Source organism: Camellia sinensis, chromosome 4, assembly GCF_055761805.1.
Source record: "Camellia sinensis isolate YWXY chromosome 4, ASM5576180v1, whole genome shotgun sequence".
NCBI classification, from domain to species: domain Eukaryota; kingdom Viridiplantae; phylum Streptophyta; class Magnoliopsida; order Ericales; family Theaceae; genus Camellia; species Camellia sinensis.
Window position 1 is genome coordinate 104,359,532 of NC_138964.1, and position 72,089 is coordinate 104,431,620.

A 72,089-nucleotide genomic window follows, 5' to 3' on the forward strand; every position below is an offset into this window, starting at 1 on the left:
TTTAAGAATTAATGAATTAAAAACTAATCTCTTGCATTGCTCCAATTTAATTTTAGTTGAAAACTGAAAATATCAATTTGACTGGATTGATGGCTAACCATTGGATTTTTTATGGAGAAAATTATACCAATGAGGTGACAAATTTATAATATAGGAAAATTCATTTTTAAATTAGATAGTCTTATCAAAGTAACTTATTATTTTAAAATGTCATTGTCATATTATTTTAATTAAATTATTTATGTAAAATTTATTTTTGTAAATCGATTTCTTAAATTTATTTTAATAAGAGTGCGAGAGAGAATTATTATTTATTTATTTTTGATAACTTCTCACTGTTTACAAACAAATGGTCCAATTAAAGTATAGACTCACCCAAAAAATTGTTTGGGGCAAGGAGATTTTGAACTTAAGAACATAGAGAGAGCACATCCCATTTCCCCTGCCTTGACTACCATGCCAACTCCTTAGATAGTGTTTCATTCATTGGAATGATTAAAGTGGAATGAAATTATCATTCCATCAAAATATTCATTCATTTGTTTAATTTAATTAAAAAAATAATAACAAACGCATTATAAGTAGAATTACCTTTCACAATTTTAAATAAATAGTCATTCCATATGAAAGACTATGGAATTATAAATAGAATTACCTTTCACAATTTTAAATAAATAGTCATTCCATATGAAAGACTATGGAATTACAATTCATTTTAATCAACCAAAAATAGAGCATAATGGTTAGCAATATTATTCTATTAGGAAGAGATTAAAAAAGACATGTCAAACTGCTAAACCAAAGTTAACCAAATAACAATGAAAATGAACAGACAAATTAAACAGGAAATATTGAGTAAATTTACAAATGCACATACAAAAATCAAGGCATAATTTGTTTCAAGTAATGATTGTCATATAAAAAAAAAAATGCAAGTGATTATTTGTAAGTAATTGAAGGAAAATACAATAATTTTTTATTTTTTATTTTTTTGAGTTTAGTAAAAATAGATTTAAATATACTAATTTTACAACTATTAAGCATGAGTCAACACTGTTTTCTGTTAAAAAAGTATACTTGTGGGGAGAGATGTTGTGAAATGCAGCTTTGCTTGACTAACATTTATTTAAATTTTCACTCTCTTATTTGGAATTCAGACTAAAACATCTTTACATTTGAAGGAAGTTATAGAAATTTCTAATTAAAATTAACAAATTATTAACTAAGAAAAAATATAATGCCATAAATCATAAACAAATACCTGAAAGACAATAGAATTCTGTCACAAGAATGATTTTGAGACCTCAATGGGAATGAAAATGGGAATGGGAATGTGTGTGGTTCAAATATATATACTAGTAAAAGAAGCCGATGTCTAGCAATGCCCATTATTATTATGGTTAATGCTAATAAATGTCTCTGGGGTATTTGATTAGCAATGCCCATTATTATTATGGTTAATGCTAATAAATGTCTCTGGGGTATTTGATAAGATGTGGTTAAGAAAAATATTATAGGTCTCAAATTTTTTACCAAATAAATGACTAAATGTCTCCTATTGACCCCACAATCATGTGAAAATCCACACTCATGTGAGATATTTCGTCATTTGTTTGGTAAAAAATTTGGTATTCCTAACATTACCCATGTGTTAAATAGGGAATTGGGGTGCCTATTGTGCATCAAGCATGCGAGTGCTATTGTGCATGCTTTGAGGCTCACTCTGAGTTTTATATTGATAATTCGAACTGTTTATTTTTTAGTGTATACCATGAAAAACACATCTATAAATAATCAAGCTAATCTGACAACAGTAACTCTTTTATCAAAACACATTTGTACTGATAAAAATGAATGGTCAATGTTATTTTGAATATAATATTGAATATAAATATGTTTCGATTTAAGGGTTATCGTTAACCAATTATCTTATTTTTTATAAGTATATTGTACACGATATAGTCTAAAAAATAAATACTTTCAGTCATTAAAATAAGAATTGGAATGAGTCTCACCGTCAGCACAACAGTGCCAGTAGTGCTTGACATATACAATAGGCACCCTAATTTTTTTTTTCTTTATTTTTTATCAGGACAATAGGCACAATAGGCACCCTAATTTTTCTTGATTTTTCTTGATTTTAGTAAATACTTTCTTGATTTTGGTAAATACTTTCTTGATTTTTATCAGGACAATAGGCACAATAGGCACCCTATTATTAGGCACAATAGGCACCCTAATAAATACTTTCTTGATTTTTCTTGATTTTACTATCATATTTTATTAAATAGGATAGTATTGATTTTTCTTGATTTTAGTAACGGTCTAATTTTAAATTATTAATGCATATTTAATATTGTATTAAATTTTCTTGAAATTAGTAATTTTCTATTTTTAATCTATTAATTAAGGGTAAATTACACTCCGTAGTCATGTACTTATTAAATTATTATTTTTATTAAAGATTTATACAGTAGAGTAATAAGAGGAAGATATTGACAATTGACTAAAAGTGCAAGAGTTGACTGTCACAATTTCATGTGTAGAGATCAAAGTGAGATTTAGTATAAAATACAGAGGTGTAAAGTGTAATTTATTCATTAATTAAATTAGATGCATGTAATAGTTTTGTGTGTTTAATCTATTATTTAAAATTGAACAAATACCAAGAATCATGAAATAAAGTATTATTGGTTGCTACTTATCACGTGCCCGAGAAGCACTTGGTAATTGTGAAATAATCACAATTTTTTAATAAATTTTTTTACTAAATAATTCATCTATAATGTTTTGGAAAGGGAGTTGGGCTTTATATTATTGGATTTGTAACAAATCAAAATTGACACATATAATACTATATCATTGTGAGTATAAAATTTTTTTTGTCACTCTTAAACATTTTCTTTTACCAAAATAATCTATTCCCAACGGATCAATAATTCACCATATCTGATGTTCAAATGCACCATCGAATGCAAGTTAAATGCATCCTTTAATCTTTGTACGTTATGCCTATTGGAAAACGGATCTTGGGATTTGAATATTTGTTTTATAATATTGTTATTGCTTGCAGGCTGCCCAGTGTAACGTTGAAGGAAGTGAAAACGCATTTATATTGTTAACAAGAAAATGCAAACCTAATTTGTTGAACTTATCAACTTGTTTTGTTGTTTCATGGAGTGGATTAGGGTGGTTTTAATATGGAATTTCTGAATTCTCTTTGAAAGGTTATAGTTGATCAATTATGGATTAATTTTTGTTAACTGTTAGTCAATTTGTTTGATTGAAGTTCTTCATTAGAACATGATTCAATGTAATGCCCATTTTTATTTTTATTTTTGGGTGAGATATATTGAAACTAGACAAATAAATCATTAGGAATGTATTATAGTAGCTATGGTAGCATCAAAAGGTTTCATGAAACCATTTTTTGAAAAAAAAAAAAAAAGTCCAAATTTATCACAATTTATTTTTGTAAACTGAAATTAATAATACCAGAAAAAAATTGTTTTGTAGAAACAATCACAGTTTTTTGAAGGTAAGATTACGGTTAAAAAAACTGTGATAAATTGTAACCATAAACAATCCTACCTTCAAAGATCATACTTAGTGAGGGAGAAAATGTTGAGATTGTTTATGAAAGATCATGATTAACCGTTATCTTTCAGTGTTTTTATAATAGTGATAGGAGAGAAAGATTGAAGATTTCGTTAATTGTACAACAGACAGATTAGCATGTAGATCAATATCCAAGCCCATTGTGTGAAAAAGTGAGGCTAGAATTGAAAATTTAGGCTGTGTTTGGTGCAGTGTTCTAACTATAATTCTACCCCTTAACGTGAACCCTTTATTTGGATACAACTTTTAAAAATTAATTCCACACCTACTGTAGATGCATCCTTGGGCCTCTCTACAGTTCGGACTCAGTTGGTGTCACGGTCCTGTATCTAATCTCGCGGAGTGCAATGCAAGACCGATGAATCATCAAAGAGTCCAAATCCGGCAAATCGTTTTTGAAAACAGATTTTTTTGAAAGAAATGCCAAACATGGACTGCTTTGCTAGATACAGAGTCGCCACCTAAATATTTTATTTTAGGAAAATTTAGGAAACCCTGACTCGTTGCCTAAGGCCACGTGTCCGTCATCACCAAAGTTGCCTCGGCTCGGGAACTTGGGTACGATTGGGGAAGGTCACTTCGTGAGCACCCCCGCTCGCCCGATCAAAGATCGGCCTCTACTAACCATGATATCTAGTTTTAAAAACATCATGCGTTCTTATTCCGGTTATTAGCCTAGATTTACTATGTGATGCGCACAACATACAAGTATAAACTGGATCGCCTGAATTGGAACAAAACATTTCATGTTTATTTATTTGAAAATGGTTTCATGGTGCTACCCGCAAGTAGGCTAAGACATGGATTTGCCACCCTCGAGTGGGCTTAGAAAACATGATTTTGCCACTATCTAGTGGGCTTAAAACTCACAATTAATGAATTGTTCCAGTTCAAATAACCCAACCTTCACCCACAGGCATTCAGCCAGGTATATCACGTAAGCACATAGCCTCATGGTAAGCATGCTATCATGGCAGTCACTCACACGCATGCAAGGATGCTAAAGCATAAGTACTTACCGAGTACTCCAAGCCAAAACAGAAGCTCTGTTAGAAATCCATGCATGATCCTAACTATACAGAAATGCCTAATGCAACACATGCAAAATGCAACTAAGATGGGCTTGGCTATTCTAAACATGGCATATGATGATGCTACAGCTAATACGTATTCAATTTGGAATTGAAATACAAATGCAGTTAGTATGATGCGCCGAGCCCGATGCATGCAAGACAGATGAATGAATGCAGACATGCTATCATACTGTATGCTAATTGAAACATGCCCTAATCTAACCATCATAAGCTGGTAAATAAAAGGAAGAAAGACGTGGGGTTGGAAGACATACATCACACGCACGCACACTTATTACAGTTGTGCCCTCGCTCGGAGGGTCCGAAAGAATAATACAGTCCGAATAAATAATTACAGTCCGGAATGAATAATTAAATATTACAAAACCCTAATTAATTAACAAATTAACTAGGAAAGCGATAAACTAGCATGTAAGCCTGAATTGCCTGGCGCGGAAATCCATTGCGATGCCCCGATTCGCCTCTGTTTGCAATTTTTCTCGGAATATTGTGCAAAGCTCCAGAAGGCCGCTGATTTATGATTTACTGCAACAGAGAGCAAGAAAGGGGCATTGCAAAGTATTTTCACATATGTATGCATGACTACTCTTCAGGGAGTGTAGTCCTCGATTCTCGTGCCACCAATCACGCATCTCGATGCATGATGGCCGAGGAGTCAAATTACACGACTCGATGTGAAATGAATGCACATGAAAACACAACAAGACCTAAACTCCATCATGGGTAATCCGGAGTGTCGGCGACCGGGAAATTGAGACACGTTCCGTCACTCGGAGTACGAAACGTCCCTCGTTTCCCGTGCTTGGGCTAACTCCTATCCCAAACACAATGCAAATGAGATGGCATACATAATGCGACTAACATATAACCTAGCATACGCGATGCTATGAAATGGCATACACAATGCACGACGCAACATGATATACACAATGCTCTAACATACAACCTAGCATACGCAATACTATGAAATGGCATACACAATGCACGACGCAACATGATATACACAATGCTCTAACATACAACCTAGCATACGCAATGCTATGAAATGGCATACACAATGCATAATGGACTTACACCAACATGAGTGGACCTCAGCCACACTCACATCAGTGGTCATAAGATGAAAATGAGACCACCGAAATGCGTGCACACATGCACGCAAACCGAGGACCGAACCTAAGGCACAACGTGCAACTCTAACAAGGCGTGGCAAGGCATGCAACATGGCATTCAAACATGTAAATTTTGGTACTGAAATATGATGCAAAACGATCCCGAATCATGGATATATGGCACCCGATGCATGAGATGAGCCCCGAAACTTCAAAAGTAGGCACATGTATTGACTTGTAGCTATACAAAGCATGCATTATTTGACCATGAAGCACAAAGACAGAGCCAAGGCAGTCCTAAAACATGAACATTTCTAGTTCAAAGCATGACAAAAGATGCTAGCGCGATGGACTAAAATAGCATGCAACTTTGACTGGCAAACATGGTTTACATGGCATGCATATGAAGCATATGAAATCTCACCAAACCAGCAAAAATCAGTGAATAAAACATGTCAAAATATATCCAAATAATCACTGAAATGCAGCCAACATGTGCAAAAATGAGGGGCTTCTTTGGAAGGGCATACAAGGGGTAATTAAGCACATGCATCAAGGACACTTAGCATGGCACAACCAACTCTAGAAATCAAATATGACAGCCCTAAAACTCACCAAATTGACCGTGAAATTGGCTTAGGGAACATGCAAAGAAAGGCCTCTTTGAAGGGCCTTGAATGGGATTGGTCTACACATGCAACATAGACCTAAAATATGGCAAAATGGGCCTCGGACAGAGCCAAGGCAGGCCTCAAAACCCTCAAAATGAGGCCTGGAAAGTGACTTCGATGCATGCAAAATAGGGTCCTTTTGGAAGGCCTAAAAGATCCCCAAACAAGACAAGGAGAGAGGGGGTCACCCCCCTCTAATTTTGGCCCTCAAAAATGCGTCAAAGCCACTAAAAATCCACTGGATTTTAGTGGCTAAGAGGCCAAACCATGGCCAATGCAAGTGCTCTAATGCATAGCTTTAATCATGAAGGAATGAAGCATGCATAGGGGAAGATGACCCCAAACAGAGAATAGACCTTAATCAAACATAAATATGATATCAAAAAAAGATTTTTTTTAGTTTAGGTCGAGGTCTAAAATGGCTCACAAATAAGGCTAATGTATCATGCAAAAACAGCCCTAAAAGAGAGATTGAGCAAACAGGGAAGAAAAAGGCCTCAAATAGCAAAGAGCCCTTCAATAAAGTTGAAGAGGGGCTCAAAAAAAGATACTTTACAGTTTATGGAAAATCTCAAACATGCTCACAAGTAAGGCTAAAATATGATGCAAAAATAGCCCTAAAAGAGAGATAAAGGGAAAGGGGTAGTAGATGGCCTCAAACAGTAAAGGTCCTTTCAACAAAGTTTAAGAGAGGCTCAAAAAAAGATACTTTACAGTTTGGGTCAAAGCCCAGAAATGCTCAAAAACAGGGCTAATATATCATGCAAAATAAGCCCCAAAAGAGGGATAAAGCACAAAGGGGGAATATAAGACTTCAAACAGAGAAAAGTCCTTAATCAAACATTAATATGAGCTCAAAATAAGACTTTTCTTAGTTCAAGACGAAGCCCAAAAGTGTAAGAAAAAGGGGCTAAGATATAGAACAAAATAGTGCAAAAATTGGGAGAATAGGAGCTTACCCTTGTAGCCTAACTTTCCAGCAGCCTTTGGTCCAGGGAAATGAGCTTTCAACCTCTGCAAATGACTTCCAAGGGGCTAGAATGGATGATGGTGGTGTGGTGCTATGGGTTGTAGTGTAAATGGACCAAGGAAGTTAGGGTTTTAGAGCTTGGAATAGTAGCAATGGAGGTGGGAGGTGATGAGCCTTAAGCAAAAGTGTCTAACCTCTACAAATGAAGAGGAGGGCCTCTCTTATAGAGAAGAGAGGCCAAAGCTTCTCTTGGAAGCTTCAAAGATCCTCCATACACGTGTATGGAGGATGCACCAAATGGTCCCCAGTTGGCACAGTTGGATTACACTCAGAAAGGGCAAAAGCAATAAGCAGGCCGGCCAGTTCAAGTGGCCGGCCAGCCACTCCCCCTGGTCGGCCGACCAGGGGTCAAAAGGTTCAAGAACAATTGCTGGTCGGCCTACCCAGAAAGGTGGCCTCCCAGATGAGTAGAACACAGCCCTGTGGAGAAAAACCAGAAAATGTGACCCAGAAGAGAGAAAAACCAGCTTTTTAGAGGGGTTCAAAAGGGTCAAGGTGAATTACTGGTCGGCCTACCCATATTGGTGGCCTCCCAGATGAGTAGATCACAATGGTGGTATGAAAAGCCAGAAAATGTGGCTCAAAAGTGGGAAAAGCCAGCTTTCTGTCAGAAAATCGGCTTTTGGAGAGAGAAAATGAGAAAATTGGTTTTTCAGGGAAATAGGTGGTCGGCCACCATCCTACCACCTCCCTAACAATGAAAATAGGGTCTCTACCAAAAACGGATCAAAACGGATGCAAAACGAAGGTTCAGGGGCCAAAACGCGCGGTTCGGGGCCCGAAAACAGGCTGTTAGGCACTGGAAGTGGCATATGACCACGAAGGTGGTCTCCTGGGCCACAGTGTCCCTCTAAAGGGAGAAAATAAGATGTGTGCTAAAAACCGGAGCAAACGGAGGTAGTTAAGCGGTCCCGAACCGAGGTACACGGCCGACGGCTCCGAAAATCGGAAACCGGGCTCCAAATGGGAAAAATGGCCTACGACCACGAAACGTAGCCTACGACCACTGAGAGATGGTCTACGAGACCTCTCCCTCCCTTCAGGAAGAGAAAACAGAGAAAACAGGACTTGGTTCGTAAACCGAGGTAAAGCACAAAAGAGCCCCGAAGTCTAGAGGCAAGGCTCGCAGCCGAGACTCTGAAACCTCAGAACGAGCACAATATGCAACATCACCGAGCGCTCAAATGGTGACGTCTGAGTCTTAAGGTCGGTCAAAAATGGGGTGTCTACACCTGCGTTTGAAAACTCGTCTACCCAGTCATACCCCTGGACGTCTCCCCGGAGGTTCGGCCGGTTGACCGGAATAATTTTTTTTTTTTTTTGCACCTGTTATTTTTATATTTTAAATAAAAAATATTTTTAGAATTTTTTTAAAATTTTTTGTGTTTTGAATAAAATTTTGGATTGTGTGTTTGGTTATGAATTGTAAGTTTTTGAATCAAATATCATGTCACATCGAAAATTTCAAACTCAATTCAAAATTATTTTTAAAACTCATAACCAAACAAATTTTCTACACTCAAATCATAATTCCAAAACTCACAAACTCAAAATACAACTTTATTCTCAAATTATAATTTTAAAACTCTACCAAACGCTACCTAAAAGTTTCTTAAACTCATACGATTTGGCTTAGATTGGACCTCTTTCAAATTTTTATGACTTTTGTGGTTAGCTCTAGTTTAGGCTTTTATTAAGTTGAGAAAGCGCCTAAAAAAAGCTTCTTATATGGGGGGTGTTTGTTTCAGCTATTCAAAGCTAACTTATAACTTTTAGCTTTGAAAAAGTTATTTTGGACTGTTTGATTAAACCTATTTCAAACAGCTTCTGATTCTTACAATTTATTTTAACTAAAAAAAGCTGATTCTGAGAAGCTGCTCACCACTTGCTTCTGATTATCAGCTTCTGCTGTAAACATGTTAATTTATGATTATACTCCTAGATTTTTTTATTTTTTATTTTTTTAAAAATAGAAAAAGATCCAAATGGACTATAGATTATTATTATTATTATTTATGAGAAATGTAGAAAAGTAGTAAATAATAAAAAATAAAAATTAATTGAAAAAGCTATTTCACAGCTTATTTAACAAACATTACTCAGCAACTTAAATCTATAATTCAATAGTTACACCAAGCAGATTAACAACTTCTGATTAAAATCATAATCTATAATCTGTTAAGGTATAATCTATAAGTTGTTTTAACAGTTACACCAAACGGGGCCATGATCTTGCAAACCCTCTTCTGCTTATATTTCTATCATGCCATCATTCTTATTTGAACATTAAATTTGGGGGTAACTACAACCAAAAAATAAAAAATAAAAAAGTTCCAACATTTAATTCTTATAACAAAATAAATCTTGAACTTTTAATTTTGTCAATTTAAATTTCAATCTTTTAATTTATTTTTCAATCTAGACCATTAGTTTACTTATATTAAGTAAAATCGATGGGAAAAATATATTTTAGTTTTTAAACTCAATATAGGTATACTTAAAATGTCTAAAATACCTTCTGTAGTTGAATATAATGATTAAAATACTATTTTCTAATTAGTTTTACTGAACAAAAATAGATAAATAATTTAGATTGAAAACAAATTAAAAGTATAGGATTTAAATTACCGAAATAAAAAAATTCAAGATTTATTTTATTATAAGAGTGAAGCCTTGGGATTTTTATTTTTATTTTTATTTTTTTATAATTATTACCGCATAATTTTTTTTTCCTTGTTTTTTCAAGAACAAAGATTGTTTCCTGGAAATTGATTTTTCAAAGCTATCACTTTTTTTTTTAATATTTAAATGCTATGAAATTCATATTTCATTATTTTTAATATGACCAACTAATACATTATTTTTATTAACAAAATAAACAAAATTATAACTGATTAATTCATTTTTTCGTTCTTTGCATGGGCTAAGTAATCATTTTCTAGTGCTTCTTTTAAAATCTCAAGTTCAAAACTTCTTAAGTGTAAATAATTTTTTCGGGTCAATCTATACGGGCTTTATCTTGACTTTAATTGGGACCCTGCTAGTGGTCTCCTAAATTAGTTGGTCTAATGAACCGAATATAGAGTTTTTTTAAATAAAAAAAAAATCATTTCGCAACAATTTTGACCTAGGTTCTAAAATGAAATAACATTAAATTTGAGGTGGGTAAAGAAAGAAAGCCTCGGGAGATTTTTCAGCAATATTGGTAGTTTTTTCAAAAGTAGATAATTTCAACTATAAAAGTAAAGTAAATGAAGATGAAACTCTTGTATCTCTATAAAAAATAAAAAATAAAAATAAAAGTAGAGTGATGCTATTTCTCCTTATTTTGGTCATTGTGTTTAAGTTTGTCCATTTGGGCAAAGTAGAAAAACGCTTGGACTTTTGATCCAACAAAATTGACACTTTGATTTATGAAGTGAGTGTCCAATTAAATATAAATTAAGAAATAAGAGTGAGGATAAGTTCAAAAAAATTTGAAGTCAGTGGCAGTGAGGGGTGGAGCAGTGCATGTACAGAGTTGTTAAAAATAAAGGGACAATTACCTGCTTTATTTTCTGGCGAATGTGGCAACGCAATTTTACTGAGATTTTAGATGGTTTTCTGGGTTTTGATTATGATGATTTGAAACTACCATTTCTTAAGCGAAATTGGGAGGCAATTTTGTGGGTTTTCGTGATTTCTCTAAGATTTTCGATGGTTTTCCTGGTTTTGATTTTGTTGTTGATTGGTTCCGATTGGGAGACATGCGATGATCGTGATGAAGAGGAAGAGATGTTAAGGAAGGTTTGAAGAGAGTGGGCTGAGATCGAGGAGGAGTTTGAAGGAGGTGAGCTAGGTGATGATGAACGCGGTAACGGAGCTGGTGAAGATAGAGGAGAGTGAAGAGAGAGCATACTGGGAGGGAAGAGAAATAGAGAGAGCGGCTGTGACTGAGGGGTTGTTTGGGAAGGGCTAGATTAGTATGCTTTTTGACTTTTTATGAAAAAATGTGAAATATGGATTGGGTTTGAAGTAGTATGGTAGAGAGGTGATGTAACTTAAATAAGATAATTGTGACCTAAATAGGATAATGTGCTAAAATAGCATGTGTTATTTTAGCACCGATCAAACAACTGCTGAGTAATTTTGAGGGGATTGTAGTTAGGGCTGTGCGTGGTGTGGTTTGGGTTATTTGAGAGTAAATTACAAATTGAATGGCAGATTGACGGATTGACAAATCACGATTTAAGCGATTTTGGGTGGATTTTTAACCAATTATCAAACATTTACATAATATATAACACTAATTTGCATAATATTTTTTTATATTTTGTAATTTTACATAATATGTTTCATATATATAAGTACTAATTTGTAACAAATTTCACATCTTAAGTCTCTCTCATACTCATTTTTACGTTGATATTTCATTGAAAATAAAAAAATATATATGTATTAACTATAGTGGAGCGGAGCAATTTAGAAGGTGGATCATAAATTTTAAAATTTAATTCACGATTAGCGAATAGAGCGGTGTGAATTGCTACGGATTGGTGCGGTTTTAGCATATTGAGCGGTATTTTGCACAAGCGTGGTTGTAGTAGATATTATACATAGGCATGCATGGGTTGTAGAGTGCATAGGGATGATGTATGTATGCATACATATTGGGTTGTTTTGGAAAGTAAGTTAAAAATTGACTTTTTAACTTTTTTTTAAAAACTTTTTTTAAAAAAAAAAACGTGTAAAAATGTAGAGACATGATGTGACTCAAAAAAAATTAAAAAAAAAGGTCAAAAAATTAACTTTTACCCCAATTGTGTGTTTTTTTTCTTTTTTTGAATGAATGTTGATTTTGTGGTTCAACTTGGATTTTAATAATAATAATATTATTAATATTACTTATTTTTATTTATTGATTCTATTTTTTTAATTTTATTTTACATATATATATATATATATTTGTGATACTATCCCAGTTGTTGTTGATAATATATAATTTCTTGAGATATTTTATCAACTATTTTTGTTGTAAATTCTATATCTTTAGCAACACCAATATTTAGTAGAATTTGTAAAAAATTACGATGTTGTTGACAGTTTATGATCAATACTAGTACTTGATTACGATTTAGTGACTGATCTAGGATATAGAAATGATGATAAACACTCATAAAAAAGGAATAAAAACTTATAACTTCTTATAATTTTAAGTTGTTTTGATTTTAGGGCCACTATGCTTCCAAAAGAAGAATAACATCTAAAGATTTTAATAGTTATTATAGGGCTTTGGCATTAGCAAGCTTTCAGTTTACAAAGGTGGCTAACCTCAACCTTTCCTTCCTTAGATCAGGCTCAACACAAGTTTGAGAGTAAAATTACAAATTGAATGGCGGATTGACAGATTAGTGGATTGGCAAATCGCGATTTAGGCGGTTTTAGGCGGATTAGTGGATTAAAGAATATTCTAACCAATTATCAAACATTTGCATAACATATAACACTAATTTGTGTAATATTTTTTTATATATATAACTCAAACTAATTTTACATAATATGTTTCATATATATAAGTACTAATTTGTAACAAATTTTACATCTTAAATCTCTCTCATATTCATTTTTACTTTGATATTTCATTAGAAGTTAAAAATATATATGTATTAATTATAGCGAAGCGGAGCGGTTTAGAAGACGTACCGTAAATTTTAAAATTTAATCTGTGATTAATGGATAGAGTGGTGTGGATTGATACAGATCAGTGCGGTTTTAGTGGATTGAGCAGTATTTTGCACAACTGTAGTTGTTGTAGATATTATACATAGGCATGCATAGGCTGTAGAATCCATGGGGATGATGTATGCATGTGTACATATTGGGTTGTTTTGGGAAGTAAGTTAAAAATTAGCTTTCTAACCTTTTTTTTTTTTTTTAAACGTGTAAAAATGTAGAGACGTAGTGTGACAAAAAAAATCAAAAAATTGGCTTTTATCCCAATTACACGTTTTTTTCTTTTTTGGAATGAATGTTGATACCTGCACTATAACGATTTTGGTTTAGACCCGACCCGTTTATTGTTTTGGATCTGGGATTCCTATTCTTGAATGGTTGTTCATATCTTTATTCATTCTATTCCTTGTTGAGTTTGGTTGTTGGAGTGTTGTAGTTGCGTTTGGAACAGGTAGGGAGTTAGTTTTTTAAAAAAAAGTTGTTGCCCAGAATTTGGCTAGTTCGCTCAAGCGAACTTTCTTGTGCTTGAGCGGTTGGCTTCTGTCTGCAAAACTTCTAGGAGGGTGTCATTGTGTGCTGAAGTGGTAACTTTGTTCACTCGAGCGGTCTCACTGATTTTGTTTGTTCGCTCTAGTGGTGTTTTGGTCATTCGAGCGGTCTGCGCGTATATCAGTCCACAAAAGTCACTTTTTGGATCACTTTTTCATTTCTCTCTCTCTCTCTAAACATTTCAAAAACCTAGATTTACTCTCTTCTCTCTCTCTAAAACTCACCTTCAAACCTCAAATACACCCCCACCCTTGATCTTTACACCTTTGTCCTTTGAAGTAAAGATAGGTTACATTGAGAGCTTCGTTTTAATATGAGAAGTTCTTGTTTTCGTCGACGTTGAGTTTTGGAGCTTTGAGGCTTTCTCCTCTTCCGAAGTTGAGGTAGGGATTTTCTTAACGATGTGCATGTTGTTTAGCTTCGTTATCTATTATTTTTGCTAGTCAAGGGTTTTCAAAAAAGTAGTTTTGGATATATATATTTATTGATGTACAAATTTGGGAAAAAAAAAGACTTGTTTTCGGGTATGGTTTGGGATTAGTAACCAAGTAGTTGTTGTGTTATGAGTTTTTAAAGAAAATTGGGTTTTAAGTGCCTTTTGGTAACACTTACGTTTTCAGTTTTTTGTTTATATTTACAAAAATTTTAAAAACTCAAATAAAAACTTGTTTGGTAAAAATTTTTATTTATAAATCAGTGGTCTCAGTTTATAAATTTGGCCAAAAAATGAAAACACAAAAAATGTGTTTCCATTTTGAGTTTTCAGTTTTTTTTTTTTTTTACCACCCAACACTAGCCACCACCCGTCACCATTTTCCACCACCGTCTTCCGCCACCACCACCCACCACCCAGCCCTCACCACCACCTGCCACCACCACTCACCACCCACCTGCCACCACCACCCACCACCCGCCACCACCACCCACCTACTCGCCACCACCACCCACCCCTCGCTACCACCACCACCACCCACCACTCACCTACCATCCACCCGCCACCACCCGCCACTACCATCCACCGCCCGCCACCTACTTGCCACCACCACTCACCATCTACCTGCCACCACCAGCCACCCACCATCACCAGCCACCAACCACCTACTCGCCACCACCACCTGTCACCCACCACCCGCCACCACCACCACCACTTCCCACCTACCACCACCACCACCACCACCATCACCCACCCGCCACCCACCTGCCGCCACCACCCACCCACCTACCACCACCACCACCACCACCTGCCACCACCCACCACCATCCGCCATCCGCCACCCATATGCCACCACCGCCCACCACCCTCCACCACCACCACCACCACCACCCACTCGCTACCACCCGCCACCGTCACCCACCCACCCACCCACCCACCATCGCGACCTACCCGCCACCCACCTGCCGCCACCACCCGCCACCACCACCACCACCACCACCCACTACCCGCCACTGTCACCCACCCACCCACCACCACCATCTGCCACCTACCCGCCACTACCACCCACCCGCCACCACCCACCACCAACCGTCACCCGCCACCCACCTGTCACCACCACCTACCCGCCACCACCCACCACCACCCGCCATCACCACCCACCTGCCACCACCATCCACCACCCGCCGCCACCACCACCCACTCACTACCACCCGCCACCATCACCCACCCACCCACCACCACCACCCACCCGCCACCACCTACCCACCACCCACCGCCACCACTTTCCACCACCGTCTTCCGCCGCCACTTGCCGCCACTTGCCATTTCTCACTCTTTTTTATATTTTTAAAAAGTTTTAAACATTTTGTCAATTACCAAACGTGTTTGTAGTTTATGTTTTTCTAAAAATAAATAAAAAATAAACAAAAATCAGTTTATAAAATTTTTGTAAATATAAACTGAAAACGTAAACGTTACCAAACACACAAGGGTTTCTCAAAAGTTAATCAAAAACTAGGGTTTTGGGTGTTCTTTTTATGGAAAAGAAGAAATTGGAATGGTTGTAAGATTTTAATTGAAATGAGGTTTGATTGAGAAATGTTTGAATTATTGGAAAAATACTAAGTATTATTTATCCTTTTGAAATAGTGGTTTCGTTGGAAATGATATGAACGGTTTTGGAAAAATTGTATATTTTCGGTTGAGATTCACGAGACTCGTGAGAAGTGTGAATGTTGTTTGGAAATCATGAGATTTTGTATAAATCATTGGGATTCCGATTTGGTTATGACTTTGGAATATTATTATTGTTGTTGTCTTTAATTAGAGATAATTATTTTTAGCAACTGGTGGAGGGTTGTATTGATTGTTGTAGAAACTGCATGTGGATTAGGGAATGGAAATGTTCACAAATCATACATCGTATTGTGCATATCATGGATTAGTAATTGGGGATTTCAATGTTTCGGAAAACGTATTGTTGTTTTGAGATGAAAGTATTGTATTATTGAAAGGATAAATAAAATGGTAAAACTGTAAGGGGGTGTTAAAGAAGAATTAAGTTAGACTATCTATCTAAGGCGTAAGACCTAAAATCCGCATGGTAGGTGCCGAGTCTTCCAGTTAGTACCGGTAAAAATGGCTTAGTGACTTGTATAGTTACTATTATGAACACTAGCCCTAGAGATTTATTCATTATATTTACCACTTGATTATTTTGAAAGAATATTGTTGATTTGGAAAGATGTTTTGAAAATCTCGCATTGCATTGTTTCAAAGAGAGAAAATACGTGTTTTATTATATCATTTCACATGCATCCATCTTATGACATTGTTAAGCTTCATACATATCATTGAGTTTATTTCTACTAAGCTTTATGCTCACCTTACAAGGGAAACCACTTTCAGGTGAACCGGTGTGCCTCCGCCAAGGTGATGACTTAGGAGGATCTTGGAGCTTGAGGCTCGTATGTATTGTTTTCTTTGGTTATTTGTTTGTAATTTAAGGCGCGGGTTTCTTTGTAACTGGGCAAGGCCTTGAAAATTTGTAGCCTTTAAGGCATTAACCTATGATAGTTTAATTTTATTCATTCTAATAAGAATTCATGTTGTAGGACTAAAAGAATGTTCTGAAGCACGTGTTGGAAATGATGTTGTATAATCAGATTGTTGTTGTGCTCCACATGTTAGTAATATTATACAGGAGTAGAATGTTTATTTATTTTGGGGCATTATAACTTGGTATTAGAGCGTACCAGGTTAGAATACTTTAGGTACGTGGGAAGTAGTTCTTACCTGAAATGGGTTTGTCTCGCTTGATAGAGATGTTGTATGCTCAGTATGCTAAATGATAACATGCTTATGTGGCTAAGTGGGCATGAAATTGGATCCTTAGGATGTGATTTGTGTATGTTAAACACTTGGAGGTTTTATTAGAACACTACAAGAAAAGGGAGTATAAAACACAGGAGTTTTTGCGACGGCGTGCTTCCCATCGCAAAAAATGGTTTTTTGCGACGATATTTTTAACCGTCGCAAATAAGCGCTTTAGCGACGGCGTTTTACCGTCGGTAATAAAACTACACAGATAAACGGAATTATTAGCGACGGCGTTTGTTTCCATCGCAAATAAAATTTTTGTTGAGACAGCATGAGTTGGCTGTCGCAAATAGCGGTCCATTTGCGACGGCAAAATGTCGGTCGCCAAAAAGCTTATTAAAACGGCGTCGGTTTAGCTATAATAATTTATCATTTGCGACGGTATAAAATGTACCGTCGCAAAAAGTAAAAAAAAATTGCCGCTCTTATCCCTTTCATCTTGGCGCTCGCATTTGGGTCGAAAGCCCTAAATGTTTGAAATCCCTAAATGTTCGAAATCCCCAAACGATGAACGGCGAACTTTTTCCCCCTCTGGACGAGCGACGAACAGTGAGCAGGCTAGCGGTGGTGCGGTGGTGCGGCGACGACAACAGCGAGGGCCAGACCGGCGATGACTTTCTCACTCAGCGTATACTCTCTCTCTCTCTCTCTCTCTCTCTCTAATCATGTGAAGCAGCTTCTCACATTTTATGACAAGGAACTTCTATGAACAAAACTTTTGAAAACCTGGAGCATTGAGGTTCGTTGTAAGTGAACGCCACTTGGTCCACTCAGCAGAACACTTTCTGTATCCCAAACTGTCTGCCACAGACCCCTCAAGTAGAAGACGACTGTCCCAACTCGCTCTCTCTGTCTCTCTCTACGGAGTCCACGAGGGTCGTTCTTTGTTTGATCGGTAACACTGACTAACCCTTTCTCGATTCTTTTGATTTTTTACTTCACTATTACTATTGTCATAAACCCTAATCTTCTTTGTGATTTTGATTGGATTGTTTAATAGGGTCGATTTGATGGTTGAAAAAGCTTCAGAGGTCATGGATTCAAAGTCATCATCATCACAATCGGAGATTGGTTCAGCAGAGGATGTGGTACAGGCATTGCTGGACTACTTGGTTGCTCCTATGTTGCCTTTGAAGTCCGCTGGCCATGAAGTTCCTTCTCTTGAGCAACAACAATCGGTCGCCAAACAGGTCTCTCATTCATTTGCTTTTATTCAAATCAAACCCCATTTTTTTCCCCCTTAATTTCCCTTATTTTTTGGATCTTAAATTAAATTAATTTAGTGTTGGTCTGTAAAACAGTTGATCCCAAGAAAAAAAAAAAAACCAAAAAAAAACTCAGGGTTCGATTAAAGCCTATTGTTAAATTTTAGGGAAAACTGCAAAAAATAATTAAATTTTTATAGGGTTGGTAGCGAATTAAACCCAAGTTTTTTTAATTTCATCAATCTAAACATTGTTACACTTTCCCCTTTATGTTTGGTCATTTTTTCAATCTTAAAGTTTATTTTTTCTTTACTCCAAAGGTAATTTTTGTTCAAAATTAGACATAAAATATCACAATAACTGTCAAAATTAGACAGAAAATATCACAATAACTGTCAAATAATATATTGACAAGGAACCTCACATTTTATAACATCTATTCTCTTCGCACTTTCTTGCCAATTTTGGATGCCATCTAAATCAGAGTATGTTAAACATTTTATAGTCCCCACTTGTTCATGAGAAAAAAAAATGGTAGAATCGATTGAGGATAAAACTAACAGTTTGGTCTGGGACATGGGAAACAAGGGGAGGGAAGAAGAATCACTCCTTTGTTATTCACGTATATGATTTAGATTGTTAATTGCATGAATGTATTTTTTATGCAGGAACATTTTTGACTTATTCCATCATTAGGTTATATATGTCCCATAAGTGGAAGTCTGGTTTATTTATTTTTTATGTCACTACAAATTGGAAAGATTAAAAAATATAAAAAATAAAAAGAAAAAAGGTGTTTATGTAGAGTTACAAATGCCCTATTTATCATTTTCTTTTACTATTTAGCATTTTGGAATTGTACCTATGAATCTGCATATAGGTTAATTGTATCTTTTTAAAATCTATGTTCATAGGGTTTCCTAAATCTAAATTCTTGTTGGCTTGTTAGGTGTCTACATATCTTTAAGAATTTTGTCTGTGCATTTTGTATTTCTCATATAGTCTGTGCAAAGAAAATGAGTAACATGTAATAAATTTTTTTATCTATTTATTTAGGTTGGTGCAATTGTTCTATACACCTATGTTTATCAGATGCTTGAACCCCCTCCTGAAGGTACCTTCGACATTGAGGACAGAAATCTTCCCATCAAGTACACTGCTAAGGATAGCACTCTAGTGGAAACTCCTTTGCTTACGGAAGAGGTGGTACCAACAGATTCAGATGCTCCAAAGAAAGGAAAGGTGAGAATCAACTATATTTGCTTCAAGATGTTATGGCACTGTATTTTTTCTTCAGCTCCGCCGAAATCATGGTTGTTTATACACCCAAAAAAAAAAGAAAAAGAAAAAAAAAATGAAGAGCAAAATGCTTTACCCTTACTGTAATGGAAGTGATATTGGCAAGGAAAGAATTAGCTTGTAAGTATCAATATGTAGATAAGTATCATCCTGACCAATTTAGTAGCAAGACACAATGAATGATCACAATTTCATCCCCTCACTATTACAACTTATTAGGATTAAAATGATAGAATGCATTGAAATCAGGGGGTAGACATAGAAATGCAGCCCTCTGTCCATTTCCTGGATTTAGGAATTACATATTTGGGGGTGATCCTTCACGTGTATCCCATTGCCTGGTTGGGATTTTGGTTTACCAGTGTCAAACCATTGCTTTAGGATATGACAAAGTTTATGCTTCATTATCTGCTGGCAAGTTTTGATAGTTGACCTGAATGTGTACCTTTGCTGGTATGTAAGGGTACTCCTCTGAAATGTTTTTCTCTTCCTCGGGATCAAGAATGATCTAGTTGAATCAAAACTAGCTTAAAAAATGTTTAAAGAATTCGTTCGTACTGGAACTTCCTTATAGAATTATGTTTGTAATACTAGTTTGCTTTGTTCCAATAACGTTCTATTCTTTAATCTCTTGTGCATTGGAACGTTCTATTCTTTAATCTCTTGTGCATTGGAACGTTCTATTCTTTATGTAACGTTCTATTCTTTAAGAACTCTTTAGCACTCATATATGCAACATCAAACAGTTGGTCTCCATGGCAGCTTTGCATCTGCAATACTTGTATCATCCAAGAAGAAAGATTGCTAAAAATGAAGATTGGGTATGTGGGGACCAATAAATAACATAAATTATGGTCTAAGATAAGGAACATATTTACCAAAAATGATTAAAATATTATCGCCTTCATTCTTTTGAATTCATAGCTGGCATATTTACCCATTACATATATAGCTGTTAAAGGAAAAAAGCATTTGGGTTAGAACTGCTAAATGACAAGTGCAAATCTAATTAATATGCAATTGGAAGTGTGAACAAGAATATTGATATTGATACTTATAAATACTATATATATATATATTATATATAAATTGAAGTTGACTACTTTCTAATATCATGTTCAACATAAGGGAGTCCTTCAATTACCATATGACATGAAATCGCCCATATTTTGCTCAGTTATGATGGATTACATTTCATGTTTTAATATCTTTTTACAGCGTTATTGGTCGAGATCAAAGAAATCAATGAACAGAAGTACAAGGAGGATGATGTGCTACTTGCTATTGCTGCTGCAAATAAACAACCGATTATTCCACATATGGAATTTGAATATCCTGATTCAGACATCCATGAAGACCTTTACCAGCTCATCAAATATTCCTGTGGTGAAATTTGTACAAGTGAACAGCTGGATAAAGTTATGAAGATTTGGACAACCTTCTTGGAACCGATTATTGGGGTTCCTTGTCGGCCTGGGCAGAGGACACAGAAGATGTTGTAAAGGCTAAAAATCAAATTTCACAAAGTGGTGCAGCTAGTGTTGGAGAAAGTAATGGCAGTCCAGTTGGTGGTGCAACTGTCATTACTACCAAGGATTCAAATCCTTCCAAAAATGGAGATGAAAGTAATCCACCTGAGCAATTAAGTTCCTGTCAAGCTGGGTTGGTAACTGGTGGTAATGGGATGAAGGAAGATGGTCTTCAGGACTACTTCCAGGCAGTCTTTTGGTTTCATTTTTCTCACATTGATGGTTGGGATGCTGAGATGCACTTTTTATTGCTAGGGCGTGGTGCTACTCCTACGAGACATGGCAATGCTACTGTTGAGGGTGTGTCTGAAATGGGTCCAATTGATGAAATTTTACCTTCATTGGAGGTATGGATGAGTATAGTTTCTAGCAATAATTTCATGAAATTGGCATTCTTTGGTTATTGAGTAGGGTAACCCTAATCGGTCGAGCGCTGTTGGTTTTGGCTACTTGTATTTTACTTTGATGTCTTTCTTTCCTACCTATTTCAATGAAGTACTTAATTACATCAAATTGGGCAAACAAATGCAGTTGGTAGATATCAAAGAGTTACAGATAAAATAACTAAGGCTTAAATTTTCAGGAACTGGCATCGGATTATATTTAAGGATTTCCGAGGGTTGGTGTAGGTTAAGTTTCGCTATTTGTCATTTGGTATATATATATATTTCTTAATGTAATTTTAACACTGAAAAAAGAGAGAGATTGTGAAATCAAGTTTACAGTCTCTAGGCTGAATTTTTCTTATTAAAAAAAAAATATTAGTGAATGACTCTCTGGCCTAAAGCCTAGAAAATATTTGAATCCCTAAACTTCCCTTCCCCATCACTTCATGTTTACACACCAATTGAGTAGTTTCTAACTTTGCAACTAATTCTACACACACACACACACACACATATCTTTTGTGATCACTCATTAATCACATGATATTGCCTTGATCTTTCTAGTTTCAACTGAATAGGTATTAAGCCAGAAAGTTAGATATTTCTTTCACCGAAACACTGACTTTATAACTTAAGATTGTTGAAATGCTATTAATCCGCAAGTTTCCATCAAGTCCTGACAGTAGGACATTCTCTTGGCCTATTGATACAAGCTGGATTGCTTATGAATGACAATATTGTGATTGGGATATTGATGGTCTTGATCTTTAATATTGATTTATTGTTTATTAATGTAAGATCTTTGATCATCTTTGATGCTACAGGGTGGTTGTACAAGGCCAGTTTCATCTTCAAATGAGGTGATTGGGCACTTCAAAATTGAAAGAGAGGAGGGTGAATTATCTCCAAATGGAGATTTTGAGGATAATTTTGCAGCATATGGAGATGGTGAGGTGGAGGCTGCATGTAAATCCAAGGATAATTCCCCATTCTGAGATTTTTATTAAAACTGAGTTAAGTAACAGAAGTGATCATTGGTTACCTTTGTGAACTCTTGCTTTGTTTGAATCGTGAATTTATAAATGAAGAAAAAAGTAATTTATATTCATTTATAGTGTTTATTTTTTTCATTTCTTTTATATTTTTAAATTTTATCGGAGGATAATTATGGAACATTATGTAGTGGGATAATTTTGTTGATGTGTAATTATGAATGGAAGAATATTTTATTATGAAGAAATTGTTATTTTTATACAGGAATTTTTATATTATTATGGAGAAATTTTAATATTTTTAATAATTTTACCGGAGGATTTTTTTTTCTTTTTTGTGACGGCACTACACTGTCGCAAAAAACAGAAAATTTTATTATTTTTATTGATTTTGTTACAGGTTTTACTTTTTGCGATGACACTAAACTGTCGCAAAAAATAGAAATTTTATTATTTAAAATAGAAATTTTATTATTTTTTAATACTTTTTGCGACGACATTACATTGTCGCAAAAAAATAAAAATTTTCATATTTTTAATACTTTTTGCGACAGCACCACACCGTCGCAAAAATAGTGTTTTTGCCGTTGCAAAAAAAAGACTATTAGCGACAGTATTTTTTGCCGTCTCAAATAACATTTTTAGCTACGGTAAAATAGTGCCGTCGCAAAAAGTCAAGAAATTTTAAACATTATTAGCGACTGCACAGTGCCATCGCAAAAGGCAAAAATGCCGTCACAAAAACATTCTAATTTCTTTTTTCGAATCTATTTTTTTATGGCTTGGCTAAGTGGGATAGTCGTGCCATTCCCCTTTCTTTATGATAACGGTCTGGGAAAAACTAATAAAGAAACAACTCTATTCAACGAGCAAAAAGAGAGAGAGGGATTCGAACCCTCGATAGTTCTTTGTTCAGAACTATACCGGTTTTCAAGACCGGGGCTATCAACCACTGAGCCATCTCTCCGAAAGACAATTCATTTTTATTTTATTCTTCCGAATAGAACATAGCCATATAAGTGGATACCACCACTATCAGTAGAAAGATATCCGATGTAAATCTACAGGTCGATCTATCTATCCATATAAATAGATGCATGATCCAGCATACCCATTTGTGAAGTAAAAAAAAAAAAGAATTATATTCCCCTCGACTACATGTACGAATAAAGTGGTGTTGTCGCAAAAACTCTTTTGCAACCCCCTCATTTGCGACCCCCTCTTGCCGTCACAAAAAGTCATTTTGCCATCGCAAAAAGTTTTTGCAACTGCATTAGGAGTATTAGCGACGGTATTTTACCGTCGCAAAAAGTCAATTTTTTTGTAGTGGAATGACACTTGATCAATGTTCATTCTAATAGGAATTCTTGGGGTTTCGTGTCACGCCCCAAACCCGCCCCTAAAAGTTTGGGCATGACCTATTCAGAAACGGACATGTAACCTGGTAACATAACATACGGGGCCTTATCGGAAGCACGAAAAAATGGAAATAATGAAACAAATAAACTCCATTGAGCTACTTCTACATGCCAGGATCTCATTCATCACATGCATTATAGTGGATAGATAAAGTTCCAACTATAACCCGGAGCATATACATACACATTTACAATGCCAGCCCATGATTGGGCGTATACAAAAAAAAAAAAATGAACATGAAAGTATATACAACAACCTTAGAGGGACACCCATAAGCAAGTCAACATCTTAACAACTTGACAAAATAAATGGCTTATACAGTGCCTGGACATACGAAGGTTGACAAAAGAAAGCGGACGTCTTGGCTAGGACTGACCACCTGGTTGCTGACCTACAGAAACAGACATAATAGAGAGTGAGCCGGGCTCAGTGAATAGTAATATATAAATAAAATGATGCTTAACTTGAAACATAATACATGTCAATGTAATAGTCTGATTCTGTGCTAAGTACATAGCGGCCTTAGGCCCAATCTTGCAACATAAACTTGATGGCTATAAGCCCTTGAAACGTGGTGGCACGAGGCCCTTGAAACATTGGCATAAAGCCCTTGAAACTTGTTTGACCTTGTAGTATATTCAAACTTGTAACATATACTTGAAACATACCTGAGCATACTTGAACATCATTCATTAATTCAAACGGAACATATTATAACCAGAGTGTTTCTTGTTGTATTATGTCATTTTCGTACGCTTAACAATAAGAGACTAATTCACATTCTCATGAGAGTCACATAATAATGCTAAACTTTGCACTTATATCGTAGATTCTGAATAACTTCCAATTCATAAACAATATAGCAAAATAACTTCAAATTCATATGGATACACATGGCTACTCTTATATTTACTCAGAATCTATTCTTCAAGAATGAACATAAATTCTTTTGGGTAAATGACTTAATTCACGTGTTCTATTAATCAATAGTATACACCGTTGTTTAATCGTTCTTATATGTTAACATAGTTGCCTTGCCTTGTAATTAATAGAGTCCTAATGGTAACCGTTACATCATTCCCACGAGTTGACATAATTAACGTAAAGTTAATAGGACAAAGTAAGCACATTTTCATTAGATTACAGATGACTTTATCGGTTTCACAATTCCACCGTTCGGCCCTTGGCCTGAGGGGTTCACACATTCACGATAGCCTTTAGGTTTCATAGATTCACAACTCATCACATCGGCCTTCGGCCCTTTGGATTCACAAGTTCACAAGTTTGGCCCTTGGCCTCATAGCTTCATAATTTCACAAATGGCCCCTGGCCACATAGGTTCATAGTTCACAAATGGCCCCTGGCCACATAAATTCACAAGTCGGCCCTTGGCCTCATAAATTCACAAGTTCACAAGTTTGGCCCTTGGCCTCATAGCTTCATAATTTCACAAATGGCCCCTGGCCACATAGGTTCATAGTTCACAAATGGCCCCTGGCCACATAAATTCACAAGTCGGCCCTCGGCCTCATAAATTCACAAGTCGGCCCCCGGCCTCATAAATTCACATATACATAAATTAGCTTTTGGGTTTCATAGGTTCACAATTCGGCTCTTGGCTTCATAGTTTCACAATTCACAACTCGGAAATTCATACTTCACAAATGGCCCTCGGCCACATCGTTTCATATTTCACAAGTTGGTGATCCATACTTCACAAATTCGAGATGCATATTTCACAAATCCTTTTTGATGTTTCCATAATTTCACAATGTTCCTCATATAGCATACACCTTTGGTGTTTCCATAATTTCACAATATTTACGTAGCATACATAACATACATGTCAACATAATTCTTATGACGAAGATCATAACGTCGATAACAATAATCATTAATGGTTAAAGATACATCGAAGTACTACTACTCACAGTGCTACAACGGAGTGCTTGGCCCTCCTGAAGTATGCCCTGTACACATATATAACTTAGTCATTAGTTCTCTTTCCTTCCTTTATTATTCTTCACAAGCCTACCATTATCCATCCATTATACCACAATTTCCTCCATCTCAATATATCTATATATAGAAATAGAAGATTACCATTCTTACAAACACAATATGGAATTTTTAATCAATCACTTCGATTTCAAGATAGGAAGGAATTGTATGGACATCTTCCATATTTTTCCAAAAATAAATCATTCTCTTGATTTTAATAACTAAGCAAGCCCACAAGTATTTAGCAAAATAATTTGGGATTAACCCATTTTGGAAAACTCTATATTTTAGGTCACAAAAATCAAAGTCAACATAGTCAATACCATCTCACATAATCACTACAATTCAACATAAGCAACATGATTCAACTCAACATCATTAAATATAATTCAACATAATTGAAGAGAAATTCTTAAATTCCATTTCAACATTCCAAGACCAAGTTCATATCATTCATACCATTAATAGATTATTTCCTCAATTTTCCCTTCACATGCTAGCATGAATTCCAATATTCATAACAAAATTCATTCGCAAATTTTAAACATAGTTTTCAAACATTTCCAAATTCTAATTAAACTTGAACACATATAATTCAATACCTCAATTTCATTATGCTACTTTCAATTTGGGCCAAATCATTGGGTATCATCATTAATCAACCTAGGGTTTCAAGAAAAATGAGGATTTTTAACAAAAATTCACACTTCTTAAATTACCACTTTTAATTCCAATTTTCCCAATGATTCTACATCTAGGATTCACAATTCATCATTTTAACCCACCAATTTAACTCCCAACATCTTCAAACCATAAAACCCCAAATCTCATACTATACACTACAAGCTCTAAACATGGAAATTTTGTATTTAGATACTAAAATGTCACAAATCTATCTATGGATATAAGTATTGAAGAGTATTCAAACCATTACCTCAATAATCAAGCAAAGAAGTGAGCTTGAGAAGAAGCCTTCACAAATCCAAGTTCTAATCGAGTAAAAACATTGATCCTCCCTTATTCTCCATCCTTGATGCCAAAAACCATGGTGGATCATGAGCAAAGTAAAGGAATTCAAGGATTTGGGGCTAGGGTTTCGGACATGGAAGAGGGGAGAAGAAGAGAGGAAAAGAAATTGCAAGAAATGGCCCCAAAATCCCGTTTTTAGAGCTGCTGTCCCGCACAGGCCGCACGTGCGGCGCTATTCCCCGCACGTGCGGCTCTGCTTCCACCACAGATGTGAAAATTTCAAACGGATATAACTCTCTCATCGGGACTCCGTTCTAGGTCGTTCTTGTGTCCAAATCGAAGCCCCGAAAATAAGCTTTCCAATGGTTCTAACCTCACATTCAAATTCAAAGTGTGGAAAAGGAAAAGGACAAATGAATGACGGCTGATCGTAGATTAACTATTCGAATTAAATTCGTTGGTCCAATCTTACTTTACCATCATACCACCACCTCAAACAATAACCCAAAATAAGGTAAGAACATTCCAAATACACTATTAAGAATGTCAAAAATGAGCCCATGCTTGAGCGGAGGGTAAAAAAAATTTCAAGCCGATACAATAAAGGTCGCCATAACTCAGCAGATAATTCTTTAATTCCGATAGATATAGTTGAATTAAAACACATTAAACCCTAATTAAATAAGGATGACTTTCTATACGCATTTGGGGGTCATTACATTTCGTGGAACAAATTTTATCTTAAGAAGATAATTCGTGTGTGATTAGGTGGCTAAGTGCTTATATGGAATACATTGTGTGTTTTAATACTAGTGTATGAGATTTTGTTGGGGACACCATTAGATGTGTGCTAAATTCGTTATGTTTGTTTTGATTAGGATGTCTAGGCGAGAAAGTAACGACTTTGCTCCTTCTACATGGGAAGAATTGAGGAAGCAATTTCTGAAGTTACACCAAGGTACTATACCTTTAACACAATTTAAGACGTGGTTTACCAATATATCGAGGTTCGCTCCAGAGTTAGTGGAAACCGAAGAGCTCTGTTGTATGGAGTTTGAGAGTAAGTTATGTGATGAAGTTCAAGAACGGATTGCCGGGTCTTGGCATAGGAAATATCGTGCGCTTGTGGATACGGCGGCTCAGGTGGAGGCCCTCATCCTAGTCATGGGGTAGAGTGAGGAGGAAGCCACTTCAGCAACTCCTACAACTTGGGGTTGTAGTAGACCTAGTAAGAACCAACGAAGAAGGCAAGGTTGTTGTCTCAACCAATAGTTGCACCAACGAGATCATCTAGCCAACTGGGACTTGGGGCGATCGAGTGCTCATAGGGGGAGCTGTGACAACCCCGACTTGTGATTAGCTTATAATCTTTGATTAAGGAAGCCTAATAAGTAATTAAGATGAAATTCTACGTTAATTACATGTTATATGTTATTTGTATTTATATATGTCTGTCATAGAAATATTTGTTTGTGTTTTCGTTCTGTTCTGCAAATTGAAGGCCTTATCGGCCAGAGAATACAAAATTGACTCCATTTATGCGTTATCTGGAATTTTTAGAACATTATGGTAAATCTAATTAGAATTCGATTCAAAACCAAATAATTAAAATAAATAATGCCAATTAATTAGTCACTAATCAAACTTCATAATCAAGCCTATATAAGGCAACTTGTTGACCTAAGGCCATTAATTTACACTTTCATTTCTCATACTTTGGACTCAAAAACGTGAGAGAGAGAGAGAGAGAGAGAGAGAGAGAGAGAGAGAGAGAGAGAGAGAGAGAGAGAGAGAGACAGAGAGTGTTGAGCTTGGAAACCAAAGGAGAGGAAGGAGAGTTATAGAGAATTCAAGGTTTCGGACTTAGAGACTTAAACAATTAGTCAACTAGAGCTCAATTGAGAAACTAAGGTAAGAACTCAACCCTTTAGTTATATAATTGAGTTGGTTAATGCTAGGATTCAAGTGGATTAAGAGTTGAATCACAAGAATTAAGCTAAGATTGAAGAATCAAAACTCAAGCCATGCATGCATGCATATTTCATGGCATTTTAAAGTTGTTTTCCAAAGAATTTTCTCTTGCATGTCCTCATTTTGGTTTTGTTCTAAGAATGTAACATGTTTTTGAGTTAAACACCTCATCTGATCATGTTTTGAAAGCTTTGAAGCCAAGACAATTCATACATGTTGTCTTCATATTATGTTTTTTAAGTTACAAGTTTTGTTTTGTATAATTGGCAAAACTTTTGGGCTTGATTTTGCGGAATGTTTTGTAATTCATCATATACTATTAGTTTCTTAATGTTTTACCAAATTTTGGCCCAAAAAGATGTTTTGAAACTTTGAAATTGAGTTTTGGACTTAAATCAGCAATCTGGAAATTCCAAAATTTGCATCCTCCACTCGAGCGGTGGAGTTTGTGCTCTAGCGGAGAATACGACCTCCCAGTACTTTTGCAAAGTTTGGGGGTTGGCTCGAGCGGCGGAACCTGCGCTCAAGCGACCACCCTTATTTTTGACCTCCGCTCGAGCGACCGAAGTTACGTTCAAGCGTAAAATGAGAGCTCTCAGAAGTTTTACAGACTTTTGCAGACCGCTCCAGCGTAGAAAGTTATGTTCAAGCAGAGACCATATTTACTCAGTCTTTGGCTCGAGCATTCGTCGAGCGAAAAAATCATGCAACTAGTCCTTTTGCAGACTTTGTAGACTGCTCGAGCAACCGAAGTTGCGCTTGAGGGGACTACCCTATTTTTGAAAATTTGACCAAGTGTTTCAAGTTACATTTTGGCATCCTCACTGCATTCTAGGAATTTCTAAGCCTTAATTAAGACACAATAATGAAGATAAGGATTAGAAACACACCAAGATAGAAAAGAAATGAGTTTAGTGTTTTATGAGCATGTGTTTTCATGTGTATCTATTATGTGTTTGTGTAGCTCGCGCGCCATAGATTGTTGATTCGACTATTTGACTCTTCTACTATTGGAGCTATCTGTGAGTAATAACTCTGTAAAGTTATTTTGATTATAATTATTTTTTGACTGAAATGATATGATATGTTTTCTAAAATTCTATTTTATGAATCATGAATGAATGTCCATTTTTCTGAAATGTATTTGTGGCATCCTTAGTTCATGTGGCCCTCGCTCGAGGGTAACAATACTGTGGCCAATATGCACGTGGCCCTCACCCTAGGGTAACAATACCATGGCTTATGTTCATGTGGCCCTTGCCTAGGGATAACAATACCGCGGCCTATGTTCACGTGGCCCTCTCCTAGGGGTAACAATACCATAGCTATTTGTGCACAAAGATATTAACCTTTAAGGTCGTCGGTACCGACTATGCATGTGAGTCTTATGACCAATCTGATCTAATAGCTAATGGATGTTCCACATATAACTGCTTATGAAATATGTATAAGTATGTGAATCTAAATCTATTTTTGATATGAACTCTAATTTATGAATCTGTTTTTGACATCATTTATAACTCCCTTACTCTGTTGTTATTCACTAGGCTCCAGCTCATTCTATTATTTATGTATGTAGGTGATCATGAGCGGGACCAGGCTCAATGAGGTTGCCTGGAGTTCTTTTCTGTCAGCTAACTTATGTGCCTCCAGAGGAGGTTCTCGTTTGAGATGTGATCAAGTTTTTGTGAATCAAGTTTAAGACTTGCATTTTCTTATGTTTCGTCTGAATTAGTTTTTGTAAGACCTGTATTTGTGGGTTTTGGTGACATAAGACTAATGTAATTATGACGTCACGTATTGTATATAAATATAAGTTTTAAATTCCTATCCCGTGTATGTCTGCACAGCTCAATGGACTATGTATGTTTTATATATTTGCTTCTGCAGCCCTTTATTAGGTGTTAATCTGTTCAGATGCCTTTGGTAATCCTAGGATTACTGGCCGGTTACGGCACTAAATCTATCAGAGTAGGTTTGGGTCGTGACAGGAGCAGTCATTAGGATCCTTACTAGTTTAGACTTCGTACCAGTCACAAATTCGGGGACCACCTATTTGCTATGCATGTAATCAACTGGGTCATACTAAGCGTTTTTGTATGCAACTAGGGACTTCTTTGGGTATTCCGCAATCTAGTCGGGTTCAGCCTTATCCGTCTGGGTAGGGGCGATACCAATACCAAAACTAAGTAGGCCAGACTTCGAGAGCCTTTGGAGGGTTAAACTTTTATCCTCAAACTGAGGAGATGCGTGTTTGTTTCAAGTGTGGCCAGCTGGGTCACGTCAGTAGCTCTTGTCCTTGGCATCATAGTTCTTGGAGGGTTCCGGGGGTTGAGAATAACCCATCATAGCTCTTGTCCTTGTCTGCTTAGGAATGTGATAGCGATGGTGGAGGATGGATAGCTGTTTTTGGTAATTAGTTTTGGTTATCTTGTTTTGTAACTGGAGGGCAAATGGTTGTAATTATTATGTAGTCGGTTTGTTTTGTAATCGGTATGATGTGGACCGTTGGAGGGCAAATGATTTTTGTTTATGTATATATGGTGGGTTGTTTATTTTATGAGTTGGATACGTTGTGATTTTGAGTTTTCCTTAATGTGATGAGTCGTTGTGGAATTTAGAAATTTTCATATTGACGTGTATGAACTATTGCGTTTTGAATTAGGAATGTGATGGCCGGAGAGCCTTATTTTGACTTAGGGATTGTTTACTGTGCTAAATAATTTGTGTTTGGTTGAAATTGATTTAGAATGGGTGGACAATAGAGTTGGTTGTGGAAGATGGGTATTTTGAGGGTCATTATGATTAGTTAGAATATTGCGGGGGTGGAGTTATACTAGTCAGTATGTTCGGTTTGGTTGATATTGGCTTATGTTATAAGTTTTAATTTATTACAGTGGAGGCTTGTTGGAAGAGCAAGAGGGTTGTGTCTTGTAGTGACAGGAGTGGTGTTGTGATTGTTGTCGGATGCATGTAGATTGGTGTGGGTAGTGAGCCTATCATGGACCTCATCGATCTGCGATGTAGTGTGGTTGTATGTGATTGTGTTGGTGGTGTATATTGTTCTGCGAAGGGGAATTGGGGGTTTCGGCCCCAAGAGTTGACTTCAAACTTAAGAGGGTGTGGGAGAGGTAGTAGAACCCCCATATAAGGGTGTTTGGTGTTGGAGTATTGTTGTTTTGGTACTAAGTGAGGAGAGTGGCTGAATGAATAAAGTATGAGTCTAATGGGTTTTTCACGATCCAAACCCGCTCCTACAGGTTTAGTGTCATAACCGGCCAGTAATCCTCGGATTACCGAAGGCCTCTGACCTAATTAGCAAAATATAAAGGGCTAGTGGAAGCAAACAGAGAAACATACATAGTCCATTGAGTTGTGTAAACATACACGGGATAGAAATTCGAAAACTTATAATATACATAGGTGTGACGTCATAAATACAGTAGTCTATGTCACTTTCGTTATAGATAAAGCAAAAAGGGACCAAGCCCAATATACAAATAAACAAGAAACTTGTTCTGAATCCAAAAGTAAACAAAGCCTTTTACGTTCACAAAATAAGACCACAAGAAACTCAGAACCTCCTCGGGAGGCACAAAGCCTGGCTGACAAACCAAAACTCCAGATTATCAATTCTGAGTCTGGTCACATGCTTGGTCGCCTACAAACATAAATAATAGAGTGAGCTAGAGCTCAGTGAATAATAACAGAGTAAAGGTTTTAATGAATAATGTCCTGAAAAGATTCCACACCTTTTATGATATTAGATACAAAATCATATTCGTATCAGAAACAGAATTATAATCATATTCACATTCAAATCATGCGCAGTACATCCATTAGCATTAACATATTCCTATGGTCAAGCATATCAAGTTCCATAATGGAACCTTCGGTGCCAGGTAACATACCTCACACATGAGCCATAATATTATTCCCCCGGGCAAGGGCCTGGCCACGGTATTATTCCCCCGGGCGAGGGCCTCATGACCGTAAGCCACAACACTATTTCCCCTGGGTGAGGGCCTCTGCTAAGGATACCACATAAACATGTCAAAGAAGTGGATCATCATTCATGTAATCATAAAATATCCTTTTGTATCGTTAAAACAGTTTATGTCGTACCATAATGTTCAAAAAGTACTTTATAACGAACATAGCTTTACTAAGTTATTACTTACAATAATTGCACAGATAACTTTGGTAGTAACCAATAGATCAACAGCTCATAGCGCGTGACCTATGCAAACATAACAGATTAACAGATTAAAACACACACTTGGACAGTGCTTAACCTATTTCATTTCGTTCTTAGTGTGTTTCTATCCCTTAACCTCATTATTTTCTCTTAATCATGGACTAGGAATGCCTAGGATGCAATGGGGATGCTAAAATGTACTTGAAAACACTTGAGCAAACATGCTGAAAATGGGGGCCTCGCTTGAACAAGCGTTCAAACATGTGAGAGGTCGCTCGAGCGCAACTTCCTTAGCTCAAGTGGTCTGTAAACTCAGTAAAAGTACTGGTTGAGTGAATTTTTAGCTCGACAGTCGCTCGAGTATGAGACTGAGGTCCTCGCTCGAGCGCAACTATTGTCGCTCGAGCAGTCTGCAAAACTTCTTGGAGCATGCATTTTATGCTCGAGCCAACTTTTGGTCGGTCGAGTTGGCTCGAGCAAGAGTGCTAAAGAAAGAGTGGTTGCTCAAGCGCAAGTTCTGTCGCTCGAGCGGAGTGCAGAATTTTGGAATTTCCATATTGCACTCCCAAGTTCAAAACTCGAAGTCAAAACTTTAAAATACATCCTTTGGGCCTCAAAACTTGAGAAAACATGTCTAAACTTGTCCAACATCATGAAATCAAAACCATTTCGCCAAATCAAGGCCCAAAAGCCTGCCAATTTCTCAAAATTCAACTTGAAACTTAAGAATATGATGTGAACATGACATGCATGAATTGTCATGACTTTTAAGCTTTCAAATCATGATCTAACAAGGTTAAATGGAATGAAACTTCATGAATTTTCAAAACTAAGGTGAAATAATAACATGCATGAGGAAAATTCTTGGAAACAACTTCAAAATGCATGAAATGTACATGCATGCATGATTTAACTTAATTCCCTTAATTCTAGCTCAATTCTTGTAATTCATCTCCCAATTCCCATGAATGCTACTATTAGCTATTTCAATTACATAATTAAAGGGTTGAGTCCTTACCTTAGCTTCTCAATTGAATGTTAGATAGCTAATTGTTTAAGTTTCCAAGCCAAAACAAGTTCTTCTAATTTCCCATGATCCTCTAGTTGAATTCAAGTCTTCCTTTTCTCTTTCTTTCTCTCTCACGTTTGATCTCAAAAGATGAGGGAATGAGAGTGTAAAGTGTATAGGAAGTGCTAGGGGTGGCCTTATATAGGCTTGATTAAGAAATGTAATCAATGACTAATTAAGTGACATTAATTATTCTAATTGAATTCGTTCTGAATCATATTTTAATTAAACCTACCATAAAATTATAAAAATTTCAACTTACACTAAATTCAAGTCAATTTCATGATCGGATGCCGATAAGGCCTTCAATTTGCAGAACCAAACAAAAACAGAAACAGATATTTCTATAGCAGGCAGATATAAACACACATAATGCAATGCACATGTAATTAACTCAGGATTTCATCTTAATTACTTATTAGGCATACTTAATCATGGCTTAACAGTTAATCATGGGTCAGGATTGTTACAGTCTTCCCCCCTTAAAGAGTTTGGTCCTCCAAACTCGAGTTACCTTCATTTTAGAAGAACACCAGATCCAACGGAAACAAGTCAACATATCTTTTCATCATATCTTCTTCAGTTTCCCAAGTTGCATAGGTCCCTCCATGGTTTTTCCAATCAACCTTTACCAATGGGATTTCCTTGTTCCTCAATCTTTTGATTTGACGGTTACCAATCTGTATTGGCATCTCTTCATACATATTGTCATCTTTCAGAAGCACATGAGTTGGTTTAATCACATGGAATGGATCTCTTAGATAGTCTCAAAGCATTGAGACATGAAAAACATTGTGCATATGTTCCATGACCGGCAGTAAGGCTACCCGATACGTCACCGAATTGATCTTCTTAAGAATTTCATATTGCCCAACATATCTCGGTGCTAGCTTGCCCTTTACACCAAACCGTGTCGACCTTTCATTGGAGTCACTTTTATGAACACATGATCTCCAATCTCATATTCTTTGTCTCTTCTCCGGACATCTGTATAACTCTTTTGGCGACACTGTGCAGTTTTCAAATGTTGTTGGATCAATTTCACCTTTTCAGTTGTTTCTTGCATAAGTTCCAGTCCCAACAATGGTCTATCACCTACCTCAACTCAGCAAATCGGAGATCGACACTTCCAACCGTATAGAGCTTCATAAGGAGCCATTCCAAGGCTGGAATGATAGCTATTGTTATACACAAACTCGGTCAGAGGAAGATAAGTCTCCCAATTCCCTTGGAAATCCAATACACACATCCATAACATATCTTCCAAAGTTTGATTGGTTCATTCAGATTGGCCGTCTGTCTGTGGGTGATAGGCACTACTCAATCACAGTTCTGTTCCCCAAGCATGTTGCAAACTTTGCCAAAATCTTGACATGAACTTCGAATCTCTATTCGATACAATGGATACTGGCACACCATGTAATCTCACAATCTCATTCATATAAATGTTAGCTAATTTATCAGCATTATAAAAAGTTTTCACAGGCAGAAAATGAGCAGACTTAGTCAAACAGTCAACAATGACCCAAATAGAATCCATACCTCAAGAGGAGTGAGACAATCCGACAATGAAGTCCATCGTGATATGTTCCTACTTCCATTCCGGTATTAGAAGCAACTAAAGTAATCCAGCAGGTCGTTGATGTTCAGCTTTTGCCTGTTGACAATGTAAGCATCTAGTCACAAAATAGCAATGGTTTTCTTCATTCCCGACCACCAGAAATTTTGTTTCTAGTCATGGTACATTTTTGTATTCCCCGGATGCATAGCAAATTTTGAATTATGGCCATCAGTTATAAAACGTTTCCTCAAATTAGAACAATTTGGTACATAAAGTCTATTATGAAATTTCAGCACACCACTTTCAATCACAAATCCTAGCGTCCGTTTTTAGTTAACTTCATCAATAACTCTCTTCAAAAACTCATCTTCAAGTTGTTTCTCTCTAATTTCTTCAATGATTGCAGGCTAAGCAGAGATGGTGGCTAGAATTCCACCTTATTTACGCAGAACTATCTCAATTTCATTCCTCTCTAAGTCACATAACAATTCTCTCTGGCCAGTGAGTAAACATGACAAATTTCCAATAGATTTTCGGCTCAAGGCATTTGCGACTGTATTTGCCTTCCCTGGATGGTACAAAATCTGTAACTTATAATCTTTAATCAACTCTAACCATCTTCTCTGTCTCATATTCAGTTTTTTCTAAGTAAGAAATATTTTAAGCTTTTGTGGTCAGTGTATACCTCGCAAGTCACACCATACAGACAATGGCGCCAAATTTTTAATGCAAAAACCACAGCTGCTAATTCAAGGTCATGAGTTGGGTAATTCTTTTCATGTGGGCGGAGTTGTCGAGAAGCATAGGCAATCACCTTTCCATTCTGCATTAACACACACCCCAAGCCTTTGTGGGAAGCATCACTGTAAATTTGAAACCCATCAATTCCGTTGGGCAATGCCAAAATTGGTGCAATTACCAGTCTAGTTTTCAGTTCTTGGAAGGCTAATTCCTGTTGATCAGTCCAATCAAATGACACATTTTTCTATGTTAACTGTGTCAATGGCATGGCAAGTTTAGAGAAGTCTTTTACAAATCTGTGGTAGTAGTCAGCAAGCCTCAAAAAACTTCTGATTTCTGATACATTGGTTGGTCTTGGCCAGTCCACAATGGCCTCAATTTTCTGTGGATCCACCGATTTGCTGTCTTTGTTGATTACATGTCCTAGAAATGCTACATTGTCAAGCCAAAACTCACATTTGGAAAGTTTGGCAGACAACTTCTTCTCTCTTAGAATTTGTAAGGCAGTTCTCAGATGGCTTTCATGTTCTTCCCTGCTTTTGGAGTAAGTCAGTATATCATCAATAAATGCAACGATAAATTCATCAAGGAATTGTTTGAAAACCCTGTTCATTAGGTCCATAAATGCTACAGGTGCATTAGTTACCCCAAATGGCATTACCAAAAACTCATCATGCCCATATCTAGTTCTGAATGCAGTTTTCTCTATGTCTTCTGCCTTAACATTTAGTTGGTGATACCCGGATCTAAGGTTTATCTTAGAGAACACTTGTGCTCTTTGAAGCTAGTCAAATAGGTCATCTATTCAGGGTAGTGGGCATTTGTTCTTGAAAGTCACTTTGTTCAATTTCCGATAATCTATACATAGCCTAAGAAATCCATCTTTCTTTCTGAGAAACAAAACTGGAGCACCCCATGGTGAAATGCTCAGTCAGATAAACTTTTTATCTAACAGTTCTTGAAGTTGGCTTTTCAATTCTTTCAATTCTGAGGTTGACATTCTATAAGGGCTTTGGAAATAGGTTGTGTCCCAGGTAGTACATCAATGGTGAATTCAATTTCTCTATCAATTAAATTCCCAGGTAATTCATTTGGAAAGACATCAGGGAATTCGCAAGCAATGAGAATAGTTTCCACATTAGGACTAGCAGAAGTCTCGATCAGAACACAACACATATAGCCCCTACATCCCTTCCTAAGTAGTTTAATAGCTTTCATGGCAGAAATCAAGTATGGTGGAGGAACTACCCCATTCCCAACAAACACAAACTCAGGTAGACCGGGTGGATAAAACACAACAGTTTTATTCACACAGTCAATAGTTGCACAGTACTTCGTCAACCAATCCATACCCAATATGCAGTCAAAATGATCAATTCCCAAAGGTAATAAATCAACATACAACGTCATATCACTGATTATAACATCACATGCTGGATAAACATATATGCACATACCATAAAACCCCTAGTTGGTGTAGAAACAGACAATAAATAATTCATAGGTTCTAATGGTCTAGTTCATTTCCGAGAAAGGCATGCGACACAAATGAGTGTATAGAATCAGAATCTATCAAGACATATGCATTTTGGGCACAGATGGAAATTATATCTAACACTATAGACTCAGTATTCTGTACATCCCCTGGCACCAGTGTGAATACTCTCACTTGCCTTAATGTTTCATTTCTAGTATTACCTCTGGCATTAGTTCTTGCATTTGATCTTGTTACGGAGGTAGATCCGGCTGAACTTGCTGCAAGGCGGTTGGCATTTTTGGACCCCAGTGGACAATCCTTCATTATATGACCGAGTTTGCCACACCGATAACAAGCACCAGATGCACGGTAACACACTCCTCTATACTTCCTTCCATAATCTGGACAGTTTGAAATAGATCCACTACTCTGACTAGAGCTACTAGAGGATCCCGTGTTTTGCTTCTTTGAAAATGACCGACCCTTCTTGAAATTGAATCTGGACCTTTTACCTCGCCATTCAGTTGTTGGAGCCTTAGCTTGTTTCTTGGCTGCCAGAATGGCCTCTACCATCAATGTTCTATCAAGTACTTCCACATATGTAGACAACTTCAAAATGCCTACTCAATCAAACACCTCCAAATCTAATCCCCCCTCAAATTTCTGAGCCTTCTTATAGTCTGTGTTGACCACATGAGGAGCAAATCTGGCCAACTCAGTGAACTTAGCCTCATACTCGGCTACGGACATCTTACCTTGCTTAAGTTCTTAGAATTTAGAAACCTTTTGATCTCGAAAGCACTGAAGAAAGTACTTATCGTAGAAAATCTCATTGAATTGAGCCCATGTTATGTTCCCGTTACTATTTTGAATTAGCAACCACCATCTTCGGGCTTCATCTTTTAGGGTATAGGTGACCAATAGAACCTTCTACGTCTCGGAGCAAGGAAACACTTCAAATAGTTTCTCCATTTCAAGTAACCATGTCTCTGTCTTTAAGGATTCAATACCACCTAAGAAAGTCGACGGCTTCATCTTCATGAACTTTTGAGTTAGATTTATAATATCATTGTTATCCGGCTCAACTTGGACCGGAGGGGGCGGAGGAGGCAGAGGTTGTTGTCTTTGCTAGTGTATCATTGCTTCAGTTAGGGTTGCAAGCATTTGTTCCATTCGGCTCATGCGAGCCTCTAAGGATTCATTTGTACTGTCACTTCTTGTGTTTTCCATTTGCTATAGGTAAACAAAGCAAAATTAAACATAGGCAAGTAATTCCTTCCACATTGTTCAAGGTATTTAGTTTCAATGCATTTATTTCAATTGTGTGAGTTCATGTTGAGTTTATGTTTAGATTCAATTTCCATAGTTATAGAAATTAACTCACACACTCACACATGCAAGTGAAATGTCCCTACTTCTTTTCTAGAACGTCTTATAGCTCATATGGACTCGTTTGTGCGGTATAACTCATGTTCTGATACCACTCTGTCATGACCAAAACCCGCCCCTACAGGTTTAGCGTCATAACCGGCCAGTAATCCTCAGATTACTGAAGGCCTCTGACCTGATTAGCAAAATATAAGGGGCTAACGGAAGCAAACATAGAAACATACATAGTCCATTGAGTTGTGTAGACATACATAGGACAAAAATTCAAAAACTTATAATATACATGGGCGTGACGTCATAAATACATAGTCTACATCACTTTCGTTACAGATAAAGCAAAAGGGGACTGAGCCCAATATACAAATAAACAAGAAACTTGTTCTAAATCCAAAAGTAAACAAAGCCTTTTACGTTCACAAAATAAGACCACAAGACACTCGAAACCTCCTCGAGAGGCACAAAGCCTGGCTGATAAACTAAAACTCTAGATTATCAATTTTGAGTCTGGTCATGCGCCAGGTCACCTACATACATAAATAATAGAGTGAGCTCGAGCCCAATGAATAATAACAGAGTAAAGGTTTTAATGAATTATGCCCAAAACAGATTCCACACCTTTTATCATATCAGATACATAATCATATTCGTATCAGAAACAGAATCATAGTCATAATCCCATTCCAATCATGCGTTGTACATCCATGAGCATTAACATATTCCTATGGTCAAGTCTATCAAGTTCCATAATGGAACCTCCAGTACCGGATAATATATCTGAAACATGGATAATATATCTGTAAACTCAGCAAAAGTACTAGTTGTGTGAATTTTCTGCTCGACGGTAGATCGACGGTCGCTCGAGTGTGAGACTAAGGTCCTCGCTCCAGCGCAACTATTGTCGCTCGTGCTGTCTGCAAAACATGAAAACTTCTGGAAGCATGCATTTTACGCTCGAGCCAACTTTTGGTCCCTCGAAGGGGAGTGCCAAAGAAAGAGTGGTCACTCGAGCACAGATTCTATCGCTCGAGCGAAGAGTAGAATTCTGAAATTTCCAGATTGCACTCCCAAGTTCAAAACTCGAAGTCAACTTTAAAATACATCCTTTGGGCCTCAAAACTTGAGAAAACATGTCTGAACTTGTCCAACATCATGAATTCAAAACCATTTCGCCTAATCAAGGCCCAAAAGCTTGCCAATTACTTAAAATTCAACTTGAAACTTAAGAATATGATGTGAACATGACATGCATGAACTGCATGACTTTCAACCTTTCAAATCATGATCTAACAAGGTTAAATGGAATGAAACTTCATGAATTTTCAAAACTAAGGTGAAATAATATCATGCATGAGGAAAATTCTTGGAAACCACTTCAAAATGCATGAAATGTACATGCATGCATGATTTAACTTAATTCCCTTAATTCTAGTTCAATTCTTGTAATTCATCTCCCAATTCCCATGAATTCTACTATTAGCTATTTCAATTACATAATTAAAGGGTTGAGTCCTTACCTTAGCTTCTCAATTGAATGCTAGATAGCTAATTGTTTAAGTTTCCAAGCCAAAACAAGTTCTTCTAATTTCCCACAATCCTCTTGTTGAATTCAAGTCTTCCTTCTCTCACTCTCTTTCTCTCTCACGAAAAGATGAGAAAATGAGAGTGTAAAGTGTATAGGAAGTGCTAGGGGTGGCCTTATATAAGTTTGATTAGGAAGTGTAATCAATGACTAATTAAGTGACATTAATTATTCTAATTGAATTCATTCCGAATCGCATTTTAATTAAACCTACCATAAAATTCTAAAAATTTTAACTTACACATAATTCAAGTCAATTTTGTGATCGGATGTCGATAAGGCCTTCAATTCGCAGAACCAAACAGAAACACAAACAAATATTCCTATAGCAGACAGATATAAACACACATAATGCAATGCACATGTAATTAACTCAGGATTTCATCTTAATTACTTATTGGGCATATTTAATCATGGCTTAACAATTAATCATGGGTCGGCATTGTTACAGGGTTGGTGTAGGGTAAGGTGTTGTTGTTATCATACCAAAAAGTGGGTTAGATGAATCGGTGTCCTTAGTACACCTTTAAGAATTTCTTATCAGGTCATTGGGAGTTAATAATGTTGGTGTTTAGGGTAGTTAATAGTGGTTGGCGTGGAGTGACTGGAGTTTCTTTTGTAGAAAATTATTCCTAGTCTACTGAGGGCAGTTAGTTTTATTTTATGGTTGTTGCTTTTAATTTTGGATTCACTTTTGTTTTGGATTGGCAGTATACGGAATTGTGTTGATATGGTTTGTTTTGTGTTTCCTGTAATGAAGGTAGGGTTCATTTTGCAACTATTGTCCTCGGAATATGAGTATTTTTTATTTGTGCGGTGAGGGTTGTGAACCCAAGATGTTAATATCTTGTTTGATTAGAATTGGGAAATATGGTAGTTGTACTAGGACGGCTCATTTCGTAGGTATATTTTGAGTTGGGTGGCAGTGAGGTGTTAAAAGATTTAATGGGAAGTTTTGGAAGTAATTATAGAGCTGAATATGTGTTAGGGTGACCTTTTGTCCTGGGTTGATAGGAGCCCTAGTAAGTTCGAGATTGAGTGCAAAATTGCTTTCTTTGGCTTGGTTGAGTCATCATTTCTTTATAAGTGCGTGTGGACAGTTTGTTAGTATTTGAACTGTTTAGACCCCTTTATGATTAGTTGAGTTCGGGAAGTGTGAATTTTGGGCTCATGTGGTGAAATTCTGAGAGGCATTGAATTTGAGGGAAGGCGGTGAGTCGAGGTAGTGATGGTAAGGGGTTCAAGTGTGTTATTAACGAGGAAAGTCAAGGTAGTGACCGATACATTGGGTAGAAATTCGGCAAGGGGCGTAGTGAGCGTAGTCCTTCTTGGTATTCTTGTGAAGTGGGGCGAGGTAATCCTTACGTGTTTTTAATCTTGTGTATATCTTAAGATCATTTGTTCGGAGTGTTATCCGGGTATGCGTTTTGATCAGTGTTGTTATTCCCTAGATAAGGATGATTGTAGCAGCTTGTTTTGCTAGAAAGGGTGTAGTTACGGGTGGTCAGTGGATGTCATAGTTGTGGTAATGGAATGTAATTTTCTGGTGATTTTCTATTGTTGTTTAACTTCTTATTGTCATGTTTAACGTATTCTATTTCTATGTCGTAACAGGATTACAATTTTATTTTTGAAGTGATTGTGTCATTGGTCGAATGACGATTAGGAGCGTTATTAATTGAAGTCTTTTGGAAAGGAAATTGGGAACTAAAACTTTGCTTGTTGGAAATTTGGTTGTTTTAAATTGGCAGTGGGTTTATTTAATGCACCTAGGTAAAAAGAAGATTTTGAATTTTGTGTGGGCGAGTAGCCCAAGGTTGGTTTCAGAAGTTGTCTTATTGATGTTGTGGTTTGGGTCTTGGCATAACAGTAGTGTTGTTTTTATGGCAAACAAAACAAATAAGAACAAAAGTTTATGATGGGCCTTGTTGTTTTCAATTTCAGAATTTTGGTGTGCCTGTTGTGGCAAGTTTTATTTATATAGTAAAAGTTGTAACTTAGAATTCATGACGGGTGCTAGGTAAGGTCTTATTCTCTTTTGTGTGTGGTTGTGTTCCTCGGCGTAGTTGGGTTATTATAGGCTAGAATTTCGCCTTTTGAGAGATTTTGCTTTGGGAATGTCTATGTTGTCATGTGAAGGGAAAGATGAAGATTTTGGGTGAATAGAGCATTCAGGGTGGTTATATGCATTGAGGTGTTTTGGGGTTCAAAATAATCGAGTGTGGTGTGCGTTTGAATTTCCTTGCTTGAAGTGTTAATTGTACCTTGTTACGTGTTAGTGTCGTAAGTGATTTTGATGAGTTTCCATGCGTAGTTATAGCTCGAATTTCATTTTATTTTATCACATTACTATTGAGAAAGAGGTGGTCATGGTTGAGTAGTTTGTGGTGTTGTGGCATTTAGGAAGTATTGTTGTGGTTATAATTGTGCATGTGGGTGTTGCTATAGCGATTCTAGTTTAAACCCGACCCGTTCATTGTTTTCGATCCAGGATTTCTTGCCTTGATGGTTGTTCATGTCTTTTTCCATTTTGTTCCTTGTTGAGATTAGTTATTGGAGTGTCTTGGTGGTGCTTGAAATAAGTTGGGAGTTAGTTTTTCAAAACTGTTGCTGTCTAGATTTTGACTTGTTCGCTCGAGCAAACTTTCTTGCACTCGAGCAAACTTTGAGAACTTCTAGTACCTTCGTAGGTTTGCAAAACTATTGGGAGTATGGCATTCTTCTCTCGAGCGGTGCTTCTTGTGCTCGAGCAGTCTTTTAGAACTTTCAATACTTTTGCAGGCCTACAAAAGTACTGGAAGGGTGGTGTTCTTTGCTCGAGTGATACTTTGTTCGTTCAAGCGGCCTTTCTTTTTGTGTCTGGTCGCTCAAGCGGTGTTTTGGTCGCTCGAGTGATCTGCGCATATATCAGTCTATAAAAATCACTTTTTGAGTCACTCTTTCATATATCTCTCTCTCTCTCTAAACATTTCAAAACTCAAAATATATACTCTCTCTCGCTAAAACTGATCTTCAACCTCCAAATACATTCAATCTATTAATCTCTACACCCTAGTCCCTTTGATAAAAAGGTAGAGGTCACCTAGAGCTTCATTTTAATCGGGGCAAAGTTGATTTTTGGCTTCGTCAAAGTTTCTTCTTTCTCTCCCTTGTCTTCAAACTTTGAGGTAGGGATTTCTCCACATTTTAGTATGATTTTTAACTTAATTATTTGTCTTTTCAAAGAATTCATGGGATTTAGAGATTTTGGTAAAAATCTAGGGTTTTGGTTTTCAAATCAAAAGAGGGTTTTCAAATGGATTCTTGAAAATGATTGTGGGTTTGTAAATGTGATTGAGTTATGATAAAATGATGGATTTTTATCCTTGGAATTAGTTTATAAGGAAAAAGGGATTTTGCCTTAAAACGTGAATATTTGATTTTGTAAATAGAAAATGGAAATGATATTGGGTTTTATGAACTTAGAATGATGATGATGGTGGTGGTGGAGTTGGATATGTATTATTGCTCCCATCTTGAGATTTGGAAAGTATATCTTTATTGGAAATTATTTATCTGTTTAGAGATATCTATTTTGGGCTATCGGTGGACGATAATTATGATTGTTATAGAAATTGCATGAGAATTAGGCGAATTGAAACTAATTTTTCATCCATTTACATTAAGCATTGTTACATATTTAACACATTGAAAATGTATACTGTTTTGAGAAAAATTGGTGAATATCTTGGTGAATCTGGGTAGGGAGTGTAGTTGTGGTATTAAGTTGGTCTGTGTATCCTTGGTGGAAGTCCAGAAACTCGCGTGGATAGGTGCCGAGCCTTCCGGTTAATATAGGTAAAAATGGCAATTGGTAGTGCTTGTAGCCTACTTGTAGACATGTCTTAGAGATTTCCAATTTTGTATCTACTGCCTTGTTTTCTATTGTAAAGGAAATGATTTCATGAATTGTGATATAAACCTGGAATTACATAGTTTTTGGAAAGAGATATAAAATGTTTTGGCTTGAGCATTGCATATGCATTCACCTTATAACTCTGTTAAGATTCATACACTATGTTAGAGTATCTTTACTGGGCTTTGGCTCACCCTATATGGAAAATCATTTTCAGGTGCTGATGACATGCCTCTGCTAAGGCCGTGGTTTGGGAGGATTTAGAGCCACGAGCTTCTCATTTTGTTTTTGTTGTAATTATCTTGTACAAGCCTAGGGTTTTATTTGTATTGAGTTTAAAATCACTTTTGTTGTAACAAAGTATCGTCTTGGAAAGTTGTAGCCATCAAAGCATTTATTTATCTGTTTAACTTTTATTTCATATCATTAACTTGTTGCACATGCTATAGATTCACAGTTAGGACTTATGAATGTGTAACTCCATGTGTTACCTTTTGTACAACTAGAATCATATGAATGGAAGGATATTATATTCAGAACTGTGTTGTTATTTAATAAATATTGTGATATGATTTTATTGTTATATTTTGGGGACATTACAACTTGGTATCAGAGCTACCGGGTTTGAATACTTTGGGATTGTAGGAAGTGGTTATTACCACAATGAGTTTCTTGCTAGATGATATTAGGAATAAACCTGATATGCTATGTGATAACTTGCTTATGTGACTAGATAGGTATGAAATTTAATTTCTAAGATCTTGATTGGGTTTACGAGTTTCTAGACGTCCTGTTAGAAAAGTACTTGATCATTGCTATTTCTAACCGGAACTCTGGCAACGTCGCAGTATGATCATTATCTAGAAAGAAAATTAGTATGTGTTATGTGACTACATGCTTATGTGGAGTGAATTACTTGTTGTCCACCGTATTAGGACGCGAGTGAGTTAGCTTCAGCACATTTGTAAATGCGCTAATTTCTTGTGTTACCTTCATTAGGATGTCAGGACGTGGACATGGTGTTGGTAGGCATGGCAGGCTTAGACAACAGGAGGTGCTGTTACTAGATGATATTTCGGCACAGGAGGAAGGGGTTGGTCAGGCCAATGTGGCCGAACCAGTTGGTCAACATGCCATGGGCGCCTTGGCCCCGTGAAATGGCTGGAGCTTTGCAGGAATCCATGGACATTCTTAGAGTTGAAAATCAAGTCCAGGCCCATGCAATTGAGACAGGGTCATCTTTTTTGAAGAGGGAGTTCTTTTGGTCTAATCCGAATGAGTTTTTGGGAGATCCGAAGGAGCCACTGAAGGTAGATGAGTGGCTAAAGTAGATGGTGAAGACATTTGAGATGCTTGGCATCGAGGATGATGGGCTGAGAATGACCTTGGCATCCTTCCAACTGAAAGGGAGATACGAGTCAATTGGGTGACTTGGGAGGCCTTTGTCAATGCTTTCCAGGACAAGTTTTTACCTCCCATTGCTAGGGAGAAGTTGAGAGAGCAGTTTCTGAAGCTCAAGCAGCTTAACACACAGGTGGCTGAGTTTGAGGCTTCATTTACCAGTTTATCGAGGTTTGCACCTAAGCTTGTAGGAATGGAGGAACGCTGTTGTTTGGAGTTTGAGAACAGGTTAAGGACTGGACTCCTTTTCAAGGTGGCCGTGTCCATGATTAGGGATTACGATCGTCTTGTGAAGGTGGCGGCTCACTTAGAGACTATGATTCAGACTGAGAATGAGAGGATGAGGGGCTCCAAACAGAGCAATTAGGAGGTTCAGGAGAAGACTCGAGACAGCAAGAGGTAGAGGGGTTCCACCCCACAACAGTCCCAAGGACCTGTCTAGGTCCACTTTCCTAGTACCGAGTTCGGGTTCTGAGAGAGGTGGTCAGAAAGGGATCACTTGCTTTAAGTGTGGCCAGCTGGGCCACAAGTCTGTAGCTTGCCCGCAAGGGGATGGAGAGCAACAGTCTGCCTACGTATTATCAGTGTGGGTAGTCAGGGCACTTGAGGAGGTTTTGCCCTCAAACCGATAGCACATCTGGTGCGTCTGGTTCGAGGCAGACACAGAGCCATCAGCCTACATAATCAGCTCAGGCCTCAAGGGCTAATCAAAGAGCCTCTTCGGCTCAATCCGTGTATTAGACTTATGCTCCGAAGGGTGAACAGGTGGAGTAGAGACCTATGAGGCGTGTGTATGTTGTTACTATGCTAGATTTGTTGCCAGCACCTTCGGTAGTGAGAGATAACTTCTTGTTGTGTAATTCTATTGCCAAATTGGTGCATCGCATTCTTTCATTTCGTCTGCATTCGCATCAACATTGGTGTTAGAAGTGACTCAGTTAGCATCTCCACTCAGGGTAGAGTCACCTATTGGTGATGAGGTTGTGTTGGACTAGGGGTGTCAAGAATGTGAAATAGAGGTTGCCAGTTGCCAACTTTCTTTTGATTTTGTGTTGATTAACATGTCGAATTTTGATGTTTTTTTTTTTTTTTTGCATGGATTGGTTATCATCCTATCGGGCCATTATAGACTGTTACCGTCAAGGAGTCATGGTGTGCACCTCGAGTGGTGGTTGTTTTTATTTCCTGGGGAACCATGTTGATAGAGCCTTGCTGCTAGTGTGTGATCTGTGTGGTTGGGGTGAGCTTGGTCTTCTTCTTGCTACATTCTTGGGTCTTGAGAGTGATGTGGTCCAAGTAGAGTTGCCGAGGATAGTTTGTGAATGCCCAAACGTCTTTCTCGAGGATCTCACTAGTTTGCCACCTCATCGTGAGATTGAGTTCTCTATTGATTTAGTGCCTGGCACGACACCGATTTCCATGATACCGTATAGATTTGCACCCGCCGACTTGAGTGAGTTGAAGATTCGACTCCAAGAATTGCTAGATAAGGGTTTTACCCACCCTAGTACTTCATCTTGAGGAGCACCGACTCTCTTTGCCAAGAAGAAGGATAGCAGATTGCAACTTTATATTGATTACGGAAAGTTGAACTGAGTAATTGTTAAGAACAAATACCCATTGCCTCCTATAGATGACTTATTTGACCAGTTGAAAGGGGTTTTGTTGCTTTTCTAAGATAGACTTGAGATTGCATTATCACCAGTTGAGAGTAAAGGAGGAGGATATCTAGAAGATGGCATTCCATATGCGGCATGACCATTATGAGTTCCTAGTGATGCCTTTTGGGTTAACCAATGCACCGACCTTATTATGGATTTGATGAATCGGATCTTTCGTGAGTTTCTAGACCATTTTGTAGTTGTCTTTGTTGATGACATTTTGATTTACTCACACTCTGAGGAGGAACACGAGGAACACTTGCAGATTGTCCTTGAATTACTTCGAGCCCCCAAATTGTATGCTAAGTTTGGGAAGTGTGAGTTCTGGTTGAAGGAGGTGAAATTCTTAGGCCATGTGGTATCCAGGGAAAGGGTGACTGCAGATTCCTCTAAGATAGAGGCAGTGCAAGATTGGAAACAACTTAAGAATGCCTTTGAGATCCGGAGTTTCTTGGGGTTAACTGGGTATTACCATCATTTTGTCAAAGATTTCTCTAGATTGGCAAGTTTGTATGGAGTGAGACTTGTAAGAAATAGTTTCAAGAACTTAAGGTTCGACTTACCACTGCTCCAGTGTTGATTATTCTGGAAAGGGGTTTGGGTTATTCGGTGTATTATGATACAAGAGGGGAAGGTAGTAACTTATGGCTCACGACAGCTGAAAACACACGAGAGAAACTATCCTACTCAGCAATGATTTCTGCCTTGAAAATCTGGAGAGATTATCTTTATGGCGAGAGATTTAAGGTCTTTTCCGATCATAAGAGTTTGGAGTATTTGTTTTTACGAAAAAGATTTGAATTTGAGGTAGAGAAGTGGATGAAGTTTATGGAGAATTACGACTTTGATTTGCATTATCATCTGGGGAAGGCCAATGTAGTGGCCGATACATTGAGTAGGAAATCCATTAGTAGTGTAACTTACATCTTGGTGAGTCTGTTGAGTTGGCAGCTTTGCTTACTATAGTTGCACAACCTACTATAACATGCCTAGGGGGTACCCGTGTGCGTTAAACAGTTCAGACCCTCAATTTCTCTGATATAGTCTCACGAGTGCAATGTGAAACACAAATGAGAGTTCAAATTTGGCAACTTATATTGAAAATCTATTTTATTGCAATTTTGTCAAAAATGGACTGCGTCATCAGATCTCAGAGTCGCCACCTAATATTTATTTTGGAAATATTAGGAAACCCGTGACTCGTGCCAAGGCCATTGTTCGTCGTAACCAAGGATGCTTGGCTCGGAACCTTAGGTATAAAAGGGGAAGGTCATTAAATGAGTACCCCCGCTCACTCGAATAAAAGATCAGCCTTTACTAAACCATGATATGAATTTTATTTTCTTTATATGTTCATGTTCTGATTATTTAAGAAATCCTAAAATTTACTATGTAAAGCATACGAGTCTAAGCAATACCATTCATTTTGGAACAATTTGATTTCATGTATTTTGAAAGAGTTTTGAAGATGTACAACCCAAATAAATTGAGTTTACAAAAATGAAAAATCAATATCATTCCAAATTAAGCGACACAACCTCCATCCACTGGCATTCATACAGTTATATCAAGAAAGCAAGTAGCCACATGGTAGGATAGTTAAACATAATAAGAAAAACACATACAAGCGGGATGCTAAAGCATATAAACTTACATATTTACCGACGTCCCGTGAACAACTACAAAACAAAGTTAGTAAAACATGCATGATCTTATATACAAAAAAAATCCTAATGCAATCCGCTCATGAGATGCAACTAAAGATTCGGCTTCTAAGATATGACATGTGAATCATCTAAAAAGCATGAGGTAGCGCATATAATCACATAGGAATTAATTAAATCCACAAATGCAAACTTAGCCAAATCAAGATGCATGAAACACGGATGCAAGGCATGGATATAATGAAAAACAAAATATGATGCGTATTCACCAATAAAGAAAAGCAAGTAAAAGAACGGGATAGAGAGAAGCGGGGCGCAAAATTATTACAACATTTTAAATATTACAAATCTGAGGGAGATGAATAAATATTGCAATACAATATAAAAATCCTCATAAACACTCAAAATAAAATAAACATAAGAAAATTGCAGCTTCAAACGCCTCAAAGACCATTGGAGGTTGATTTTCTTAATGCTGGAAGGCTGCCCGGTTTTTCCTAGAGGTTGTAGGCATGGTCATGAAGGTTGCGAGTGCGATGGTGTACTTTTAGTTGGCTACCCGGCCAACTAACGGGCTGGGTAGCTTGACAAGCTCGGCCAAACTCTATTTTCTTAGATTTCAACAATAAAAATAGAACTAAAAACAATATCTATGGAAGTCTCAACTCACTACTTTCAGTTAGATTACAACAATATATAATATAACAAAAAATCAAAGCAAAAGAGCAAAATAAGTAAGAAATACAATGGGTTCAATATGACGTCTGATTGAATCCAACTCAATTTTATATCTTGTGCCTCTTTTAGTCCAATTTTATTAGCCTTTTTTATTATCTTTCGATTCTTTAATCATTTTGTCCAAAAGTGATAATTACATCCACTAATGATGAGAAACATCAAATAAGAAGTTTGTTCCTAGCATGAGAGAGAAAGATGTAATGCCCTGGTAATAAACCTCTGAAGAGATTAAACCATTTAGCATGGAAGGTCTCTTCCTCATGCTTAAAACAAAACTAAAAACAACATATATGGGACTCTTAATTCACCATTTTCAATTAGATTACAACAATATACAATATAACAAGAAATCAAAGCAAAAGAGCAAAAATAAGTAAGAAATACTAGAAGCTGAAATAAATTGAAAATTCACCTCTTCATGAAAGGATTAATTTCATGATTTCCAAACTTCTTTTTGATCACCCTCAAGCGCATGAATTATGTTCTCAATCCTCAATTTGAAAGCTTGGAATTCTTGCTAGAATGATGGATTGGAGGTGTATGTGGTGAACAGTGATTATCTCTCTTATTTTTGCACACTTTTACCAACACCCACTCTTCCTCTTGATCAAAGCTATAGAAATTCAAGTATTTTAGAATTTCTGGAGGAGTTTTGGGTGTAGAAAAGATGGAATTTCAGTTTGTATGGAAGATATAGAGTGTATTTGGAAGATAAGAGTGTGTTTAGCTCAAAAACTCAACTTTTCTCTAGCTCAAATGTTCTCTCCTTAGTCAATCCCCTTGCTTGTCTCAACAATCTGATGTATATATAGGCTAAGCAAGTATGAAAATGGTGGAAGACAAGGTGGAAGACAAAAGGAAGATAACGAAGCTAATGTAGTACAAATGGAGCTAATGGGAGACAAAAGTGGAGCATTATCTCTAATGGATCAAGCACTAGATAACGGAGGCTGAGTGTATATATATTTGGTGATGAATATATCAGAAAATGGGTTAATGAGGTGTCCCAACGAACCAAAACCAAAAAAAAAAAAAAAAAAATGGGTTTGATGCTATTTCGGGCCAGTTCAACAAAATCTGCTCTTACGTCCAACTTCAAACGGGCATATCTCCCTTATCTGGACTCGGTTTTAGGTGATTCGTGTATCTAAATTGAAGCCCCAGAAGTCTACTTTCCAATGGTGGTAGTCTCACATTTAAATTCCAAGTGTACAAAGAGATATATCTAATTTAAGGAAGGCTGTTCATTTCCCTTAGGCCAGGTCAACAAAATCTGCTCTTAAGCCCAACTTCAAACGAGCAAATCTCCCTTATCCGGACTCAGTTTTAGGTGATTCTTGGGTCTAAATTGAATCCCCAGAAATCTAATTTCCAATGGTGGTTGTCTCACATTTAAATTCCAAGTGTACGAAGAGATATGCCTAATTTATTAAAGGTTGTTCATTTCCTTCTTAATAATTTGATGCTCATTCTTTTTCTATACCAGTTTTCTTCCGTCCCCTCATATTTCCTTCAAATCAAAACCTATAAAGAAGATGTTTTGTAAATATTTTTTCAAAGAGTTCACCTCCCTTCTATTTATTTCCACTTTGTCCTTACTCAATTTACTGAAAAGTGTAATATTTTAAACAAAACGAGAGTGTCGCAACATCAAAGAAACATTTGAAGAAAAATATATTTTCAAAAGAGGGTTTTAAGGTCTAAAATAGTTTGGCCAAAAAAATGTGTAAAGGTTGGAAATAAAGTTCAAATTCCATTTCTCTTACTGAGGATTCTGTGAGGAATACATTCTGATTGTCATCATTAGGTAATCAAAAGAAAGCACACAAGTCTTAGGGATGGTTGAAATGGGGTGTCTACAGTTGCCCCTCTTTGACAGAGCTTGAAGTCATTTTATGATGTGAGTGAATGTCAAAGCCCGAAGATGATCTTTTTGACAAGGCCGTTAAACTTGGGAAAACAAAAAAGATGCAATACATGTGGTTGAACCTGAAGGTTGCCTACGTATCCCATTGCAAGGAATCAAACCAGCATAGTTCAGGGATAAGAGGCTAATGATATACAAGAAGATTTTGGGAAATGGACTTATACGCTGCGCGAAGCCCTTCTTTTTTTTTTTGAAAAACTTATGATCATGCTATGATCAAGCAAAATAACATAATAAGTAATGTGCAATGTGAGAACATGAATGAAAAGCTTAAATCAAAACAAAAAGCAAGCCATGTCTCACACAAACAAAAGTAAGCGAATAACGAGACGGTGCAACTAATCAGAAATATCTCCTTGCGTTGCATATGGAAAGAGAAAGAAGACCTCAACCAAGAGAAATCAACAACCTCACGCATCTCACGCGAAAGTAGGAAATGTGGTGTGAACAACAGGCGCACCTGATGTCTTTAACCGAGTAAATCAACAACCTAACGCGTCTCACACGAAAGGAGGATAGATGGTATGAACACCAAGCGCACCTGATGTTTTTAACCGAGTGACTAAACAACCTAACGCGTCTCACGCGAAAAGAGGAAAAATGGTGTGAACACCAGGCTCACCTGATGTTTTTAACCGAGTAAATAAACAACCTACCACATCTCACACAAAAGGATAAGAGATGGTGAACAAATCCAAACGCGTCTCATGCAAGAGAAGAAATAGTGAACAAATCCCAACGTGCCTTACGCAAGAGGAGAAATAGTGAACTTGAGATCTAACGCGTCTCACATAAGAGGAGAAAAGTGAACTTGAGACCCAAATGCGTCTCACGCGAGAGGAGAAAAGTGAACTTGAGATCCAAACGCGTCTCACGCAAGAGGAGAAAAGCGAATTTCAGATCCAAACGCGTCTCACGCGAGAGGAGAAATGTGAACTTGAGATCCAAATGCGTCTCACACAAGAGGAGAAATAGTGAACAAATCCAAATGTGTCTCACGCAAGAGAAGAAAGGTGACATTGAGATCCAAACGCGTCTCACGCAAGAGGAGAAATAGTGAACAAATCCACACGCGTCTCACGCGAGAAGAGAAATGTGAACTTGAGATCCACATGCTTCTCACGCAAGAGAAGAAAGGTGAACTTGAAATCCAAACGCGTCTCACGCGAGAGGAGAAAAGTGAACTTGAGATCCAAACGCGTCTCTCGCGAGAGGAGAAATAGTGAAGAAATCCAAACGCGTCTCACGCGACAGGAGAAATAGTGAACAAATCCACACACGTCTCACGTGAGAGGAGAAAGGTGAACTTGAGATCCAAATGCGTCTCACACGAGAGGAGAAATAGTGAACAAATCCAAATGCGTCTCACGCGAGAGAAGAAAAGTGAACTTGAGATCCAAACGTGTCTCATGCGAGAGGAGAAAAGTGAACTTGAGATCCAAACGCATCTCACGCGAGAGGAAAAATAGTGAAGAAATCCAAACGCGTCTCACACGAGAGGAGAAAAGTGAACTTAAGATCCAAACGCATCTCACACGAGAGGAGAAAAGTGAACTTGAGATTCAAACACATCACACGTGAGAGGAGAAAGTGAACTTGAGATCCAAACACGTCTCATGTGAGAGGAGAAATATTGAACTTGAGATCCAAACGCGTCAAACGCGAGAGGAGAAATAGTGAACAAATCTAAATGCATCTCACGCGAGAGGAGAAAAGTGAACTTGAGATCCAAACGCGTCTCATGTGAGAAGAGAAAGGTGAACTTGATATCCAAACACGTCTTACATGAAAAGAGAAATAGTGAATACTAACATGTCTCACGCGAGAAGAGAAAAGTGAACTTGAGATCCAAACGCATCTCACGCAATAGGAGAAATGTGAACTTGAGATCCAAACGCGTCTCACGTGAGAGGAGAAATATTGAACAAACCCAAATGTGTCTCACGCAAGAGAAGAAAGGTGAACTAAACAACAGCCTAGTCGTAGCTTATATGGAGAGGGGAAAGGTTTTAATCGGGTAAACATCAAATCCTAACATGTTTTCACGTGAAATGAGCGAAGGTAAATTTGAAGTCCAAATGCGTCTCACACAAGTAGAAGAAGGTATACTAGAATGATTTCTTTTCTTTTCTTTTTTTTTAAAAAAAAAAATCAAAAAGAATTTTTTTATAAATACCAAATATCGTATACATATACACACCATATATATAATACAAATACATATACAGGCACACACAAGCAAGTTATATACATATACAAAGACACACACATACATATATATTTATATATATATACACACAGATATGTACGTACAGTATACACATTCTATGAATATTTTGTTACTGATAAGGAATATTCTGCTCACTGACGTTCGTAGGGCATATTCCATTACTGATAAGGAATATGCCATTTGCTGAAGTCAACGTACGTAAAACACGCAAAAATAAGAAAAAACAAACAGAAATGTATTGATACAGGGGTTCGAACCTCCAATCTCAAGCTCAGCCTCCCAGTCCTTAACTATCGAACTAGACCACCTAATCGAGCCACTCATGTGACAAAATATGCAAACAAATATATATATATATATATAATAGTTATACCACATACACATAAAACCAAAATACAAAAAAGAAACACTCGTTGCTATGGGGGTTCGAACCTCTGACCTTAGGCTCTGCCTCTCAATCCTTAATCACCGAACCAGACCACTTAACCAAGCCACTCTTGTTACAAAAATATTCAAATAAATATATATAATACATATATATACAATACATATACACATATGTATACAAATCTTCTGCCACTCCTATTTTTGTCTCTCTCTTCCTTCGAATACCGCGTCTGACATGCAATTTTGCCTTTTGCGTCAGCCGGCCAACAAATTGCCTTGGCTCTCTCTCCCTCTTTGTCTTTCTCTTCCGTCTTCTTCTTCTTCTCCTCTTCTGTCTCCTTCTTCATCACTCTCTTCTATCTCCTTCTCTTCCGTCTTCTTCTTCATCATTGCTTAAGAGAGATAGAACAGAGAGACTGAATAGAGGAGAAAGGCTACCAAAACTCAATCTGCTCTCTGCTATTTCTCTGCCCCTCTTTTCTTTTATATCTCTCTCATCTACCACATGGCCTTGTCCCATCCCCTCACTCTCTTTCCAGACCTTAATGATCCCATACCTCCCCTGGACAGAGTGCCTTGGCTCCTACTCTTCCTAACTTTTCTACGTTGTCAATCGAACAAATAATGGCAGCTCAATCTAACATCGAAGCCAACCATTACACGCTGAAGTCCTGTATGGAGACAATGGCTGCAGTCTCTAATTTGTCTTACTGACTGCAGAACAAGACAAGTGAGGTACACCGATTAAACGCCTAACTTTCTCTACTCCAACGCATGTATAAGGATGCGCGAGCAGAGATTAGCGCACTGAAGGCAAAAAATAAAGAGCTGAAATGGTAGGCCACTGTCATGGCCCGATTCGGAGTTCTGTCATACTCTACTTTTGACAGTCAATGGGGAGTCAACTCTCTCGGTGGCTTTGTAAGCACTGAGGCAGGGCCTTCAAGGGTCTCTCAATACGAAATCAAGATGAAAAGATCGGCAGAAGAGTCGAGCAAGTGAGGTCGGCGTGTGGCCATCATCAGAAAAGAAAACAGATCCCTCTCTTTTCTTTTTCTTTTTTCTTTTTTTCTCTTTTGTTTGTTGTTTTTGTTGTTTTTTTTTTTTCTTTTTTGTACATATGCTTGTACAAATTTTATCGGGGTTAATCCCAGGCATTAATAAAACGAGTGCGTTCTGCAAATCCGGATGGCATGAATGGCACAACACTGAGCATAAAAATCATTTTGTTTTGAATTTTGAACTTGAAAATGGCTGCATTTTAATGAATTCTAAACTGAATATTGAGCCTATCACTGACCAAAATACAAAATACAACTCAATGAAAGGAAAACAAAGCAAAAACCATCCCAAATGCACCCCTATAGGCTTGCCGGAATAAAATGGACACAAAACAAAGCAACACTGCTCAGCTGCTCGACGAAAATTGCCAGTGACAATGAGCAAAAACCATCCTAAACGCACCATTTTATGCTTGCCGGAATAAAATGAACACAACACAAAACATCACCGGTCGACCGCCCGACAAAAAACCATCGCAGGAAATAACTACTATGCATTTTCCAGCAATTGCTTGATTAAGGTGACGAGAATTCGAAGCGCGGGTAAAGGACAAAAACTTGACTCGACTGTGCCCCTAGTTCATCGCTTTGACCTTTTCTTTGGGTTTTTTCTTGACTAAAAAGATTTTTGATCAATATAAGAGTTTGATTAGCATGCTTACTCCAGTTCTTCGTTTTGAAATCATGTAAGTTGGGCTGTGAGCACTGAAAATTTTCCCTTTTTGGTCCAAAGAATGGTCTGAGTTTTGCAAAAATGGAATAATTTTTGAGAAATTCAGTCAACTTCATTAAAAGTCCTCAAAATCTATTTTCGCAAATGACCACTACCTGATAAACATGAAATCAACATTTGAGATGTATAATTGAATTCGTCTTGCAACTGAACCCATCATGAAGGAGAAATAAGGCAACTAAATCAATTCGGGACGAGCCAATCAAATATGGATAGCTGAGTCGAATAAAGATACACCAATCAAACATGGACAAGATAAGTGAGTTGAAAAATGATTAGGACCGAACTTCAAGATGAAGCTACCTACGTATCCTAAAGATAGGAATCAGGCCATACGTAGTTCTGGCTAAGGTTCACTCGGGTATTGACACTCCACTTTTGTGCTCTAACTTTTGCCAAAGCCGCCCTTTTGGATTTTAAACCTTGCAAGCTTTTCATTTTTTTTTTTTATTTTTCTTTTCATTTTCTATTTTTTGTTTTGTTTTTCTGCTCTAACTTTTGCCTAGGTCTCCCTTCCGAGTTTTTAGCCCAGCGAGTGTCTCAAGGGTGGTACTTTCACTTTAGCTTGTCCATTTTGATTGGTTGTGAGATCTCTAGGCCATCTAAATCTATAAGAATGACTACTACACTTGACCAGATAGACATGATGATGCAAGGACAAGGCTAATTAGGTCTGAATTTGCCCCTAGTGTAGTGGATAGGAATTCGATTATCTTTCAATAATAAAACTCATTCTCTCATATTCCGGGATTTGACTTCTTTTTCGGTCTTCATTAGCTTGAAAAATGATCAAGTTTGAATCATTGTCACATTCGACCTTATTGCCCCTAATTCAAAGGCTACTTCCATTTTGAATCACATCCGACCTTATTGCCCCTAGTTCAAGGGATGCCTCCATTCTGGCAATACAATCTTTATACTTTGGTTGATTACTGAACATTCTGAATCAAGGTTTGAAAGCTAAAGAGGTCGGACCTTAAGTCGAGAGGGATCCTATGCTGTACAATCTCAAGATCAATTGAAGGCATGTCTTCATAGGACCACGCAAAAATATTTTTTTTAAAATCTTTTAACAAAGTGTCTAATCGCTCATGCTCTTACAAAAACAATATAGAACCAATTTGGACTAAGTCAAGATCCTTCTCAGTACCCACATTAACAGAAATGATCTCATTCATCAAGGCCTTAGCACACCTCTCTTCCTCTCAGTCAATCAAATTTTGCAAATCTAGAGGAATTCCTTCCTCTGTGTTTTCATCATAGTTTTGGAAAAAGTTTTGAAAAACTTTGGTCAATGCGATGATCTAAAGGCACAGAAAAGTAGGTGAACATTACCGTCGTTTCATTCTGATCTTCTAACTTAATGACTAAAACAGACTTAAAAGAAAGAAAGAAAAGACAAGACAAACATAAACAGAACAGTGATGCCCGGGTTAACACCCCCGAGATCATTACACGCTGACACAATAAGACTAACTCAACACCTAGTTTAGAAACTAAAACAAAAAGCATTTCCAATTTGCTAAAATCATGCATGCCATCCACCATGTTTACAGTAAAATGCGTGCCATCAGTAGATAGCTAACCTCTGATCACAGGAATAGCTATCCCCCAAGTTCATTGACCCAGTGTTGATAGACTTTGTAGAACCTGGTGGAGTGATGATCTTGTTGTCAATCAGGTCTTGAACTTCATGGCGCAAGTGAAAACAACGATCAGTGTCATGACCAAGTTGCTGATGGAAGGCGCAATACATGGCAGCATCATGTCTAGTTGGAAAACGATCAGGGAGAGATTGAAAGTCAAAAGATTTGAGGTGGCCTTGTCCCATGAGGATTTGGAGAGCTTTAGACAAGGTCATATAAAGGGGATTGAAGATGTGGTTACCAGTCTTGGAAATATTGACAGAAGGGTCGGCAGGTGTTGACTGGGTTTGATAATCTCTTATGAGTGTAAGACTGGAGCTGGAAGGGGTGTTTCTGGTACAACATCCCTTTTCATGGATTACCCTCTGGTTCAAAATGCTCCCAACCTAAGCGACAAAAGTGTCATCTACAGTTTTTGTGACAACTGCAAGTACTTGCTGTTTGTTCAACCCTTTGACTTTTAAAGCCTCAATAGCCCATCAGAGATGTGCATAAGGATCAGAACTTGCCCCGACTTGATTTTGGCACTTGCGTCAGCTTTGCTAAGGGATTGGGTGGCTATATCGGAGCGAGGTCCACTTGTTGTTGACATGTCATCACACAGACTTAAGACACCTTTAGGTTGGCCCTTTCCAATTGTAGCTCGCCCCAATATTAGGGAGCTTTTTGACATGAAATTTCTGGCATGTGATGTGGTCAATGATGGAGCCAAGATCCCAAAGGCTAAATCTACCACAGTGATCTGAAGATCTTCAAGCATGCTCAACAACTTAGAAGTAGTGGGTTCGGCTATTGGTGCCTGCGAGGTATTTGAACCGACTTGGTCTTGGTGAATTGGTTGGGCCAGGCTCTTTGGAATAGGTTGGACTGGAATTATACTATTAGGGAGTTCAAGTTTTGGGGGTTAAGATGATTGGGGTTCAGGTGCATCCTCATACACAAGTCCGTGTTTTCTAGAATGAACACCTCAAGCTTGGGTAAATGGGTTGGGGTAATGTATATGCCGGGGTTGTAGATGGATGGCAATGTATAGATCAGGTTGATGTTTCTGGGTGGTGGGACGTGGTTATGGGCGGGAAGTGGATTAGTGGTCACATTCGGTTTGGAGGGTGGGGTGATGATTTTATTGTCAATGAGATCCTGGATCTCATGATGCAAGCGGTAGCACAGGTCTGTGGGGTGACCGTGCCGTTGGTGGAAAATGCAATACTGGGTAGGGTTATGTCTAGGTGGTAGTGGGTCAAGGAGGGGTCGAGGATCGAGAGGCTTAATGTGCCCTTTCTCCATCAAGAGTTTAAGGGCATGGACTGGGCTCATGTATAGGGGGGTGAAGATTCTTCGGTTCTGATTTGGACCGGTATGTTGTGAGAGTTGTGGGGTTGTTGCGGCAAAGAGATCAGCCATTTTGGCTGCTATGATGACAGTACTGACATCTACAGGCCGTGGAATAGTGCTATTACTAACATTGGTACTCCTAGTGAATGGCCTCCTTGCAGGTTTACTAGTTCTCTAGATGATGCCTTTTATGAATGCACTTTCAATTTGTACCCCCAATTCATGCAGAGTAGCAAATGTAGACAATGGTGCCACTATCATTCGTTGTAACATATCCGGCTCGAGATTCTGAACCACTAACCAGACTTGTTCCCTTTCTGAGGACCTGTTTGTCATCCTGGCTACTTTTGCTCTCCATCTGGCAACAAAGTCAATGAAAAGTTCCTCAGGGTTTTGGGTAGTTACTTCTAGCTCACTGATGGTTACCTCTATCTAAGTGTTATATGAATATTGGTTAACAAAACCCTCAGACAGCTCGTCCTAATTCCTTTTCGTAGAATCCTCCAGCTTAGCGTACCAAATAGCCGCCACATCTAACAAAGTTCTGCCAAACGAGGACAATTTTTGAGCTCGTGACAGGCCCATTGGCCTCAGTGCATCTGAAAACAAGCGAACATGCACAATCGGGTCCCCACTCCCGTCAAATCTATCAATATGAGGCATTTTGAATTTTTTCAACAATCTGATCGAGGCTTCAGGTTACCCGTCTTCAATATCCGGAATGGAATTAAAGCCTTGGGACTTTTTTAGCGCTTTCTCTAACCTAGCAATTTTGATCATGGCCGGATCATTATCGTTGATGTCAAAGGGAAGGAGTTCTCCATGGGGCTATGCCAAGGGCCTATAAGCTAGAGCATGTGCAATACATTTCCTGAGGATTCAGGACCTATGGGTTTTCAACTGGTGGTGGTGGATCGGGATTTGGCTGGGCAGCCAGGACTGGATGCACGGTAGATGTTGATGCCCTAGATGGGCGTCGCAGATCAGCAATAACTTCATCATGTGCGGTCAACCTTTAATTTACGGTATCCATAGTTTCTGAAAAGTTGTCATCATTGCAGCAAATTCTTCTGTGTTTTGTGCCATTGCTAGTCTGGGTGAGTTAGATGCTGGTGAACTGCTATGGTGAGAATGGATGGGTTTTTGCTAAGTGCTTTGTACTGGGGCTGCTGACTGTCTATTCCTTCTTCTTTGAGTAACTGGTGGGAGAGAAACTAACGCTGGTTGACCATCAACAAGATCCTGGATTTTGCAAAGTCTGCCGGAGCGAGTCCACAAAACTTGGGAGATATTAGGTCTGTCTGAAGCTATGTTTGCAAACTACCTTTTCAAAAATAATGGAACCCCCAATCAGAATTTTAGTAGCATTTCAACTCAACTGATCACTGATTACTGCTAACTCATGCTGATACACTAAACTCAATCCCATAAACTGAAATGCCTAAACCACATATCTAAATTTGAGATTATCTGTATCGATCCCATATGTTATACATAGCAAGAAAAAGAAAAAACACCCCTATGGGGAGGGGGGGAGAGGGTTACTATGTCCTAGCTTTTGAAATGATTTAGGGTTTCACTATTCAGACAAGCAGTATCACACATCCTAGAAATGAGAAAGCATCCTATCCTAATTTTGAAAGGTACTATATCTCATTATATGTACAAGGTTGGCTCTACTCTAGGGGTTAAAGTCATTGTGACATTACCAAAAAGCCCTTTGGGTAATAACCAATGAAGATCCCAAGAAATCAGAAGAGTCAATATACCCTCTCTTCAAAGTCTGAGAACCTTTAGACCTCAAAAGGTTATAACACAAGGCCTCCAAAGCAACGTAGAGATAGGTGTAGTGTCACAAAAAGTATGCTTGTGCTCCCACGAGTATTTGGGCAACACAGGGACTTTAAGTGCACCAATGCATGCAATGCAATAAACATATAATTGAAAATAAAAGTCATCTCATGGAGTTCGAGCCAAGGTTTCATAAAATCCCCAACAAAGTAGCCAAAAACTGTAACATGCTCGGGGGGTACCTGTGCGCGTTAAATAGTTTGGACCCTCGATTTCTTTGATCTAGTCTCAAGAGTGCAATGTGAAACATAGATGAGAGTCCAGATTTGGCAACTTTTATTGAAAATCCATTTTATTGCAATTTTTTCAAAAATAAACTGCGTCATCAGATCTCAGAGTCGCCACCTAATATTTATTTTGAAAAAATTAGGAAACCCGTGACTCGTGCCAAGGCCACTATTTGTTATAACCAAGGATGCTTGGCTCGGAACCTCAGGTATGAAGGGGGAAGGTCATTAATTGAGCACTCACGCTCACCCAATTAAAAGATCGGCCTTTACTAAACCATGATACGTATTTTATTTTCTTTATATGTTCATGTTCTGATTATTTAATAAATCCTAAAATTTACTATGTAAAGCATACAAGTATAGACTATACCATTCATTTTGGAACAATTTGATTTCATGTATTTTGAAAGAGTTTTGAAGATGTATAACCCGAATAAATTGAATTTACAAACATGAAAAATCAACATCATTCCAAATTAAGCGACACAACCTCCATTCACTGGCATTCATACAGTTATATCAAGTACGCAAGTAGCCACATGGTAGGATGCTTAAACATAATAAGAAAAACACACACAAGCAGGATGCTAAAGCATAAAAAGTTACATATTTACCGACGTCCCCGCGAACAGCTACAAAACAATGTTAGTAAAACATGCATGATCTTATATATAAAAAAAATCCTAATGCAATTCACTTATGAGATGCAACTAAAGATTCAGCTTCTAAGATATGACATGTGAATCATCTCAAAAACATGAGGTAGTGCACATAATCACATAGGAATTTATTAAACCCACAAATGCAAACTTAGCCGAATCAAGATGAATGAAACATGGATGCAAAGCATGGATATAATGAAAAACAAAATACGATATGTATTCGCAAATAAAGAAAAGCAAGTAAAAGAACGGGATAGAAAGAAACGGGACAGGAAATTCTTACAACATTTTAAATATTACAAATTCGAGGGAGATGAATAAATATTACAACACAATATAAAAATCCTCACAAACACTCAAAATAAAATAAAAACATAAGAAAATGGCAGCTTCAAGCACCTCAAAGACCATCAAAGGTTGATCTTCTTAATGTCGAAAGGCTGCGCGGTTTTGCCTAGAGGTTGCAAGCATGGTCATTAAGGTTGCCGGCGCGATGGTGTACTTTTTGGTGGCTACCCGACCAACTAACAGGCTGGGTAGCTCGATAGGCTTGGCCAAACTCTATTTTCTTAGATTTCAATAATAAAAACAAATGCCTCCATTATCTTAGAGAGAGATAATACCCTGGTAATGAACCTCCGAAGAGATTAAACCATTTAACATGGAATGTCTATTTCTCATGCTTAAAACAAAACTAAAAACAACATATATGGGACTCTCAATTCACCACTTTCAATTAGATTACAACAATACACAATATAACAAGAAATCAAGGCAAAAAAGCAAAAATAAGTAAGAAATACAAGAAAATGAAATAAATTGAAAATTAGCCTCTTCAAGAAAGGATGAATTTCATGATTTTCAAACTTCTTTTTGATCACCCTCAAGCGCATGAATTATGTTCTCAATCCTCAATTTGAAAGCTTGGAATTCTTGCTAGAATGATGGTTTTGAGATGTATGTGGTGAAAAGTGAATATCTCTCTTATTTATGTTCACTTTTGCCAACAATCACTCTTCCTCTTGATCAAAGCTACTGAAATTCAAGTATTTTAAATTTTTGAAGGAGTTTTGAGTGTAGAAAAGATGGAATTTCAGTTTGTATGGAAGGTATAGGGTGTCTATGGAAGATAGGAGTGTGTTTAGCTCAAAAACTCAACTTTTCTCTCTTTTCTTCCTCTTTTCTCTAGTTCAAATGTTCTCTCCTTAATCTATCCCCTTGCTTCTCTCAACAATCTGATGTATATATATAGGCTAAGCAAGTAGAGAAATGGTGGAAGACAAAAGGAAGATAATGAAGCTAATAGAGTATTAATGGAGCTAATGGGAGACAAAAGTGAAGCATTATCTCTAATGAATCAAGCACTAGATCATGGAGGCTGAGTGTATATATATTTGGTGATGAATATATCAAAAAAAGGGTCAATGAGGTGTCCCAACCGTACCAAAACCAAAAAAAAAAACTGGTCTAATGCTGTTTCGGGCAGGTTTGACAAAATCTGCTCTTACGCCCAACTTCAAACAGGCATATCTCCCTTATCTGGACTCGGTTTTAGGTGATTCTTGGGTCTAAATTGAAGCCCCAGAAGTTGAATTTCCAATGGCGATGGTCTCACATTTAAATTCCAAGTGTACAAAGAGATATTCCTAATTTATTAAAGGTTGTTCATTTCTTTCTTAATGATTTGTTGCTTATTCTTTTCCTAAACCAGTTTTCTTCCATCCCCTCCTATTTCCTTCAAAACCAAACCTATAAAGAAGATGTTTTTTAAATATTTTTTCAAAGAGTTTACCTCCCTTCTATTTATTTCCACTTTGTCCTTACTCAGTTTACTGAAAAGTGCAATATTTTAAACGAAATGAGAGCCTCAGAACATTGTAGAAACATTTGAAAATATATATATATATATTGAAAATAGGGTTTTAAGGTCTAAAATAGTTTGGCCAAAAAAATATGTAAAGGTTGGGATTAAAGTTCAAAATCCATCTCTCTTACTGAGAATTCTGTGAGAAACATATTCTGATTGTCATCATCGGGTAATCAAAAAAAAGCGCCCAAGTCTTAGGGCCGGTTAAAATGGGGTGTCTACACCTACACTTGTGAGCCAAGTTATGGAAGCATAGCAGGGTGATCATGATGTATAATCCATCCGGGAGAAGATATCTAGAGGGAAGGTAAAGAAGGGCTTGAACGTGTATTCTGACTCTAATGTTAGATATCTTGACTGTCTTTTTTGTGCCAAAGTCTTTTAGAGAGGAGATACTCCGAGAGTTCCACCATTCGCGTCTTACGGTACACTCGGGAGAGGGATGAAAAGAGATGTAGCCTTGTTTGTTTCGACCTTAGTCACCAGTTTTGGTGGAGGGGGATGAAGAGAGACGTAGCCTTGTTTGTTTCGAGGTGCCTTATTTATGAACAAATGAAGGCCGGGAATCAGAGGCCAGCGGGTTTGTTGCAACCCTTGCCTATAGCCGAATAGAAGTGGGAGCATGTGACGATGGAGTTTGTTGTGGGTCTTTTGAGGACTCAATGTGGTAATGATGCCGTGTGGGTGATAGTTGATCGGTTAACCAAGTCAGCACACTTTGTACCTATGCGTACGAGTGACTCGATAGATTACCTTTCCGACCTTTATGTTAGGGACATAGTGCAACTTCACGGGGTCCCTGTAACTATTGTTTTGGATAGAGATCTGCATTTCATGGCTCAATTGTGGCGGAGCCTACAGAATGCATTGGGCACTAGATTGACATTTAGCACCGCTTATCATCCTCAAACTGACAGGCAGTCAGAGTGTACCATTCAGATCCTAGAGGATATGCTTTGGGGTTGTGTTGTTGACTTTAAGGGGTCGTGAGAGAGGCACTTTCCTTTAGTGGAGTTTGCCTACAACAATAGCTTCTAGGTGAGTATTGGCATGGCACCGTTTGAGGCCTTATATGGCTGACTGTGTAGATCTCTTGTGTGTTGGACTGAGGGAAGTGACGCATCTATGTTAGGTCCTGAGTTAGTTCAAGAAACAACAGAGAAGGTTGCACTTATCCGTAAGAGGTTGGTTTCGACTCAAAGTTGTCAGAAGAGCTATGCTGACCGTAGGAGGAAACCGTTATCATTTGAGGTAAGAGATCACGTCTTCTTGAAAATATTACCTAAACAAGATTTGATGAGGTTTGGGAAGAGTGGGAAGTAGTCTCCTAGATTTATTGGGCCTTTTGAAATCTTAAAACGCATTGGGGAGGTAGCTTATCGCTTGGCCTTGCCACAATTTTCCAAGGTTCATGACGTGTTGCATATCTATATGCTCCAGAAGTATGAGTTGGATTCATCACATGTGTTGGGTTGGACCAAGTTAAAGATAGATGAGGATGCCTCGTATGAGGAAAGACCGGTTAGAGTTTTAGATACTCGGGACCAAGTCTTGCGAGGCAAGACAATTCTATTGGTAAAGGTGTTATGGAGACACCATGGTGTTGAGGAGGCGACTTGGGAACGTGAGATGAAAGTCTGTGAGAAATATCCAGACCTTTTTGTTAATGTTTGAAACGTGTAATGGAAATCTTGTTATGTTGATTAAATGTAAAACATTGCATATGTTTTGGAAAAAATAAATTGTAGTCGTGGTTATGAGTTGTTGTAATTGATTTGAATATAGTGGTTATTGTGTTTATTTTATAATTCGAAGAAGAAATTCCTTAAAGGGGGGAGGTTATAGCGATTCTAGTTTAAACCCAACCCGTTCATTATTTTGAATCTGGGATTTCTTGTCTTGATGGTGATTCATGTCTTCTTCCATCTTATTCCTTGTTAAGATTGGTTATTGGAGTGTCTTGGTGGTGTTTGAAACTGGTTGCGAGTTAGTTTTTCAGAATTGTTGCTGCCCAGATTTTGGCTTATTCGCTTAAGCGAACTTTTTTTGCACTTGAGTGAACTTTGAGAACTTCCAGTGCTTTTGTAGGTCTGTAAAACTACTGGCAGTATGGCATTCTTCGCCCGAGCGGTGTTTCTTCCGCTCGAGTGGTCTTAGCTCGAGCAGTCTTTTGGAACTCTCAGTACTTTTACAGGCCTACAAAAGTACAAGGAAGGTGGTGTTCTTCACTGAATTGGTACTTTGTTCGCTCGAGCGGTCTTTCTTATTATGTCTAGTCGCTTGAGCGGTGTTTTGGTCGTTCGAGCGGTCTGCCCATCTATCAGTCCGTAAAAGCCACTTTTTGAGTCAGTTTTTCATATATCTCTCTCTTTAAACATTTCAAAATCCAAAATCTAGACCCTCTCTCTCTAAAACTGATCTTCAACTTCCAAATACACTCAATTTATTGATCTCTACACCCTAGTCCATTTGATAAAAAGGTAGAGGTCACCTAGAGCTTCATTTTAATCGGAGCAAAGTTGATTTTTGGCTTTGTCAAAGTTTCTTCTTTCTCTCCCTTGTCTTCAATCTTTGAGGCAAGGATATCTCCACACTTTAGTATGATTTTTAACTTAGTTATTTATCTTTTCAAAGAAATCGTTGGATTTGGGGATTTTGGTAAAAATCTAGGGTTTTGGTTTTAAAATCCAAAGAGACATTTTCAAATGGATTCTTGAAAATGATTGTCGGTTTGTAAATGTAGTTGAGTTGTGATAAAATGGTGGATTTTTATCATTGGAATTGGTTTATAAGGAAAATGGGATTTTGCCCTAAAGCATGAATATTTGATTTTGTAAAAAGAAAATGGAAATGATATTAGGTTTTATGAAACGGAAATGATGATGATGGTGGTGGTAGAGTTGGATATGTATTATCGCTCCCATCTTGAGATTTGGAAAGTATATCTTTATTGGAAATTATTATTTGTTTAGAGATATCTGTTTTGGGCTATCGGTGGAGGATAGCTATGATTGTTGTAGAAATTGCATAAGAATTAGGCGAGTTGAAATTAATTTCTCATCCATTTGCATTAAGCATTGTTACATATTTAACAAATTGAAAATGTATACTGTTTTGAGAAAAAAAAATGGTGAATACCATGGTGAATCTAGGTAGGGAATATAGTTGTGGTATTAAGTTGGCTTATGTGTCCTTAGTGAAAGTCCAGAAACCCGCGCGGATAGGTACCGAGCCTTCCGGTTAATACAAGTAAAAATGGCAATTGGTAGTGCATGTAGCCTACTTGTAGACACGTCCTAGAGATTCCCAGTGTTGTATCTATTGCCCTATTTTTTTATAATAAAGGAAATGATTTCATGAATTGTGATATAAACCTGACATTGCATGGTTTTTGGAAAGAGATATAAAATGTTTTATCTTGAGTATTGCATATGCATTCACCTTATAACTCTATTAAGATTCATACACTGTGTTGGAGTATCTTTACTGGACTTTGGCTCACCCTATGTGGAAAACCATTTTTAGGTGCTTATGATATGCCTCTGCCAAGGCCATAGCTTGGGAGGATTTGAAGCCGTGAGCTTCTTGTTCTGTTTTTGTTGTAATTATCTTGTTCAAGTCTAAGGCTTTATTTGTATTAAGTTTAAAATCACTTTTGTTGTAACCAAGTATCGTCTTAGAATGTTGTAGCCATTAGAGCATTTATTTATCTGCTTAACTTTTGTTTCATATCATTAACTTGTGGAACATGCTATAGATTCATGGTTAGGACTTATAAATTTGTAACTGCATGTGTTACCTTTTGTATAACTGGAATCATATGAATTGAAGGATATTATATTCAAAACTGTGTTGTTATTTAATAAATATTGTGAGATGGTTTTATTGTTATATTTTGGAGGTGTTATAGTTGTGGGGTTATTGAAATTTCGGAGACGAAATTCCTTAAAGGAGGGAGTTTATAATGATTCTAGTTTAGACTTGACCCGTTTATTGTTTTGGATCTAGGATTCCTATTCTTGAATTGTTGTTCATATGTTTATTCATTTTATTCCTTGTAGAGTTTGGTTATTGGAGTGTTGTAGTTGCATTTGGAAAAGGTTGGAAGTTAGTTTTTCAAAAGAGTTGCTGCCCAAAATTTGGCTAGTTCGCTCGAGCGAACTTTCTTGCGCTCGAGCGGTTGAATTTTGTCTGCAAAACTTCTAGGAGGTGTCATTGTGCACTCGAGCGGTAACTTTGTTAACTCAAGCACTCTCACTCATTGTGTCTGTTCGCTCGAGCGGTGTTTTGGTCGCTTCAGCGGTCTACATATGTATTTGTCCGTAAAAGTCACTTTTTGGATCACTTTTTCATTTCTTTCCCTCTCTAAACATTTCAAAAACCTAGATCTACTCTATCTCTCTCTAAAACTCACCTTTAAACCTCAAATACACCCTTAGCCTTGATTTCTACACCTTTGTCCTTTGGAGAAAAGATAAGTTACATTGAAAACTTCATTTTAATCTGAGAGGCTCATGTTTTTGTCAACGTTGAGTTTTAGGGCTTTAGAGCTTTCTCCTCTTCTGAAATTGAGGTAGAGATTTTCTCAACGATGTGCATGTTGTTTAGCCTCATTATTTGTTACTTTTGTTAGTTATGGGTTTTCAAAAAAGTAGTTTTGGATATATATTTGTTGAGGTACAAATTTAGGGAAAAAAGACTTGTTTTCGGTTATGGTTTGGGATTAGTAACCTAGTCGTTGTTGTGCAATGAGTTTTTGAAGAAAATTAGGTTTCAAACGGTTTCTCAAAAGTTAATCAAAAACTAAGGTGTTGGGTGTTCTTTTTATGGAAAAAGAAGAAATTGGAATGGCTGTAGGATTTTAATTGAAATGAGGTTTGGTTAAGAAATGTTTGAATTATTGCAAAAATGCCGAGTATTATTTACCTATTTGAATTGTGGTTTCGTTGGAAATAATATGAACAGTTTTGGGAAAATAGTATATTTTCAGTTGAGATTCACAAAACTCGTGAGGAGTGTGAATGTTGTTTGGAAATCATGAGATTTTGTATAAATCATTGGAATTTCGATTTGGTTATGACTTTGGAATATTATTATTGTTATCTTTAATTAGAGATAATTATTTTTGGCAACTGGTGAAGGGTTATATTGATTGTTGTAGAAACAGCATGTGGATTAGGGAATGGAAATGCTTACAATTCATACATCACATTTTGTATATCATGAATTTGTAACTGGGGATTTCAATGTTTCAAAAACGTATTGTTGTTTTAAGATGCATGTATTGTATTATTGAAAGGGTAAATAAAATGGTGAAGCTGTAAGGGGGTGTTAAAGCAAAATTAAGTTGGCCCGTGTCTCCAAGGTGTAAGACTTAAAACACGCACGGTAGGTGCCGAGCTTTTTGGTTAGTTCCGGTAAAAATGGCATAGTGACTTGTATAGTTACTATTATGAACACTAGCCCTAGAGATTTATTCATTATATTTACCATTTGGTTGTTTTGAAAGAATATTGTTGACTTGGAAAGATATTTTGGAAATCTCGCATTACATGTTTCAAAGAGAGAAAATACATGTTTTATCATACCATTTCACGTGCATTCATCTTATGACATTGTTAAGCTTCATACATGTCATTAAGTTTATTTCTACTGGGCTTTATGCTCACCCCAAGAGGGAAACCACTTTCAAGTAAACTGGTGTGCCTTCGCCAAGGTGACGGCCTGGGAGGATCTTGGAGCTTGAGGCTCGTTTGTATTGTTTTCTTTGGTTATTTGTTTATAATTTAAGCAATGGGCTTCTTTTTTGTTGAGATGTGACTAGATGACTAAGTGCTTATATGGAATGCATTGTGTGTGTTAATACTAGTATAAGAGATTTTGTTGGGGGCACCATTAGACGTGTGCTAAATTTGTTATGTTTGTTTTGATTAGGATGTCTACGGAAGGATGTGACGACTCCTCCTTCTATATGGGAAAGAATTGAGGAAGCAATTTATGGAGTTACACCAAGGTACTACACCTTTGGCACAATTTGAGGCGTGGTTTACCAATCTATCGAGGTTCGCTCCGAAGTTGGTGGAAACCCAGGAGCTCCGTTGTGCAGAGTTTGACAGTAAGTTATGTGATGAAATTTGGGAATGGATTGCCAGTTTTGGCATAGGAATTATTATGCAGAATTTTTCCCTCCATTCGAGCATAAGAGTTAACGCTCGAGCGGCCTTGTGAGGCTCCCAGTACTTTTGCAGTCTGTTTGAAATTCTGAGAGTTGTGAATTCCCGCTCGAGCGCAGGAGTGTTTGCTCGAGCGGTCGGCTTTGTTGGTCTGTTCGCTCGAGCACAAGATTGGACGCTCGAGCAGTCTACCTAGTTGAGTCTGAATTTCTAGGACTAGTGGGATTTCTCTTGACTTTTTATTATTTTATTTGGAACCTTCTTGTTTTATTTTGGGACATTGATCGAAGTGGTAACATGATGGTTGAGTAAGATTGGACCAAAAACTTTGACTCGGGTAATTTTTCTACGAACAGTCGGCACTCTTTTGCCCTTTTATTGTTCCACACTTTGAATTTGGATGTGAGGCTGGAACCATTGGAAATCTAGTTTCCGGGGCTTCAATTTGGACACAAGAACGACCTAAAACGGAGTCCGGGTTAGAGAGTTATGTCCGTTTGAAGTTTTGGTATATGTGCTGGCAGCACTGCGCGAATTCAGCAACTTAAAAAGTGATTTTCTAGATCATTCTTTCCACTTTTCTTTTCCCTCTTCCTCCCCTCATCCTAGGTCCGAAAACCCTTGATTTCTTGACCCAAATAGCTTCCATTTCTCAAAGATTTGGCCAAGATCTCCTACCAAAAAGTGAAGAATACTTGAAGCTCAACATTTTCAACTGATTGGATTTTGGATTGTCGAAAGGAGGCCCTTGATCTAGCTTCTTTGCTTGGTCTTTGCGGTAGGGATTTTTAGTTTCCCTTCAATACTCTCATTTATAGATAGATTTGTGGTATTTTCTTTATATAAACACAAAATTTATACTTTTTAAGCATATTGCGAAAAAATCATGAGATTGGGGGTTTAGGGTTTGAAATGTTGGGTTTAAATTTTGGGTTATGATTATGGGCTTATGAAATTGGGAGTATAATTAATAGAATAATTGGAATAAAAAGTGTTTGGGTGAAAAGCTTTAATTTCTCTTAAAACTCTAGTTTGGTTCATGAAGTTAGATGATGGTTTTGCTTAAATTAAAAGTAGAATTATGAAATTGAGGTGTTTAATTGAACATATACAAGTTTAATTGAACTTTGGAAGTGCTTGAAAATTTATGTAAAAGTTGCGATTGAACCCTTATTGTTGACATTTTAAATATTGTGATAATATGAAACAAAGTTTGGGGGGAAGAAATTGTTAATGGTATGGATGATATGAATTTTGTGATGAAATGATGAAGTTGAGGTTCAAGAGGTTGAATTGAAATATTTTAATTGCATTGAGCTATGTTGACCTTGCATCGAATTATGTTGAATTGTATTGTTTGATGTTGAGTTGTGTTGAGGTGTGTTGGGTTGTGTTGAGTTGAGTTGGGTTGAGTTGTGTTGGGTGGTGTTGTGTTGGTACCCGCATGGGGAGTTGAAAAAGGTTTTGGGGGGCCCACGTCCCGCCAAATAATAACCGGCAAATGTGGGGGTGGTTTTGACTTAAAGGTGTCCAAATGCCATGTCTAGGCTTATCACTGGACAAATGTGAAAAAAAAATGTTTTTGGGTGTCCACAAAATCCTGGCGTATGATAGCCGGCAAAAGTGAAAAAATGATTTTTGGGTGTCCGCACAGTCCCACCGTATAATAGCCAACAAAAGTGGAAAAATAGATGGTTTTGAAAATATTTTTGGGTGACCACTTCCTGCTGTATAATAGTCGAAA

At 37.4% G+C, this 72,089-nt stretch overlaps 1 protein-coding gene and 1 pseudogene across 5 annotated transcripts; one reads left to right on the forward strand and one right to left on the reverse strand.

Moving 5' to 3' along the window:
• Positions 1-17,526: 17,526 nt before the first annotated feature.
• On the forward strand, positions 17,527-22,758 carry LOC114288776 (uncharacterized). Of its 5 annotated transcripts, none has more exons than XR_014366793.1 (6): positions 17,541-17,994; positions 18,100-18,289; positions 19,361-19,546; positions 20,822-21,279; positions 21,388-21,479; positions 22,343-22,758. XR_014366793.1 is itself a non-coding variant. In XM_082925440.1 (4 exons), exons 2-4 carry the CDS (start codon positions 18,110-18,112, stop codon positions 22,511-22,513), a joined length of 537 nt encoding a protein of 178 aa, XP_082781566.1. In that variant the 5' UTR covers positions 17,541-17,994; positions 18,100-18,109; the 3' UTR covers positions 22,514-22,758. The 5 variants fall into 5 exon arrangements, 1 of the variants encoding a protein (XP_082781566.1); XR_014366795.1 differs by having other exon boundaries at positions 19,419-19,546; XR_014366794.1 differs by having other exon boundaries at positions 17,527-17,994; positions 20,822-21,479.
• Positions 22,759-36,683: 13,925 nt separating this feature from the next.
• On the reverse strand, positions 36,684-37,061 carry LOC145823941 (putative mitochondrial protein AtMg00860 pseudogene; annotated as a pseudogene).
• Positions 37,062-72,089: the final 35,028 nt, after the last annotated feature.

Excerpts from the sequence above, each read along its gene's own strand:
- LOC114288776 (XM_082925440.1), top strand. The coding sequence starts at position 18,110 with ATGGTTGAAAAAGCTTCAGAGGTCATGGATTCAAAGTCATCATCATCA. Across the intron at positions 18,290-19,360 it reads AACAATCGGTCGCCAAACAG|GTTGGTGCAATTGTTCTATA; the intron begins GTCTCTCATTCA and ends CTATTTATTTAG. Across the intron at positions 19,547-22,342 it reads ATGCTCCAAAGAAAGGAAAG|GGTGGTTGTACAAGGCCAGT; the intron begins GTGAGAATCAAC and ends TTGATGCTACAG.